Below are 69,961 nucleotides of genomic sequence, written 5' to 3'. Positions count from 1 at the left end.
GGCAGGCGCCTGAAATGCTTTCCCAGCTGGCCCACAACACATCTCAAACGGATCCACAGTGTCCCTGGGAAAGACAGAAGCAGAACCCTTCACTAATGCCCTGGAACGTCCAACAGGAACCAAAGCCATGAACAGCTCTCAGGAACCACTTCTCAGTGGATTTTAACTTCTTGGAAGCCCAAGGAGTCTGAATGTCTTCCTGGTGCCTTGGGCCCTGGGTAAACAGGGCTTATCAGAGATGCTGGCAGGGGACCATCATCCCTCCTCCTCACAGGACACCTCTCTTTGCCCAATTAGCTCTGAGTGACTGCCTGGGGACAAGCCCCTCTTTCTCCATGTCCCTTTGGATGGGCACTTCCTACTCAGGTCCAGCGCTGGCCTGGGCCCAGGGCCAGGGAACTGCAGAGACTCTCTGTGTGGACAAGGGCCTTTGGGGACCTGCAGCAAATTGCATCCAGGCACAGTGCTGGAGTTTGAGCCTTACTGGGGATGGGGTCCCTGGCACCCTGCATGTGGAGCAGCTGTGCAGAGCTGGAGCCAGGTGCTCTGTGTGGGCACGGTGGCTGTGGGTGGGACAGGGGGAGGGTCAGGGCAGGACATTTTCCCCTCTGAACTCTGCTCTGGGGCTGGAGGTGGAACTGTTTTGGGGCCTGTGAGGAAAGGGAATGGAGTGGTCTGGCTGTGGGAAGAAGCACACCTGAGCCATTTCCCAAGCCTCAGCCTTGTCTTGGGGTGATCAACATTGCCCAGTGCTTCCCAGTGTCTCCAGTGACTGCAGATCCCAATCAGCTGCCTACCCTTGACTCAAAGTCCTCCCACATTCCTGTTTTCCCTGATTCCAGGGTCCTGGAAGAGGGGTCAGTGCCCAGCCCTGTTTTCTCAAAGTGCCTGAGTGGGAATAGGGGCAACTGTGCTGGGACCCAAGAGAGTTTGGGATGGGCTCAGCTCTGGGGTGTCCCACAGGGAAAGCTCTGGGAGGGAAGGGGCAGCAGGAGATGGGGGATCTGGCTGTGGGGACTGCTGGAGGATGGATTGTGTGGGAGTGGGGGTTGTCCCCACTGGGGATCCATCTGCTTTCAGGTCTGCCATGCACAGACCACCCTGCATCAGGCAGTCCCAGGAAGCACAAGATGTCTGTCGGGCCCTGGGTAAACAGGGCTTAACAGAGATGCTGGCAGGGGTCCAACATCCCTCCTCCTCACAGGACACCTCTGTTTGCCCAGTTAGCTCCAAGTGGCTACCTGGGGACAAGTCCCACATGCCCATGTTCCTCGGGATGCGCACATCCTGCTCAGGGCCAGCACTGGCCTGGGCCCAGGGCCACGGAATTGACCGAGGTGCTCTGGGAGGGCCCAGTGGCTGCAGGTTGCACAGGATTATGGTCAGGCCAGGGCATATTCCCCTCTGGACACTGCTCTATTGCTGGAAATTGAACCAGTTTGGGATCTGCAGGGAAAGGGATATAGGGTGGTCTGGATGTGGGAATTGTCACACCTGAGCCGTTCCCCAAGGCTCAGCCTTGTCTGCAGCTGATCACCACCCCCCGGTGCTCCCCAGTGTCTCCAGCAACTGGAGATCCCAATCACTCACCTGATCACATGTCCCTTGTTTCTCTTGTTCTCCCACATGTTGGGGCTGGTGCTGGGCTCAGCTCTGGGCTGTCCCACAGGGAAAGCTCTGGGAGGGAAGGGGCAGCAGGAGATGGGGGATCTGGCTGTGGGGGCTGCAGGAGGATGGATTGTGGTGGAGTGGGCGCTGTTCTCACATTGGGATCCCGCTGCCTTTGGCTCCCTGCCCTGCAGGCTGAGAGTTGCCCCTGGCAGCTGGCAGATCCCCTGTCCTGGCAAAGACAGGGATGCAGGACGGCTCTGCAGGACAGCTCTGGGCATGCCTGGCTGCACCTCCACCTTCACACCCTGCAGCCATCCCTGGGAGAGGAGGCATTTGGGCTTTTCACAGGGAGAGGGCTGCATTGGAGGGGATCCTATGGATGTCACCCCAAGACAGGAGACCTCTCAACTCTCCTGACACAACATTTCTGGGTTTCATTTTCTGTCATCCCCTGATCTTATCTCTGCTTCCTGGAGATTTTCCTCCTGGACTTGTTTGCCTGGGCCTGATCTGTCCCTGCCACCACTCACAGACCCCAAATCTCTGTGCACTCTCCTTGACCCTGCAGGAACCTGCCTCATTGCAGGGCACTGGCTGGGGGCAGTTTCTGTTTGTGGGTTGGAAAAACAACAGGCCAAACTAAGACTGATCACTAAAAGTAAGACTTTCAGATGTCTCAGGGACTTGTCAAAATTCATAATACCTTTTATTGATATCCCCTCCCTGCCATTCTCCACTAGTAGGAAACTGAAAACAAAGTCTCAGGAAATGTCCTCATTTTTATCAAAATCCTTGGCTTGGAAATATTCTAGGACAGATCACAAACCCTCAGCATTGTCAGAGCTTCATGAGCATTTCACTCCCCCTGCACTCGAGATGTTCCGAGCTGTACTCACAGAATCTGTAGGCATTGGGATGTTCCAGCTTCAGGAGATCCCTCCAGGAGCTGCAGCTGCCTTGTCCTGCAGCCAGAGGCTTCCTGAGTCAAGAGCTGGCAATGATTCTGCTCCAGCAACTTCTCAGCACCTTTGCAGCCTTGGCTGAGTTTAAGCCCTGTGTGCCTCTGTGCTGTGCCCGGGCTGGCTGCAGGCAGTGGCCCAGCCCTGCTGGGCTGGGCCCAGGAGCTGCTCCTGGCCACAGCTGTCTCTCTGCAGCGCTGCCGCTTGCCAGGAGCCGCCTCTGTGCCAGGAGCCCGGCCCAGCTCAGCAGCACAGCCACAGCACAAGGACTCTGATGACCCTCTTGGGGCTTGGTGCTGAGGCCCTGAACATCAGTCCCTGAGAGGGAGCTGAAGCAATCTCTCAAGAATTCAAAGTCAATATCAATCTCCAGAGTTTCCTGAAGTTTTAATGGGTCCCACTGAGGAACACTGAGGATGAGAAAGTGTCCCCAGGTTCCAGTTAGAGCACACTGGAGGCAGTGATGGCAGGTGGGGACAAGCAAAGGAAAGGTGTCTGTGAGGCTGAGGAAACCTGGATGTGTTCCATGACTCCAAAGGGCCATGGTCTGAGCCCCAGCCCCTGGCAAGGCAGATCCTGTCCCTCCCTCAGTGCGCAGGGCTCTTGCCGGGGCACTGGGATGTGGGGATGTGCAGTGCCAAGGGCAGCACCATGGGGTGGCCCCTGCCAGGCCGCTGAGCAGGGACAAGGAGGCACTGAGGCCCCAGGGCTGCAAGGGTCACTTGTCTCCTGCTGGCCTCAGGGCCAGGGCCAGCAGCCGTGGCCCAAGTGCTGCACAAGTTGGCTCTGTCAGGGCCTTGCAGCTGCTGCCCATCCCTCTGCCCTCTGCAGCCCAGGCTGTCCCACGCTGTCCCTGCCCTGCGCCTCTGTCCCTGCAGGCTGTCCTCTTCCCGCCAGCTGCCCCACCTTGCCGGCCCCTTCCTTTGCTGGCAGCTCTGCGTCCTGCCTGCCTCTGCCTGGGCACACAAAGCCTTGGGCTGCTCCAGACTCCTTCTGGGGGACGTGTTGCAGCACAGCACTTCCCTGGGAGGGAAAGACCTTTCTCCTGGTGTCCAGTCTGGAGCTGCCCAGCTGCCCTTGGTGCCATTATTTCTTTGTCAGGCTGTTTTATACAACGAAGAAAAGCTCCTCCATCTTTGAAACCTCCCTTCAAGCCCTCCCAGGCTACTTCTCTTCTGTCCTCAGTCTCCACAGAACTGAGCCCAGGGCCCTCAGCTTCCACCTGCTGGTTTTGTGTTGAGGCCTCCAAAGCCCATCTTGGGAGATTTTTGGGTTCTCTCTAAGGTCTTTGAAAATGGAAACATAGTGATCGAGGTCCAAGATAAATGGAGTGTTATTTTTTCCCAAACCTTGCAGTGACAGAACAAGGGGCAATAGCTTTAAACTGAATGAGGGGGAATTTAGATTTGATCTAAGGAGGGAATATTTGACAGTGAGAGTGGCACAGAACTGCAGCTGTGCAAGGCAGAGAACGATGCTCCATCCCAAAATTCTTCAAGGTCAGGAGGTTTGTGCCAACCCCTCCACTCCCCAAGGATGGAATTCCTGTTGTGGGGGTTCTCTGATGTGCTGCGTGACCTCACAAAGCTTCTGGCCAGAATGTCTGCTGGGGGCCAGCCAGGCTGCTGCAGTGGCAGTGACCTCACAGCCATCACCATTCCGGCCCTGTCCCCTGGGCGTGGCTCTCCCCTTTCCTCTCTCCTGGTCTTGTCTCTGCAGGGATGAGTGGTTTTGTGATGAACACCTTGTCCCCAAGATATTCCTGAGACCAATCATTTGTCAGTCAGGCCCATGTCACAGCAGTGACCTCATTTTCAACTCGCTCAACTCCTCATCTCTGCTGGAGCCCACATTGAGCAGCCAAAGCCAGCCCCTGCTCTGGCCTTTCCCTCTGCCCTGCCCCAGGGCCTGACAGAGCCAGGCGGCCGCAGGTGACCTTGAGGTTGTGCAGGGCTCAGGCACAGGGGCTGTGCCAGACTCAGTGCTGAGCTCACACTCTGTGGGGTGGAGTAGAGCCCAGCCAGAATCACCCCCTGAAGGAGCAGCTCTGCAGTGGTGGCCACTGGGCCGGCTTGGCCAGGGAGGCTTCTGGCCATGCCCTGCAAGGAGCTGCTGCTGCCAAGGTGCCTTTGGTGTCTCAGGCTCTCCCTGGCACAGCTCCCACTCCGGCACTCTGCACTGAGGCCTTCAATGTCTTGGGCTGGCCTGGGGCTTCTCCTGCAGCAGGGTCTGCCCTGGTCATGGCACAGGAAAGGCAGTTCCTGCTGGAGCAGGAGGCTCTGCCTGGAATGGGCTCAAACAGCTCCAACAAGGCCCTGTTTGCAGAGCCCCCAGTGGGGAATGCAGAAGGGAGGTCCCGCTGCTTTTGGGGTGAAGAATGCAGAACCCAGCCTGACTCCTCCATTTCAAAGTTCAACATCCTCAGAGGGAGCTGCAGCTGTGGCAGAGCTGGTAAAATCCCTGGAGAAAGGGACAACCAACCAAGTGACGCCACTGAGAGCTTCTCCAGAGCTGTGGAGTTGGCACAGCCTGGGCACATCTGACTGACAGGGCAGCACGTCAGACTAGAAAAGCCCCGTCCCAAATTTTAATGGCAACGTCTTCTGACATTTCCCTTCTTGGGGGTGGTGGAGATCCCTCCCTGGAGTGGGGACACTCCTCAAGGTCACTGCTCAAGGCCGAGTCACAGACATTTGCCTACGGTCATTGATCTGGGTGAGTGACATCAATCTCTGCTTAAGGACTGGTTTTGCTTTAATACAAGTGCTTCAAAATTGCGTCCTAGAGCACTAGATTGTAATAGTTGTTACAGCTCCTATACTGTGCAGTAAATAATTCTGATTAAGATCTTTTTCTCTAATCATGAGGGTAATCAATTAGATCTGTATTTATATAAATAGATCTGATTTGCTATTACTCATCCCGTGGGACAATTTACATAAAGCTTCAATTCCACCTGTCTAATCCTTGCCAAAAAAACCATAAACCCTTGCCAAAATCTGGGGCTGGGATTGGATCCGGCCGTTCCCAGGCTCCCCTCACTGAAGGAGTTTAGAAAGCCTGGGGGTCCTGGAGGGATTTGGGGATCTATGGGGAGTGTTTGGGGGGCCCTGCTGCACCTCATAACCCAGTGGCAGCTTCTCTAATAAACTTTGCCTGAAACTCCCACTCTGCCCATGACAGGCACGCTGTGAGTGTCTGTGACATCCCGGCTCTAGGGCAGCCTGGGGACTCCTGGATGTCACCATGGAACCCCTGTGAGTGTCCGTCACCTCACGGTTCTTTAGGAGCACGGGGATTTCACCACTGGACTCCTGTCACTGACTGCGACATCCCGGCTCCTTGTCAGCATACAGACACGTCTGTTGTCACCATGGAGCCCCTGTGAGTATGTGTGAGCTCATGGCCCTTTGGAAGAAGACACCCTTTGCATTTCACATGAAGCCCCTGTGACCGGGTCTTTAGCAGCCCAGAGACCCCTGAGATGTTACTGTGGAGCCCCTGCGCTTGTCTGTGAGCTCTCAGCTTCTGAGCAGGCTGAAGACAACTGTGATGTCACCGTGGAGTCCCTGTGGCTGTGTGTGACTAATGCATCTTTAGGAGCCTAGAGACCCCTGGGATATCACCGTGGAGCCTCTGTCACTGCCAGTGACCTCGTGGCTCTTTAGCAGCCTGGAGACACTTGGAATGTCACCGTGGAGCCCTTGTGAGTACCTGTGACAGATCAATGCCCCAGCAACATGAAGTCCCCTGGGATGTCACCATGCAATGGCTTTGACTGCCTCTGACCCCACGGCTTTTTATCATCCCAGGAAAAGCCTGGGATGTCACCACGGAACCCCTTTGACTGCTTGTGCCGTGGTTTAGGAATGATATTCCCCCATTTCATGCTCCTACTAAAACCGTGGCGCCTCTCACTCCCCTAATGCCTCCCATGGAAAGCACAAAAGACAAAGATCCTGGGCTGGGATAAGAACAATTTACTGGGAACAGCAATGAGATAAGGAACAAACAGGAAGGGCAACAATATTGATAACAGAAGGGATAAGACAAAGAAGTTACTTACAGGGAAAACTGCAACACCACCAACCCTGCCCCTGTGTTCACCCAGGTGCCTGTGGAAAACCAGAAAAAGGAGATCACCATCCAGGTGTCTTCCCAACGTGGATCACCAGGAATGTGGGTCACCAGCTCTCTTTGCAAAGTGGGTCCTCTGATGGAGGATGATGATGGGGCAGCAGACAAAGCTTTTCCTGTGGTTGGGGCGGTCCCAGGGCTTCCCTTACCGGTGGCTCTGCCGGTGATTAGTCAAGTAAGAACTCCGAGTGAAGCTCTTCCCACACTCAGGACACTTGTAGGGCCTCTCCCCAGTGTGGATGCGCTGATGGGGGACGAGGCTAGAGTTGCGGCAGAAGCCCTTCCCACAGTCGGGGCAGCGGAAGGGCCTCTCGTCTGTGTGAATCCGCTGATGCAGGAGGAGTTTGGAGCTGTCCCGACACCTCTTGCCACACTCGGGACACTCGTAGGGCTTCTCCCCGGTGTGGATCCTCTGGTGGTGAATCAGGGCCAAGCTCCTGCTGAACCTCTTCCCACATTCCCCACACTTGTAGGGCCGTTCCCCTGTGTGGGTCATCTGGTGGCGGATCAGGCTGGAGCTGACATTGAAGTCCTTCCCACATTCCAAGCACTTGTAGGGCCGTTCCCCGGTATGGATCCTCTCGTGGCGGATCAGGTGGGACCTCCAGCGGAAGCTCTTCCCACATTCACCACACTCATAGGGCTTCTCCCTGTCGTGAAGCTGCTCATGGACCACTAGGTCTGAGCTCTGGCTGGAGCTGCAGCTGCCATCCCGGCACAGGGTGGGTCTTTCCTCCTTGGAGCACCCTGGCCTGGGTTTGGAGCCCCTCTTTGTATGGCATCTTTGGGGCTTTTCCTTCCCGTTGCATTCTTGTGACATGGAGCCACTCAAAACGACCTCTTCCACAAGACTCTGTCGGGGGAATTTGCCCTTCCTGGTCTCCATCCTCAGCTCATTGTCTGGGGGAGGAAGAACAAAGAGAGGATGGGATTTGCTTCCATGTCAGAGGGAAGGGGAAGGAGATCCCCCAGTTCATCCTTGGCAGGATAGCGTCGGCAGCAGGGTTGTCCTGCAGCCAGGGGTGATGCTGGGCTGAGAGATGGAGCAGAAGAGAGGGGGAAAGGGGCAGTGACTTCTGCCTCACCTGTCTGGCTGTCCTGGGGCATCTTCCTCTTCCTCACAGCTTTCTCCTCCATCCGGCCAAGGTTTGGGAATGGGAACTCCTGCAATGGGGAAAAACAAGGTGTGAGTGCATTGGGTTGGGCGTTCCTCCTGCCCAAGTCCATCTCTAGAAGTCACCGGGCCTCTGGTGTCCATAAAAACCTCCAAAACACCAAGATTCAGTTCAAAAGAAGCCTCCTGCGAGTTCCCCCTCTCTGGTCCCTCTACTTTGAGCTTCTGGGGGCTCCCTCGTGTCCCTGCTGCTGGGGGTCCTGAATGTATTGGGTTTCCCCCACCTGCTTGGTCCCCACCCACCCCAGGCTGCCTGGCGTCCCTGGAATTCCAAGGCTCCCCCCACTTTGGTCTCCAAACTTGGAGATCCTTTGTGTCCCTCTTCTCTGGCATCCCCTCACTTAGGAATGCTGGGGGGCTTTGGGAGTCCTGGGGTCCCTTCTCCCCTTATTCTCGGCTTCAGGGTGCCAGGGCTTCAAGGCATCCCCCCTTTCCCACTTGAGGGTCCTGGCAATCCTTGAGGTCCCCCCTCTCTGAGGTCCCCACTTCAGGGTGCAGGCAATCACAGGGTTCACCCTCTCCACATTCCCTCTCCTCCAGATTGCCGGCGTTCCCCCAGTCCCGATATTGTTCCTCTCTGCTCTCCTCCCTCTGCGGGTCCCAAGGTGCCCCTGCTCTGGCTCTTCTGGGGGGTCCCACAACCCCCTGGCTCTGGGCTGAAAGCAGCAGTGCCTGACCCAGGAAGGCCAACTCTCACTGTGGGGTCGGGACCTGGCATCCCCCCGCTCACCTTGGGGGCTCTGCTGGCAGCAGCTACCAGGACTGCCAGAAAAACCCTTCCTGGGGACACCCCAGCATCCCCCAGAGGATCTTTTTGCCTCAGCTTTGGAGTCCTGCAAGCTCCAAACAGCCCCTCCCAAAAAACACTGTGCTGCTTTTAAGGGAAACTGGCAGGAGAAATGAACCCGCCTCAACCACCTCAAGAGAGAGTTCCGGTCAGGCTCACAATTCATTAAAGAGATTACAATAAACACAGCAATCAAGAGAAAACGGGTTTTAAGCCACAAAGACTGAGTACAACCTGGCACCGTGCTGGTCAGAGTGATGCTGGAGATCCTACCACGTGGTGGTCACAGTCTTGTCAAAAGTGCTGGTCCTGTGGAAGTTCTGCTCCTCCTCTGGATCCCTTGAGCAGCAGTGGTTTCCTAGTTCCCCCAAGCCAGGTTTTATATGCTCAGGTTCAGGTGGAAATGCTCAGTACCTCCCCCAGGTCAGGGAGGTTCACAATGGAATGATGTCACTCTCTGAGTCACAGGATATTTTGGGAGTCCTTGATTGTCTAAGTCCTTGCAGCTGCCCATTCTGCTGGTGGATAATGACCAATTAGCAGAGAAGTCCCCTCAGGCTGGGTGTGACTGCTGGTTGTTGTGGGTTTGTTTTTCTTTTCAGGAATTTTGTCCCATCTGAAAGGAAGAGGCAGTGAGGGCAGGGGGTTGCCCAGGAGACAATTAGGGGCAATTAGGAAGCAAAAGAAATGGCCACGCCTCCTCACATACCATGGTGATGGCTCAGCCAGAGAAACCAGAGTTTGGAAGTGGTGGCTGGGGAGTGAGCTCTCTGGCTGGGGGGTTGGTTCTCAGCAATGGCAGAGATCCCATGAGAGGTTGGGGGCAAATCGAGACTTTGCTGATGTGTGGGGTCTGGGCTCTGCCCCCTTTGCTCGGCAATCGGAGGCACAGCGGTCACCTGTGGTGCTCGCAGTGGGTGCCTGTCCTTACCAAGATGGGGCTGCACTGTGCCTTGCTCTTGGCGTCTGCCCCCTTGTTTTACTGCTTCTCCTGGCTGCCAACACCAACTGCTGCTCAATCAGATCTGCTGCCTTCACCACTTCTGCCAGCTGCCGGTGAGTGACGCTGAGGTCCAGTGCTGCCTGATCGGACCTGCCTGCCTTTGCTGTTTGCTGCCCGCTGCCGGGGTTGGTGCTGAGACACATTGCTGTCCCGTGAGGCTGCAAAAGGAGAGCTGTCCCCTGTGCCCTCTTGCCCCAGCTGCCACTGCCAGCTGGAGAGGCTGCTGCATGGAGTTACCGAGGAAGCTGCCGCTGCTGCATCGCGTGAGCAAGAATGCTGAGAAGCGTGGAAGAAAGCTGATTACACAGGATCTGAAAACAGGAAAGGCGTCCTGTTTGTCAGGCTGCAAGCCTTCAGAAAAGAATGACAAACTGTCAAGACAACAGATTTATTAGGGGACTGTAACTGGTTTTTGAGCGAGCAGCTAAAACAGTTTCTCACACTCAAAAGTATGAACGCTCTCTAACTTTACAATAAACCCGATTCACTTACACCTACCTTGTGTCTCTCGCATCCATACATCACAATACCCAACCCGTCATCCTTCATGCTCAAGTACAAGATGGCATCACAGGTACCTGCAGGTAAGTGCAGCCATTCCTTGAGGGTTGATCAAACTTTTAGGTCAAGGGCCTTGAGGAACCCTGCTTTCAGTTCTGAATGGTCAGCCAGGTAGGTCACTTGAGGGATGGTATATGTTTTTGGGCTATCCATTTTTTGATTCCTAGAGTTTGAAGAGGGACTTTACCAATTCACTGTAACCAGAATGTGAGTTTTGTAGATAGGATGCATTTTGCTACACCAATCCAAGGGTCAATCTGCAGGCCCAGATCTTTTTCAGAGTCACCGGGGCCGGTCGTGTTCAGGACTGTGCCGGTGATGGTCCAAGCAGTGCAGTTGTTGATGCTAGAAGAGTCCTTTGTTTGCTTGATGGAAAAGCCGTGGCACTCTTCCCCTTGTGTTTTGAGACCGGGGAGATTGCAGAAGGTCTCTAATATCTTGATGTTCTGCTTCATGTTTTCCCAGGAATCGCTCAATAAGACCAGATCGTCTGCAAATGCCATCGCTGTGACGCTGTTCATTCCCCAGTGGTACCCTCTGCCCCTCTCTTCCAGCTTGCAAAAGGCAACATTGGGTTGCCCTGTTTGACTCACACCTGGATCTGGATGTGGTCTCTCTGTGTTTTCTTTGTGGTGATATATGTACGGATGTTCTCATACATATTGCTCACCAAGCTGATGACATGAGGCTCCACTTCCCTTTGCTGCAGACCATGTAGGATGTGCTGGTGGCTGATGGTGTCAAAAGCCTTAGTGATGTCCACAAATACAACCCCCAGCGGTTTGTGATATTTTTTGGCAGACCAAATTACTGTTTGCAGGAGTTTCACATTTTCAGAGCATCCTGCCATTCTTATAAAGCCTCTTTGCCTTGGGTTGAGGGAGCATGCTTTAGTCGACCTTGCTGTTAATATTCTGGAGAACAGTCTTAACAGGATGGAGCCAATCATGATGGGTCTCCAGTTATTAATGTCTTGGAAATGTTCTGGTTTGGTTGACTTTGGTGTTAATACAGTCCTGCATCCCCTCACCATGTCCGAGATTTTACCTGATGTTAACCAAAGGTTGAATATCTCCATGGTCTGGGAAAACTCAGGGTCTGTCTTCTTGAGGTCCTTTAGGGTAATCCCGTCTGGACCAGGAGCTCAGCTTTTGCTCATCTCCTGCACACTCTTCTCAGTTTCTTTGGCTGTAATTAAGTCCCTGGAAGCGCTATTGTCAGCTTTCCCATTGAATTTGCAAGTTCCCAAGGCTCTTAAACTTTCCAGGTGTTTCCCATCTGTCTTTAAATGCCACACAAATTTCACTGGGTAGAATTTTGCAGGACAGGCATTCAATGTCATGCAGAGTAATCTTGGCTGATTTCCCCCAATCTAGATGGAATAGGTGCTGGAAGTGCACCTCTCCTGATTGCTCTCTTAGTCAGCCACTTCTGGCAAGGTCTTCAGGAGTTTTCTTCCTGGGTCCCTGCTTTGTTCTTATCTCGGGCTGCTGTTCTTATCTCGGGCTGATGTTCTTATCTGGCTTATCATATTGATGCATCTGAAGCAGCCCTGGGCTGACTCATTGACCAGTGATGTCATCTGCTGGCCATTAAGTACCTGCTTGAATGCCCATGGGAAGGAGTTGAGTTTCCCAGCTGAAAGACTTTGACTGAAAGTTCTCTGATAATGGGCCCGCAGCTGCCCCTCCCTCTGCTGGTTGATGTTCCCAGCTGTTCCTCCTCATTATCTGGCCAATGACTCATCCCAGCTGCTGTTCCCATGCCCACAGCTGGTTCCCTGGGCAGCAATCTCCTCTTATCACTCCTCTGCTTCCCTGTCTTGGACAGAATGTGTTTGGCAATGAGTTTACTGATGGTTTTGTTCCCCCAAAACTGAGCCTTCAACCTTATCAGCAGATGCTCTTCCTCCTTAGACCAACACCTTTTGTGGGCGAAACATGGATTTAAAAGAAACATAAAGAGTTTAGTTATAGGCTAGCTGTGTTGCAATTAGTTAGAAGAGGAAGGAATTTGGGCCCAGCTAGAGTTAATTAAAATGGTTAAGAGAGCTGGGCCTGAAACAGTTTTCAAGATGTTAGGAATTGCTTATGGAATAATTGCTGATCTGTCATTTGTATGTTTGCTTAGCTGTGCTTAGAATGAGGAACAGAAACATTGATAAGTTGGTCTGGGCAACAGGAACAATTACCAATTTCCTCCCTCTGTGGGAACCTATTCAAAAGTCACGCAAGAGGAAACTTAGAGATGTGGGTGGGGATGTTGCTGGCAGGTTGTTCTCCAGCTCAGGAGGCAATGTTTCCAATGTTCCTTCCCTCTCCTTGCTGCTTTTTCCCCCGTTGTTTAGTACAAAAAGTCTCGGGAGACAGCTGTCTTCTTCCACACTTGGTTGAGGTTTAAGATGTTCTTACACCTCCCATAGCCTGGGAAAACCCTCCCAAACCGTAGGAAAACGAACACACTCCTTAGTGTCAAACACACCCGATGTGTAAAACTCCAGTGTCAGCAGTTCAAATGCATTTTCTGCTAAGTTAGGGAGGCCAGATGGTAAATTTAGAGAGCACAGGTAGGCCTTGTTTTTACACAAGGAATCTAGATTAAAAGTTTTAGATGCCAGGTCCACCCAATCAAAATGGGAAGTTTGGGTGCCGGTCAATGCCTGGTACAGGCGTATCGATGGACACATTTTAGGGATCCGGATAGTTAAAGTGTCCAAAATTTTAGGAGAGGAGGAATAAGATCGGCAGTAGACCCCTCAATAAATTACCAAATCTTGCCAGGCACAAATCCATGGGCCAGAATTCGGGTAAAAAGCTGCACGGTCCTTACATAAAATTTGTTTAACAGTTTAGCAGGAGATTGTTGACTGGAGATTCCAATGATACCATGCCGGGGCAGAAGTCGGCTTCATTACACTTCAAAGGGCATACAGTGGTACCATGAGGAGGAGCGACCTTTGCAGCAGTGCCCACTTCGTAACAGGTATCTCCTCAGAAGATGGTAGTTACGCTGGCCGCTTACTCGCGCTTCATTGAATTTCTTCACTTTGACATTCAGAGCACTGGGCAGAAATCACATGGCGTCAACACCCGCCTCGGGCCTTCGCGATGCTTTGTTTTAATTAAACAGTCGGATTCCCCTGGTCCGCACCAGTTCTAAGCTGGCTGCTTGGCGCCGGCCGAGGCGGGGCGCCGGCCTGGAGACCCCATCCGGGGACCCTCTGCTGAGCAATTGGACCAGGTGGTGAAAACCATGTCCTGTCCCCCTCCAGTGGCATGAGGAGATGATGATCATCCCTGGAGGAATCACCTGATCCCCTGTGAGCCCTGGGCCTTTTTCCTCAAATGGCCAATAAACCTCTTCAGCAAATTTACACTCCGTGTCCAGGTCTCTGTGTCCGTGTGTGTTTTCCGAAGGAAATTCCCCCAAATCTCCAAGAAGTTGATCCCCGAGGTGTTGTCCTGGCCCCCTAACCATCTGCACATCCCATCACTGTCTCACTGTCACCTCCACACATCTCTGAGCTTGCTGGCACCTCCCAGGTTTGCTCTGAACTCCTCCCTCCTGCTCCCCACCACCAGGAATGACCATGGGAGCTCAGACCAGGAGCACCCAGGCTAGGGATGGATAAGGGGCACCTGGCAGAGGCGGGAGGAATCCCCCATTTCAGGGAGGTTGTGGGGTGCAAGGGGAGCAGCTGAGTCCCCTCCCAGATCCAGGGCTACAAACTGGGGACAAGATGCCTCAAGTGCCTCAGCTGAATCGTTTCCCTCAGCACTTGGCCCGGCAAGTCTCTGGCTGCAGCACAACCTGTGCAGGAGACTTTCCAATGGGAAGACAAAAGGAAGGAATTGGTCCTTCCCTCTCCCTCAGCCTTCCTCCTTGTGCTGATCTTCTTGTCATCTCTTAGCAAAACCAACCAAAAGTCATCTGCAGTGAGGTGTTTCCGAGGGTCCGTTCCCAAACAGGGCCACAGGAGGATTTTCTGCCAGGGCAGAAGTGAGACCTGTGGGATTTGGTCAGACAGTTTAAAACATGACCATTTCTAAATGCTGGAAATCCAGAGGCTACAAAAAGGAAGTCTGCAGTTGGAATGGGCCATTATTCTCCCTCTTCCCGCTGCTCAGCTGGCCAAGCCCAACTCCAGAGGAGCAGATCATGGAAAGCAGAGCTGCAGGGAGTGTTGGAGACTCATTCCCAGAGAGAGAGGGAGAAAGAGTGAAATAGGGACAAGAATTCCAATTGTTTTCTTGATCACAACCACCACAAACAGCTCTGTACTCAGTGTGCAACATCCCGATGCTGAGGCACACTCCTGGTTTTTCACCACAAATTGCATCATTTTGGAAACTGTCCCTGGATTAGAACAAAACCACAGGCCAAAAATTGACTCCGTTTGCTTCCTACATCAGAAATCATTAAACCTCTACCAAGATGCGTTTCCCTGCAGCAGAAAAGGCCACTTGATTCCTTTTGTGCTGACTTTCTCCTGAGTTCACGACTTCAGATCAACTGAAAGTGTCCCGCTACCACCAAAGGTGGCCGCCAACAACCAGGATCCAACCCCCGAGTCACCATCAAACGCGCTGGAGCCGCGCCTTCCGCAGCCCAGCATCAATTCCTGCTGCTGCCCCCTGCTCTGGGTCAGCCTGACGGGCATGGTTCTGGTGTGTGGGGCCGGCTCCCACAGGACACAGCGCTCAGACCCGCTCTGTGTCCCGCAGCTTGGGCATCTCAGGTGCTGCTCCACAGCTGCGGGGCCATTTCCCACTCTTTTTCCACCAAGGTTCCACCGCTGCTGCACTGAATCACAGAATCCCAGAATTAACCAGCTTGGAAAAGATCTGTGAGATCATCCAACACCACCTTGTCACCAGACCATGGCAGCGAGTGCCACATCCAGTCTTTCCTTAAATACCTCCAGGGACGGCGACTCCACCACCTCCCTGGGCAGCCCATTCCAATGCCCAATCACCCTTGCTGTGAAGAAACTCTTTCTAATCTCCAGCCTAAACCTCCTCTGCTGCAGCTCAAGGCTGTGTCCTCTTGTCCTGTCTCTGGTCCCTGGGAGAAGAGACCGAGCCCCACCTGGCTGCCCCCTCCTGTCAGGGAGTTGTAGAGAGTGAGAAGGTCCCCCCTGAGCCTCCTCTTCTCCAGGATAAACAACCCCAGCTCCCTCAGCTGCTGCTCACGGGACTTGCATTCCACCACTGTTCCACTGTTGCTCCGTGGCTGCTGCTGCTGCTGCTGTTCCAGCGCAGCTGCAAAACCTCCCCTGGTGCTGCTCCCACTCCAGTGCTGCTCGTCTGTGACACTGCGGGGCCTCCTGGAACCGTGGGGACATTGTGACACCGCGGGGACACATGGAAGCAAAGGAACCCTGTGCCACTCCAGGATCTTGTGGAATCCACAGGCCCTGGGGCACTGTGGGGCCTCATGGAACCAAGGATCCATTGTGATCCCTGAGGGCCTCGTGGTTCCCAGGGATCCTTTGTGACACTGTGGGGCCTCATGGAACCAAAGAGACCCTGGGACAATGTGAGACCTGATGGCAGAAAGGGGGGAACCTGTGACAATGTGGGGCCTCATGGAGCCAAGGCGACCCTGACACAATGTGGGACCTCGCAGCAGAAAGGGGACTCTGTAACAATGTGGGGCCTCGTGGAACCAAGGACCATTGTGACCCCACAAGGGCTCATGGCACCAGAGGGATCCTGTGACACCGGGGGACCTCGTGGCCCAAAGGAGAACCTGTGACACTGTGGGGCCTCAGGGAATCAAGGGGTCTCAGAGACACAGTGGGGGCTCCTGGTTCTCAGTCTCTTCTGACACTTGTCTCCATCTACACAGAAGCCAAACAGGGCAGCCTGAGCCTCTGCATCCAGAATATTCCCGTCTCCATGGCAGGATGCTCCTGCTCCCAGTGGTGCTGTGTGTTCCCTCTGCTCCCTGGGGGAATTGCATCCTACAAGAGACACAGCGACCACTCCGGTACCCGACACCACAGGGCAGGGCCTCCTTCTGGGTGGCAGCAGAGACATCTTTCACTCCATCAGAATGCTCAGAGCCCCGTCCAATGTGGTCTGGAATGTTTCCAGGCACGGGGCATCCACCAGCTCGCTGGCAAATCTGTGCCAGTGCTTCACCACTCTCAGCATCAAGAATTTTCCCTTATCTCTGCTCTGAACCCACTCTCTTTCAGTTGAAAACAATCTCCCCTTGTCCCCCTGACAAAGGCCCTCCGGAAACATTTCTCCACATGTTTCCGAGGAGGTGCTTTGAAGTCTGAAAGGTCACACTGGGGTGTCCCCACAGCCTTTTCTGCTCCAGGCTGAACAGGTCCAACTGTCCCAGCCTGTCTCTGTCACAGAGCTGCCCCAGCCCTCCGAGCATCTTGGTGGCCTCCTCTGGAAGTGCTCCACGAGCTCCGAGTCTTTCCTGTGCTGAGGACCCTCTTGTCAATTGTTTTTACAGAAGACGCAGTCGCTAGGAGAGGGGAAACTCATCCTTCCTGAAATGCTGGCACAAGAGCAGGGACAGTTTCTGCAGGGCTGAGACACAGCCCCGAGGGAGGCAGGGACATTCCCATGGCGTCCCTGCAGCTGGGGGCCAATCTGCCGGCACTGGGAGCCTCTGTGTGTGTCCAGCTCATTCTCCCACGGCCGTTGGCACGTGGTCAGCAGCCGTCCAATGCCATCCCCCTGATTGGCACTGATCTCCAAGGCAGCCTGGAGCCCTCCTGGGCCAATGTTCCCTAATTAGGACCCTGTGGACACTTCCTCAATTCTTGTCCAAACCAACTTCAGCACACCAATGACGTCACAGCACTTGTCCATGAGGTCAAGAATCCCCCATGGGGGCACTCTGCTCTCTCCTCCATGGGGCACAAAGCAGCAACACTCCCAAGGAAAATCTTCTCCCAAGGGCCCTGCGGCTCCTTGGGAAGTTCCAGAGCAAAGAGTCAAGGCAGGTGCCTGAAATGCTTTCCCAGCATGCCCACAACACATCTCAAACGGATCCACAGTGTCCCTGGGAAAGAGAGAAGCAGAACCCTTCACTAATGCCAGGACATCCAACAGGAATCACAGCCATGAACAGCTCTCAGAAACCACTTCTCAGTGGACTTTAACAGCTTGGAAGCCCAAGGAGTCTGAATGTCTTCCTGGTGCCTTGGGCCCTGGGCAAACAGGGCTTATCAGAGATGCTGGCAGGGGACCATCATCCCTCCTCCTCCCAGGACACCTCTCTTTGCCCAATTAGCTCCGAGTGGCTGCCTGGGGACAAGCCCCTCTTTTTCCACTTCCCCTTGGATGGGCACATCCGACTCAGGTCCAGCGCTGGCCTGGGCCCAGGGCCAGGGAACTGCAGAGACCCTCTGTGTGGACAAGGGCCTTTGGGGACCTGCAGCAAATTGCATCCAGGCACAGTGCTGGAGTTTGAGCCTTACTGGGGATGGGGTCCCTGGCACCCTGCATGTGGAGCAGCTGTGCAGAGCTGGAGCCAGGTGCTCTGTGTGGGCACGGTGGCTGTGGGTGGGACAGGGGGAGGGTCAGGGCAGGACATTTTCCCCTCTGAACTCTGCTCTGGGGCTGGAGGTGGAACTGTTTTGGGGCCTGTGAGGAAAGGGAATGGAGTGGTCCAGCTGTGGGAAGAAGCACACCTGAGCCATTTCCCAAGCCTCAGCCTTGTCTTGGGGTGATCAACATTGCCCAGTGCTCCCCAGTGTCTCCAGTGACTGCAGATCCCAATCAGCTGCCTACCCTTGACTCAAAGTCCTCCCACATTCCTGTTTTCCCTGATTCCAGGGTCCTGGAAGAGGGGTCAGTGCCCAGCCCTATTTTCTCAAAGTGCCTGAGTGGGAATAGGGGCAACTGTGCTGGGACCCAAGAGAGTTTGGGATGGGCTCAGCTCTGGGCTGTCCCACAGGGAAAGCTCTGGGAGGGAAGGGGCAGCAGGAGATGGGGGATCTGGCTGTGGGGGCTGCAGGAGGATGGATTGTGGTGGAGTGGGCGCTGTTCTCACATTGGGATCCAGCTGCCTTTGGCTCCCTGCCCTGCAGGCTGAGAGTTGCCCCTGGCAGCTGGCAGATCCCCTGTCCTGGCAAAGACAGGGATGCAGGATGGCTCTGCAGGACAGCGCTGGGCACCCCTGGCTGCACCTCCACCTTCACACCCTGCAGCCATCCCTGGGAGAGGAGGCATTTGGGCTTTTCACAGGGAGAGGGCTGCATTGGAGGGGATCCTATGGATGTCACCCCAAGACAGGAGACCTCTCAACTCTCCTGACACAACATTTCTGGGTTTCATTTTCTGTCATTCCCTGATCTTATCTCTGCTTCCTGGAGATTTTCCTCCTGGACTTGTTTGCCTGGGCCTGATCTGTCCCTGCCACCACTCACAGACCCCAAATCTCTGTGCACTCTCCTTGACCCTGCAGGAACCTGCCTCATTGCAGGGCACTGGCTGGGGGCAGTTTCTGTTTGTGGGTTGGAAAAACAACAGGCCAAACTAAGACTGATCACTAAAAGTAAGACTTCAGATGTCTCAGGGACTTGTCAAAATTCATAATACCATTTATATATATATCCCCTCCCTGCCATTCCCCAGTAGAACGAAACTGAAAACAAAGTCTCAGGAAATGTCCTCATTTTTATCAAAATCCTTGGCTTGGAAATACTCTGGGACAGATCACAAACCCTCAGCATTGTCAGAGCTTCATGTCTGACCTCCCCTGCACTCGAGATGTTCTGAGCTGTACTCACAGAATCTGTAGGCATTGGGATGTTCCAGCTTCAGGAGATCCCTCCAGGAGCTGCAGCTGCCTTGTCCTGCAGCCAGAGGCTTCCTGAGTCAAGAGCTGGCAATGATTCTGCTCCAGCAACTTCTCAGCACCTTTGCAGCCTTGGCTGAGTTTAAGCCCTGTGTGCCTCTGTGCTGTGCCCGGGCTGGCTGCAGGCCCAGGAGCTGCTCCTGGCCACAGCTGTCTCTCTGCAGCGCTGCCGCTTGCCAGGAGCCGCCTCTGTGCCAGGAGCCCGGCCCAGCTCAGCAGCACAGCCACAGCACAAGGACTCTGATGACCCTCTTGGGGCTTGGTGCTGAGGCCCTGAACATCAGTCCCTGAGAGGGAGCTGAAGCAATCTCTCAAGAATTCAAAGTCAATATCAATCTCCAGAGTTTCCTGAAGTTTTAATGGGTCCCACTGAGGAACACTGAGGATGAGAAAGTGTCCCCAGGTTCCAGTTAGAGCAGAACACTGGAGGCAGTGGTGGCAGGTGAGGACAAGCAAGGAAAGGTGTCTGTGCGGCTGAGGAAACCTGGATGTGTTCCATGACTCCAAAGGGCCATGGCCTGAGCCCCAGCCCCTGGCAAGGCAGATCCTGTCCCTCCCTCAGTGCGCAGGGCTCTTGCCGGGGCACTGGGATGTGGGGATGTGCAGTGCCAAGGGCAGCACCATGGGGTGGCCCCTGCCAGGCCGCTGAGCAGGGACAAGGAGGCCCTGAGGCCCCAGGGCTGCAAGGGTCACTTGTCTCCTGCTGGCCTCAGGGCCAGGGACAGCAGCCGTGGCCAAAGTGCTGCACAAGTTGGCTCTGTCAGGGCCCTGCAGCTGCTGCCCATCCCTCTGCCCTCTGCAGCCCAGGCTGTCCCACGCTGTCCCTGCCCTGCGCCTCTGTCCCTGCAGGCTGTCCTCTTCCCGCCGGCTGCCCCACCTTGCCGGCCCCTTCCTTTGCTGGCAGCTCTGCGTCCTGCCTGCCTCTGCCTGGGCACACAAAGCCTTGGGCTGCTCCAGACTCCTTCTGGGGGACGTGTTGCAGCACAGCACTTCCCTGGGAGGGAAAGACCTTTCTCCTGGTGTCCAGTCTGGAGCTGCCCAGCTGCCCTTGGTGCCATTATTTCTTTGTCAGGCTGTTTTATACAACGAAGAAAAGCTCCTCCATCTTTGAAACCTCCCTTCAAGCCCTCCCAGGCTACTTCTCTTCTGTCCTCAGTCTCCACAGAACTGAGCCCAGGGCCCTCAGCTTCCACCTGCTGGTTTTGTGATGAGGCCTCCGAAGCCCGTCTTGGGAGATTTTTGGGTTCTCTCTAAGGTCTTTGAAAATGGAAACATAGTGATCGAGGTCCAAGATAAATGGAGTGTTATTTTTTCCCAAACCTTGCAGTGACAGAACAAGGGGCAATAGCTTTAAACTGAATGAGGGGGAATTTAGATTTGATCTAAGGAGGGAATATTTGACAGTGAGAGTGGCACAGAACTGCAGCTGTGCAAGGCAGAGAACGATGCTCCATCCCAAAATTCTTCAAGGTCAGGAGGTTTGTGCCAACCCCTCCACTCCCCAAGGATGGAATTCCTGTTGTGGGGGTTCTCTGATGTGCTGCGTGACCTCACAAAGCTTCTGGCCAGAATGTCTGCTGGGGGCCAGCCAGGCTGCTGCAATGGCAGTGACCTCACAGCCATCACCATTCCAGCCCTGTCCCCTGGGCCTGGCTCTCCCCTTTCCTCTCTCCTGGTCTTGTCTCTGCAGGGATGAGTGGTTTTGTGATGAACACCTTGTCCCCAAGATATTCCTGAGACCAATCATTTGTCAGTCAGGCCCATGTCACAGCAGTGACCTCATTTTCAACTCGCTCAACTCCTCATCTCTGCTGGAGCCCACATTGAGCAGCCAAAGCCAGCCCCTGCTCTGGCCTTTCCCTCTGCCCTGCCCCAGGGCCTGACAGAGCCAGGCGGCCGCAGGTGACCTTGAGGTTGTGCAGGGCTCAGGCACAGGGGCTGTGCCAGACTCAGTGCTGAGCTCACACTCTGTGGGGTGGAGCAGAGCCCAGCCAGAAGTCACCCCCTGAAGCAGCAGCTCTGCCGTGCTGGCCACTGGGCCGGCTTGGCCAGGGAGGCTTCTGGCCATGCCCTGCAAGGAGCTGCTGCTGCCAAGGTGCCTTTGGTGTCTCAGGCTCTCCCTGGCACAGCTCCCACTCCGGCACTCTGCACTGAGGCCTTCAATGTCTTGGGCTGGCCTGGGGCTTCTCCTGCAGCAGGGTCTGCCCTGGTCATGGCACAGGAAAGGCAGTTCCTGCTGGAGCAGGAGGCTCTGCCTGGAATGGGCTCAAACAGCTCCAACAAGGCCCTGTTTGCAGAGCCCCCAGTGGGGAATGCAGAAGGGAGGTCCCGCTGCTTTTGGGGTGAAGAATGCAGAACCCAGCCTGACTCCTCCATTTCAAAGTTCAACATCATGAGAGGGAGCTGCAGCTGTGGCAGAGCTGGTAAAATCCCTGGAGAAAGGAACAACCAACCAAGTGACGCCACTGAGAGCTTCTCCAGAGCTGTGGAGTTGGCACAGCCTGGGCACATCTGACTGACAGGGCAGCACGTCAGACTAGAAAAGCCCCGTCCCAAATTTTAATGGCAATGTCTTCTGACATTTCCCTTCTTGGGGGTGGTGGAGATCCCTCCCTGGAGTGGGGACACTCCTCAAGGTCACTGCTCAAGGCCGAGTCACAGACATTTGCCTACGGTCATTGATCTGGGTGAGTGACATCAATCTCTGCTTAAGGACTGGTTTTGCTTTAATACAAGTGCTTCAAAATTGCGTCCTAGAGCACTAGATTGTAATAGTTGTTACAGCTCCTATACTGTGCAGTAAATAATTCTGATTAAGATCTTTTTCTCTAATCATGAGGGTAATCAATTAGATCTGTATTTATATAAATAGATCTGATTTGCTATTACTCATCCCGTGGGACAATTTACATAAAGCTTCAATTCCACCTGTCTAATCCTTGCCAAAAAAACCATAAACCCTTGCCAAAATCTGGGGCTGGGATTGGATCCGGCCGTTCCCAGGCTCCCCTCACTGAAGGAGTTTAGAAAGCCTGGGGGTCCTGGAGGGATTTGGGGATCTATGGGGAGTGTTTGGGGGTCCCTTCTGCACCTCATGACCCAATGGCAGCTTCTCTAATAAACTTTGCCTGAAACTCCCACTCTGCCCATGACAGGCACGCTGTGAGTGTCTGTGACATCCCGGCTCTAGGGCAGCCTGGGGACTCCTGGATGTCACCATGGAACCCCTGTGAGTGTCCGTCACCTCACGGTTCTTTAGGAGCACGGGGATTTCACCACTGGACTCCTGCCACTGACTGCGACATCCCGGCTCCTTGTCAGCATACAGACACGTCTGTTGTCACCATGGAGCCCCTGTGAGTATGTGTGAGCTCATGGCCCTTTGGAAGAAGACACCCTTTGCATTTCACATGAAGCCCCTGTGACCGGGTCTTTAGCAGCCCAGAGACCCCTGAGATGTTACTGTGGAGCCCCTGCGCTTGTCTGTGAGCTCTCAGCTTCTGAGCAGGCTGAAGACAACTGTGATGTCACCGTGGAGTCCCCGTGGCTGTGTGCGACTAATGCATCTTTAGGAGCCTAGAGACCCCTGGGATATCACCGTGGAGCCTCTGTCACTGCCAGTGACCTCGTGGCTCTTTAGCAGCCTGGAGACACTTGGAATGTCACCGTGGAGCCCTTGTGAGTACCTGTGACAGATCAATGCCCCAGCAACATGAAGTCCCCTGGGATGTCACCATGCAATGGCTTTGACTGCCTCTGACCCCACGGCTTTTTATCATCCCAGGAAAAGCCTGGGATGTCACCACGGAACCCCTTTGACTGCTTGTGCCGTGGTTTAGGAATGATATTCCCCCATTTCATGCTCCTACTAAAACCGTGGCGCCTCTCACTCCCCTACTGCCTCCCATGGAAAGCACAAAAGACAAAGATCCTGGGCTGGGATAAGAACAATTTACTGGGAACAGCAATGAGATAAGGAACAAACAGGAAGGGCAACAATATTGATAACAGAAGGGATAAGATAAAGAAGTTACTTACAGGGAAAACTGCAACACCACCAACCCTGCCGCTGTGTTCACCCAGGTGCCTGTGGAAAACCAGAATAAGGAGATCACCATCCAGGTGTCTTCCCAACGTGGATCACCAGGAATGTGGGTCACCAGCTCTCTTTGCAAAGTGGGTCCTCTGATGGAGGATGATGATGGGGCAGCAGACAAAGCTTTTCCTGCAGTTGGGGCGGTCCCAGGGCTTCCCTTACCGGTGGCTCTGCCGGTGATTAGTCAAGTAAGAACTCCGAGTGAAGCTCTTCCCACACTCAGGACACTTGTAGGGCCTCTCCCCAGTGTGGATGCGCTGATGGGGGACGAGGCTAGAGTTGCGGCAGAAGCCCTTCCCACAGTCGGGGCAGCGGAAGGGCCTCTCGTCTGTGTGAACCCGCTGATGCAGGAGGAGTTTGGAGCTGTCCCGACACCTCTTGCCACACTCGGGACACTCGTAGGGCTTCTCCCCGGTGTGGATCCTCTGGTGGTGAATCAGGGCCAAGCTCCTGCTGAACCTCTTCCCACATTCCCCACACTTGTAGGGCCGTTCCCCTGTGTGGGTCATCTGGTGGCGGATCAGGCTGGAGCTGACATTGAAGTCCTTCCCACATTCCAAGCACTTGTAGGGCCGTTCCCCGGTATGGATCCTCTCGTGGCGGATCAGGTGGGACCTCCAGCGGAAGCTCTTCCCACATTCACCACACTCATAGGGCTTCTCCGTATCATGAAGCTGCTCATGGACCACTAGGTCCGAGCTCTGGCTGGAGCTCCAGCTGCCATCCCGGCACAGGGTGGGTCTTTCCTCCTTGGAGCACCCTGGCCTGGGTTTGGAGCCCCTCTTTGTATGGCATCTTTGGGGCTTTTCCTTCCCGTTGCATTCTTGTGACGTGGAGCCACTCAAAACGACCTCTTCCACAAGACTCTGTCGGGGGAATTTGCCCTTCCTGGTCTCCATCCTCAGCTCATTGTCTGGGGGAGGAAGAACAAAGAGAGGATGGGATTTGCTTCCATGTCAGAGGGAAGGGGAAGGAGATCCCCTAGTTCATCCTTGGCAGGATGGCGTCGGCAGCAGGGTTGTCCTGCAGCCAGGGGTGATGCTGGGCTGAGAGATGGAGCAGAAGAGAGGGGGAAAGGGGCAGTGACTTCTGCCTCACCTGTCTGGCTGTCCTGGGGCATCTTCCTCTTCCTCACAGCTTTCTCCTCCATCCGGCCAAGGTTTGGGAATGGGAACTCCTGCAATGGGGAAAAACAAGGTGTGAGCGCATTGGGTTGGGCATTCCTCCTGCCCAAGTCCATCTCTAGAAGTCACCGGGCCTCTGGTGTCCATAAAAACCTCCAAAACACCAAGATTCAGTTCAAAAGAAGCCTCCTGCGAGTTCCCCCTCTCTGGTCCCTCTACTTTGAGCTTCTGGGGGCTCCCTCGTGTCCCTGCTGCTGGGGGTCCTGAATGTATTGGGTTTCCCCCATCTGCTTGGTCCCCACCCACCCCAGGCTGCCTGGCGTCCCTGGAATTCCAAGGCTCCCCCCACTTTGGTCTCCAAACTTGGAGATCCTTTGTGTCCCTCTTCTCTGGCATCCCCTCACTTAGGAATGCTGGGGGGCTTTGGGAGTCCTGGGGTCCCTTCTCCCCTTATTCTCGGCTTCAGGGTGCCAGAGCTTCAAGGCATCCCCCCTTTCCCACTTCAGGGTCCTGGCAATCCTTGAGGTCCCCCCTCTCTGAGGTCCCCGCTTCAGGGTGCAGGCAATCACAGGGTTCACCCTCTCCACATTCCCTCTCCTCCAGATTGCCGGCGTTCCCCCAGTCCCGATATTGTTCCTCTCTGCTCTCCTCCCTCTGCAGGTCCCAAGGTGCCCCTGCTCTGGCTCTTCTGGGGGGTCCCACAACCCCCTGGCTCTGGGCTGAAAGCAGCAGTGCCTGACCCAGGAAGGCCAACTCTCACTGTGGGGTCGGGACCTGGCATCCCCCCGCTCACCTTGGGGGCTCTGCTGGCAGCAGCTACCAGGACTGCCAGAAAAACCCTTCCTGGGGACACCCCAGCATCCCCCAGAGGATCTTTTTGCCTCAGCTTTGGAGTCCTGCAAGCTCCAAACAGCCCCTCCCAAAAAACACTGTGCTGCTTTTAAGGGAAACTGGCAGGAGAAATGAACCCGCCTCAACCACCTCAAGAGAGATTTCCGGTCGGGCTCACAATTCATTAAAGAGATTACAATAAACACAGCAATCAAGAGAAAACGGGTTTTAAGCCACAAAGACTGAGTACAACCTGGCACCGTGCTGGTCAGAGTGATGGTGGAGATCCTACCACGTGGTGGTCACAGTCTTGTCAAAAGTGCTGGTCCTGTGGAAGTTCTGCTCCTCCTCTGGATCCCTTGAGCAGCAGTGGTTTCCTAGTTCCCCCAAGCCAGGTTTTATATGCTCAGGTTCAGGTGGAAATGCTCAGTACCTCCCCCAGGTCAGGGAGGTTCACAATGGAATGATGTCACTCTCTGAGTCACAGGATATTTTGGGAGTCCTTGATTGTCTAAGTCCTTGCAGCTGCCCATTCTGCTGGTGGATAATGACCAATTAGCAGAGAAGTCCCCTCAGGCTGGATGTGACTGCTGGTTGTTGTGGGTTTGTTTTTCTTTTCAGGAATTTTGTCCCATCTGAAAGGAAGAGGCAGTGAAGGCAGGGGGTTGCCCAGGAGACAATTAGGGGCAATTAGGAAACAAAAGAAATGGCCACGCCTCCTCACATACCATGGTGATGGCTCAGCCAGAGAAACCAGAGTTTGGAAGTGGTGGCTGGGGAGTGAGCTCTCTGGCTGGGGGGTTGGTTCTCAGCAATGGCAGAGATCCCATGAGAGGTTGGGGGCAAACCGAGACTTTGCTGATGTGTGGGGTCTGGGCTCTGCCCCCTTTGCTCGGCAATCGGAGGCACAGCGGTCACCTGTGGTGCTCGCAGTGGGTGCCTGTCCTTACCAAGATGGGGCTGCACTGTGGCTTGCTCTTGGCGTCTGCCCCCTTGTTTTACTGCTTCTCCTGGCTGCCAACACCAACTGCTGCTCAATCAGATCTGCTGCCTTCACCACTTCTGCCAGCTGCCGGTGAGTGACGCTGAGGTCCAGTGCTGCCTGATCGGACCTGCCTGCCTTTGCTGTTTGCTGCCCGCTGCCGGGGTTGGTGCTGAGACACATTGCTGTCCCGTGAGGCTGCAAAAGGAGAGCTGTCCCCTGTGCCCTCTTGCCCCAGCTGCCACTGCCAGCTGGAGAGGCTGCTGCGTGGAGTTACCGAGGAAGCTGCCGCTGCTGCATCGCGTGAGCAAGAATGCTGAGAAGCGTGGAAGAAAGCTGATTACACAGGATCTGAAAACAGGAAAGGCGTCCTGTTTGTCAGGCTGCAAGCCTTCAGAAAAGAATGACAAACTGTCAAGACAACAGATTTATTAGGGGACTGTAACTGGTTTTTGAGCGAGCAGCTAAAACAGTTTCTCACACTCAAAAGTATGAACGCTCTCTAACTTTACAATAAACCCGATTCACTTACACCTACCTTGTGTCTCTTGCATCCATACATCACAATACCCAACCCGTCATCCTTCATGCTCAAGTACAAGATGGCATCACAGGTACCTGCAGGTAAGTGCAGCCATTCCTTGAGGGTTGATCAAACTTTTAGGTCAAGGGCCTCGAGGAACCCTGCTTTCAGTTCTGAATGGTCAGCCAGGTAGGTCACTTGAGGGATGGTATATGTTTTTGGGCTATCCATTTTTTGATTCCTAGAGTTTGAAGAGGGACTTTACCAATTCACTGTAACCAGAATGTGAGTTTTGTAGATAGGATGCATTTTGCTACACCAATCCAAGGGTCAATCTGCAGGCCCAGATCTTTTTCAGAGTCACCGGGGCCAGTCATGTTCAGGACTGTGCCGGTGATGGTCCAAGCAGTGCAGTTGTTGATGCTAGAAGAGTCCTTTGTTTGCTTGATGGAAAAGCCGTGGCACTCTTCCCCTTGTGTTTTGAGACCGGGGAGATTGCAGAAGGTCTCTAATATCTTGATGTTCTGCTTCATGTTTTCCCAGGAATCGCTCAATAAGACCAGATCGTCTGCAAATGCCATCGCTGTGACGCTGTTCATTCCCCAGTGGTACCCTCTGCCACTCTCTTCCAGCTTGCAAAAGGCAACATTGGGTTGCCCTGTTTGACTCACACCTGGATCTGGATGTGGTCTCTCTGTGTTTTCTTTGTGGTGATGTATGTACGGATGTTCTCATACATATTGCTCACCAAGCTGATGACATGAGGCTCCACTTCCCTTTGCTGCAGACCATGTAGGATGTGCTGGTGGCTGATGGTGTCAAAAGCCTTAGTGATGTCCACAAATACAACCCCCAGCGGTTTGTGATATTTTTTGGCAGACCGAATTACTGTTTGCAGGAGTTTCACATTTTCAGAGCATCCTGCCATTCTTATAAAGCCTCTTTGCCTTGGGTTGAGGGAGCATGCTTTAGTCGACCTTGCTGTTAATATTCTGGAGAACAGTCTTAACAGGATGGAGCCAATCATGATGGGTCTCCAGTTATTAATGTCTTGGAAATGTTCTGGTTTGGTTGACTTTGGTGTTAATACAGTCCTGCATCCCCTCACCATGTCCGAGATTTTACCTGATGTTAACCAAAGGTTGAATATCTCCATGGTCTGGGAAAACTCAGGGTCTGTCTTCTTGAGGTCCTTTAGGGTAATCCCGTCTGGACCAGGAGCTCAGCTTTTGCTCATCTCCTGCACGTTCTTCTCATTTTCTTTGGCTGTAATTAAGTCCCTGGAAGCGCTATTGTCAGCTTTCCCATTGAATTTGCAAGTTCCCAAGGCTCTTAAACTTTCCAGGTGTTTCCCATCTGTCTTTAAATGCCACACAAATTTCACTGGGTAGAATTTTGCAGGACAGGCATTCAATGTCATGCAGAGTAATCTTGGCTGATTTCCCCCAATCTAGATGGAATAGGTGCTGGAAGTGCACCTCTCCTGATTGCTCTCTTAGTCAGCCACTTCTGGCAAGGTCTTCAGGAGTTTTCTTCCTGGGTCCCTGCTTTGTTCTTATCTCGGGCTGCTGTTCTTATCTCGGGCTGATGTTCTTATCTGGCTTATCATATTGATGCATCTGAAGCAGCCCTGGGCTGACTCATTGACCAGTGATGTCATCTGCTGGCCATTAAGTACCTGCTTGAATGCCCATGGGAAGGAGTTGAGTTTCCCAGCTGAAGGACTTTGACTGAAAGTTCTCTGATAATGGGCCCGCAGCTGCCCTTCCCTCTGCTGGTTGATGTTCTCAGCTGTTCCTCCTCATTATCTGGCCAATGACTCATCCCAGCTGCTGTTCCCATGCCCACAGCTGGTTCCCTGGGCAGCAATCTCCTCTTATCACTCCTCTGCTTCCCTGTCTTGGACAGAATGTGTTTGGCAATGAGTTTACTGATGGTTTTGTTTCCCCAAAACTGAGCCTTCAACCTTATCAGCAGATGCTCTTCCTCCTTAGACCAACACCTTTTGTGGGCGAAACATGGATTTAAAAGAAACATAAAGAGTTTAGTTATAGGCTAGCTGTGTTGCAATTAGTTAGAAGAGGAAGGAATTTGGGCCCAGCTAGAGTTAATTAAAATGGTTAAGAGAGCTGGACCTGAAACAGTTTTCAAGATGTTAGGAATTGCTTATGGAATAATTGCTGATCTGTCATTTGTATGTTTGCTTAGCTGTGCTTAGAATGAGGAACAGAAACATTGATAAGTTGGTCTGGGGAACAAGGGCAATTACCAGTTTCCTCCCTCTGTGGGAACCTATTCAAAAGTCACGCAAGAGGAAACTTAGAGATGTGGGTGGGGATGTTGCTGGCAGGTTGTGCTCCAGCTCAGGAGGCAATGTTTCCAATGTTCCTTCCCTCTCCTTGCTGCTTTTTCCCCCGTTGTTTAGTACAAAAAGTCTCGGGAGACAGCTGTCTTCTCCCACACTTGGTTGAGTTTTAAGATGTTCTTACACCTCCCATAGCCTGGGAAAACCCTCCCAAACCGTGGAAAAACAAACACACTCCTTAGTGTCAAACACACCCGATGTGTAAAACTCCAGTGTCAGCAGTTCAAATGCATTTTCTGCTAAGTTAGGGAGGCCAGATGGTAAATTTAGAGAGCACAGGTAGGCCCTGTTTTTACACAAGGAATCTAGATTAAAAGTTTTAGATGCCAGGTCCACCCAATCAAAATGGGAAGTTTGGGTGCCGGTCAATGCCTGGTACAGGCGTATCGATGGACACATTTTAGAGATCCGGATAGTTAAAGTGTCCAAAATTTTAGGAGAGGAGGAATAAGATCGGCAGTAGACCTCTCAATAAATTACCGGATCTTGCCAGGCACCAATCCCTGGGCCGGAATTCGGGTAAAAAGCTGCACGGTCCTTACATAAAATTTGTTCAACTGTTTAGCAGGAGATTGTTGACTGGAGATTCCAATGATACCATGCCGGGGCAGAAGTCGGCTTCATTACACTTCAAAGGGCATACAGTGGTACCATGAGGAGGAGAGACCTTTGCAGCAGTGCCCACTTCGTAACAGGTATCTCCTCAGAAGATGGTAGTTACGCTGGCCGCTTACTCGCGCTTCATTGAATTTCTTCACTTTGACATTCAGAGCACTGGGCAGAAATCACATGGTGTCAACACCCGCCTCGGGCCTTCGCGATGCTTTGTTTTAATTAAACAGTCGGATTCCCCTGGTCCACACCAGTTCTAAGCTGGCTGCTTTCTGATGTAGGAAGCAAATAGAGTCAATTTTTGGCCTGTGGTTTTGTTGTAATCCAGGGACAGTTTCCAAAATGATGCAATTTGTGGTGAAAAACCAGGAACGTGCCTCAGCATCGGGATGTTACACACTGAGTACAGAGCTGTTTGTGGTGGTTGTGATCAAGAAAACAATTGGAATTCTTGTCCCTACTTCACTCTTTCTCCCTCTCTCTCTGGGAATGAGTCTCCAACACTCCCTGCAGCTCTGCTTTCCATGATCTGCTCCTCTGGAGTTGGGCTTGGCCAGCTGAGCAGCGGGAAGCAGGAGGATAATGGACCATTCCAACTGCAGACTTCCTTTTTGTAGCCTCTGGATTTCCAGCATTTAGAAATGGTCATGTTTTAAACATTCTGACCAAATCCCACAGGTCTCACTTCTGCCCTGGCAGAAAATCCTCCTGTGGCCCTGTTTGGGAACGGACCCTCGGAAACACCTCACTGCAGATGACTTTTGGTTGGTTTTGCTAAGAGATGACAAGAAGATCAGCACAAGGAGGAAGGCTGAGGGAGAGGGAAGGACCAATTCCTTCCTTTTGTCTTCCCATTGGAAAGTCTCCTACAGAGGTTGTGCTGCAGCCAGAGACTTGCCGGGCCAAGGGCTGAGGGAAACGATTCAGCTGAGGCATTTGAGGCATCTTGTCCCCAGTTTGTAGCCCTGGATCTGGGAGGGGACTCAGCTGCCCCCCCTGCACCCCACAACCCCCCTGAAATGGGGGATTCCTCCCGCCTCTGCCAGGTGCCCCTTATCCATCCCTAGCCTGGGTGCTCCTGGTCTGAGCTCCCATGGTCATTCCTGGTGGTGGGGAGCAGGAGGGAGGAGTTCAGAGCAAACCTGGGAGGTGCCAGCAGGCTCAGAGATGTGTGGAGGTGACAGTGAGACAGTGACGGGATGTGCAGATGGTCACGGGGACAGGACAACACCTCGGGGATCAACTTCTTGGAGATTTGGGGGAATTTCCTTTGGAAAACACGCCCGGACACAGACACACGGACACAGAGCGTAGCTTTGCCAAAAGGGTGTATTGATTAGTCAGGGGCAAATGGCCCTGGGCCCAAAGGGTTCAGGGGATTCCTCCAGGGATGATCATCTCCTCATTCCACTAGTAGGGAAAAGGACACGGTTGTCCCCACAACTTGCAATCCTGAAAGACATTCGCAGAAGGTGACCTCTGGTGCCCACTGGGACATGAGAGGGGCCTTGGCCCCAGCCGTCTCCCTGCAGGCACTGCTCACCTAGGCATCCAGAGAGGCAGCCAGGCGCTTCACCCGCAGAAGAGCCTCCAGCTTTTTACGCAGAGCAGGCTGGGGACAAAGGCAGCGTTAGAGACACACTGGGGGCATTGGGCTGCACTGGGAGGAAAAGGGAAAGCAAAGGGGTCCTTGGGGAAGGGGCCTGCGGGCAGCAATGGGGTGCAGGAGCTGCTGTGCTCCTGCCCAGAGGCAGTGGGGTCCTGGCCAAGAGGCACAGCTGGGGCAGGGGCTGTGCCCTGGGCCTTGCAGAGGGTGCTGGGGGGCCTGGGATGGGAATGCAACAGGGGCCCTGGGCAAGGGGTTCCCTGGGAAGGATCCGTGGGGCAGGGGAGGTGTCTGGGGTGTCAGCAGGGCTGCACTGGGCTGTGCTGGGGCAGCATGGGATGGCCTGGGGTGTGGTGGCCGTGCGAGGGGAGGGTCTGACACCGGCAGAACTCCTGGTACCCACCTGAGGTGTCTTCAGGATGTCGACATTGACTACATCCACCTGCAGAGAGACCAGGAGATCTCGCTGGTCACTGGGATGTCCCCAGTGCCAGCAAGGGATGGGAGGAACCAAAGTGCCCCCCAATTACCAGAGGGGATGCCCTCCAGTCCCAGCCCCCCACTCACCTCCTGGAGATCATCTTGGGTTCCTTCCAGGAGTGCCTGGGAAAGGACAACAAAGGCTTGGTCTGGATTGGACCTTGTGGGGCTGAGGGGGGAACACGGGTGCAGGGAGCAGGGCGGAGGCAAAGGGATGGGAATTCAGGGCCTCCAAGGAGATCTGTTTGGAGCTGGGGGAGACCCAAAGACACTGACCTGGGGTAAATTGAGGAGCCAAGGGACGTGGCTGGGGCCGTGGAAGGGGCACGGTGTAAGGTACAGGGCAGGAGAAAGGAATTATGGTGTAGGGACATGGGAGTGCAAGGGAGGGGCTTGGTGGGGAAAGAAGAACGGGGATGGGCAAGGACAAAAGCGACAGGACTGAGAGAGGGTTTGGGAGCTGGGGGTGAGTCCAGGAATGGTATCAGGAGACAGCGCTGCAGTGGCCAGGAAGAAAGGCAAAGGACTGGGGGGGGCATGGAAGGAAAGGGCTTGGGAATGGTCAGTGGGAGGGCATTTGGGGAGGCTGGCTAGGACATAGAGGAGAGAGCCGGGAGGAAATTCCTGAAGGGACACCAAAAGGGTGGGATGAGAGGCCAGAAAGGGCAGGGTGTGGGGACCTGTTTGGCTGGTGCCTCACCTTGGCCTGTGCCGGGAGGCACAGCAGGATGGAGAAGAGCAGGGTCACGCTGAGCACAGCCACCTTCATCTTCCTCTCGCACTGGGCAGCGCTGGCTGAGGCTGCGCCGGGCCAGGAGCACCTTTATCCCTGCCGGGACTCCTCGCTGCACCCTCCCCGACAGCCCCCAGGCCAAAGCCCGGCTTGGCACAGCCCCCAGCCCTGGCCACAAGCCCGGCCCTGGCACAGAGTCCATCCCACCTGCGGCACGCATCCAGCCCTCTTGCCTGGCATCCCTCCAGCTTCCTGCACGGGGCAGCTGCCCCTGGAATGGCCCAGGCACCTGCGGGGGCCAAGGCCCTGGGGGGGGTAGGGAGCCAAAGGCAGCTGGGGACCCTGTGGGGACAACCCCCACTCCACCACAATCCATCCTCCTGCAGCCCCCACAGCCAGATCCCCCATCTCCCGCTGCCCCTTCCCTCCCAGAGCTTTCCCTGTGGGACACCCCAGAGCTGAGCCCAGTCCCAGACCCAATATGTGGGAGAAGAACAGTGTCATGGGCAATGTGATCAACCCCATAACTGGGATCTCCAGTCACTAGAGACACTGGGGAGCACTGGGGAGCACTGGGGGTGGTGATCAGCTGCATACAATGCTGAGGCTTGGGGAATTACTCAGGTGTGGCACTTCCTAAATTCACACCACCTCGTTTTCTTGCATTGCAGGCCTCAAACCAGTCCCATCTCCAGCCCCAGAGCAGAGTCCAGAGGGGAAGATGCCCTACCCAGACCCTCACACTGTCACACCTGGGCACACCAGAGCACCTGGGGCCCGCTCTGCACAGCTGCCCCACACATGTGTGCTTCCAGGACCCCATCTGTGGGATATGCCCAGCTGTACTACCCATCCCCAACAAGGCTCAGACGCCAGCACTGTCCCTGCCTGGGACATGCCCACAGCTCCCCAAGTCCCTTGTCCCCACAGAGGGTCTCTGCAATGTCCTGGCCCTGGGCCCAGGCCAGCGCTGGACCTGAGCAGGAAGTGCCCATCCAAGGGGAAGTGGAGAAAGAGGAGCTTGTCCCCAGGCAGCCACTTGGAGCTAATTGGGCAAAGAGAGGTGTCCTGGGAGGAGGAGGGATGGTGGTCCCCTGCCAGCATCTCTGATAAGCCCTGTTTGCCCAGGGCCCAAGGCACCATGAAGACATTCAGACATCTTGGCCTTCCTAGGCATGTGCAGCTCCTTGGGCAAGTTCCAGAGCAAAGAGTCAAGGCAGGCGCCTGAAATGCTTTCCCAGCTGGCCCACAACACATCTCAGATGGACCCACAGTGTCCCTGGGAAAGAGAGAAGCAGAACCCTTCACTAATGCCCTGGAATGTCAAACAGGAATCACAGCCAGGGACAGCTCTTGGGAATCACTTCCCTGTGGGTTTTTCCTTCTTGGTGATGCCATGATGATTTTTTGCCTTTTTTATCTATACCTTTTACATACCCTTTTATATAGCTTTTATGTGTCCTCAGTGCTTTTAGCATGCATACTTGTAGTTCCTTAAGCCTGATAATTTAGCATAGTCCTAATATTCCGTTAAGCCAGGAGAACAAACATCTTGGAAGCCTCACACTTAGGGCCAGAAAGTCCTATGCTATCCTGAGAAACCAAGGTCCTCCCTAGAACATATTCTGCAAACTAAGATAGGGCCATCCAGGGCGGAATTCCTCAGGATGGGGGGATATCACACTATTAATTTAAGCTTCTCATTGGGGAATCTTTGATAGATATGCTAATTTGCAAGGTCTATAAATTGTACACACGATCCATCGTGTGTGGGCATTTTGGGTGCATTTCCATGTGCATTTTGGTGCATTCCACCTGGACGAAGTCATGCACCTTAAGATCCTTAAATAAATACCAAGGTAAAAAGCCTTTTTCCCTTAAACCGTGTTTGGTTCTTAATTTTAAGACCAGGGAAAGGCAACATTGGAAGCTGGGACAGGCATCTGGATCCACCTGAGAACAAAGCAAGAGACACTGGGAATCTTTGAGCCTCAGGCAAGGCTCCCATGGGCTTCAGAACCCAAAGCAGATTTTTACCCACAGCCTTTGATTTGCAGCTTGGGTGTCCTCAAAAGATTTCTCCTCACACCTTTCTAGGCAGATCACTAAACCAGAGCAGGATTTTCCTGTCCCAGGGGCTGCTCGATGGTTTTGGAAGTGGATGGGTCTGGGAAGCACAGCTGGAAGGAATGTGGCACATCTCAGACAGAGGAGGAGTTTGCAGAGGAACCGTGGGAGCCTGTTGGAAGCTCGGGGGCTCATTGGGAGAGACCAGATCCCTCTCAAGAAACGGGACACCCGTGTTCCGGCCAGCCTGGGAAGGAGGACTTGAAACTGGCAACGACAGGGGAAGGGCAGAGTTCCAGAGAGCACCCAGACAGCAAGACAAGGATCCCATGGGGATAATTCAGGAAAGGAAGGCAGCCCAGGAAATGGCCACAAGACAGGTCAAGGGGGTGTCCTCTTGCATCCCTCCTGGGATACAGACACTCTCCAATGCCTCGCTGAAGGGCCTGGATCCCAAATCATGAGGGATGGGAAGAAAACCCAGAGACTGAGAGATGTGCGGTTGTGAGACTTGGATGTCTCCAAGAGATGGAGGGATGGCTCCATGGTTGCAGTGCTCTTGGGAATGGCTCCAGGGGTTTCAGAAAAGCAGGACAGGAAGGGGAGTGGTGGAGTTGCCATTTTTGAAGGGTAAGTTCAGCCCTCAGGAATCTCTGACCCAGGAGAGCAGGGAGAAGGAATGGTGAAACAAAGACATTCCCATGGCTCTGCCTTCCTGTGTCCCCAGCTCTGCCCCCCTCTACAGGCTCTCCCTGCTGCCAGGCCTGCAGGGAGCCCAGGCTTCCAGGCTGCCTTCAGCTCCTCTATGCACAGACTTCCCCTCAACCCAAAATGTCTGAATGTCTTCCTGGTGCCTCGGGCCCTGGGCAAACAGGGCTTATCAGAGATGCTGGCAGGGGACCATCATCCCTCCTCCTCCCAGGACACCTCTCTTTGCCCAATTAGCTCCAAGTGGCTGCCTGGGGACAAGCTCCTCTTTCTCCACTTCCCTTTGGATGGGCACTTCCTGCTCAGGTCCAGCGCTGGCCTGGGCCCAGGGCCAGGGAACTGCAGAGACCCTCTGTGGGGACAAGGGACTTGGGGAGCTGTGGGCATGTCCCAGGCAGGGACAGTGCTGGCGTCTGAGCCTTGTTGGGGATGGGTATTACAGGTGGGCATATCCCACAGATGGGGTCCTGGAAGCACACATGTGTGGGGCAGCTGTGCAGAGCGGGCCCCAGGTGCTCTGGTGTGCCCAGGTGTGACAGTGTGAGGGTCTGGGTAGGGCATCTTCCCCTCTGGACTCTGCTCTGGGGCTGGAGATGGGACTGGTTTGAGGCCTGCAATGCAAGAAAACGAGGTGGTGTGAATTTAGGAAGTGCCACACCTGAGTAATTCCCCAAGCCTCAGCATTGTATGCAGCTGATCACCACCCCCAGTGCTCCCTAGTGCTCCCCAGTGCTCCCCAGTGTCTCCAGTGACTGGAGATCCCAGTTATGGGGTTGATCACATTGCCCATGACACTGTTCTTCTCCCACATATTGGGTCTGGGACTGGGCTCAGCTCTGGGGTGTCCCACAGGGAAAGCTCTGGGAGGGAAGGGGCAGCGGGAGATGGGGGATCTGGCTGTGGGGGCTGCAGGAGGATGGATTGTGGTGGAGTGGGGGTTGTCCCCACAGGGTCCCCAGCTGCCTTTGGCTCCCTACCCCCCCCAGGGCCTTGGCCCCCGCAGGTGCCTGGGCCATTCCAGGGGCAGCTGCCCCGTGCAGGAAGCTGGAGGGATGCCAGGCAAGGGGGCTGGATGCGTGCCGCAGGTGGGATGGACTCTGTGCCAGGGCCGGGCTTGTGGCCAGGGCTGGGGGCTGTGCCAAGCCGGGCTTTGGCCTGGGGGCTGTCGGGGAGGGTGCAGCGAGGAGTCCCGGCAGGGATAAAGGTGCTCCTGGCCCGGTGCAGCCTCAGCCAGCGCTGCCCAGTGCGAGAGGAAGATGAAGGTGGCTGTGCTCAGCGTGGCCCTGCTCTTCTCCATCCTGCTGTGCCTCCCGGCACAGGCCAAGGTGAGGCACCAGCCAAACAGGTCCCCACACCCTGCCTTTTCTGGCCTCTCATCCCACCCTTTTGGTGTCCCTTCAGGAATTTCCTCCCGGCTCTCTCCTCTATGTCCTAGCCAGCCTCCCCAAACGCCCTCCCACTGACCATTCCCAAGCCCTTTCCTTCCATGCCCCCCCCAGTCCTTTGCCTTTCTTCCTGGCCACTGCAGCGCTGTCTCCTGATACCATTCCTGGACTCACCCCCAGCTCCCAAACCCTCTCTCAGTCCTGTCGCTTTTGTCCTTGCCCATCCCCGTTCTTCTTTCCCCACCAAGCCCCTCCCTTGCACTCCCATGTCCCTACACCACAATTCCTTTCTCCTGCCCTGTACCTTACACCGTGCCCCTTCCACGGCCCCAGCCACGTCCCTTGGCTCCTCAATTTACCCCAGGTCAGTGTCTTTGGGTCTCCCCCAGCTCCAAACAGATCTCCTTGGAGGCCCTGAATTCCCATCCCTTTGCCTCCGCCCTGCTCCCTGCACCCGTGTTCCCCCCTCAGCCCCACAAGGTCCAATCCAGACCAAGCCTTTGTTGTCCTTTCCCAGGCACTCCTGGAAGGAACCCAAGATGATCTCCAGGAGGTGAGTGGGGGGCTGGGACTGGAGGGCATCCCCTCTGGTAATTGGGGGGCACTTTGGTTCCTCCCATCCCTTGCTGGCACTGGGGACATCCCAGTGACCAGCGAGATCTCCTGGTCTCTCTGCAGGTGGATGTAGACAATGTCGACATCCTGAAGACACCTTAAGTGGGTACCAGGAGTTCTGCCGGTGTCAGACCCTCCCCTCGCACGGCCACCACACCCCAGGCCATCCCATGCTGCCCCAGCACAGCCCAGTGCAGCCCTGCTGACACCCCAGACACCTCCCCTGCCCCACGGATCCTTCCCAGGGAACCCCTTGCCCAGGGCCCCTGTTGCATTCCCATCCCAGGCCCCCCAGCACCCTCTGCAAGGCCCAGGGCACAGCCCCTGCCCCAGCTGTGCCTCTTGGCCAGGACCCCACTGCCTCTGGGCAGGAGCACAGCAGCTCCTGCACCCCATTGCTGCCCGCAGGCCCCTTCCCCAAGGACTGCTTTGCTTTCCCTTTTCCTCCCAGTGCAGCCCAATGCCCCCAGTGTGTCTCTAACGCTGCCTTTGTCCCCAGCCTGCTCTGGATGAAAAGCTGGAGGCTCTTCTGCAGCAGAAGCGCCTGGCTGCTGCTCTACATGGATAGGTGAGCAACACTCGGGGGTCTCGTGGCCCCAGAGGGTCCTGGGGGTTTCTGGAGGGATCCCAGAACCTGCTGGGTGTTGCCAGAACTTGGGGACGGCAAAGGGACATGGTGGGGGGTTGTCCCAGATCCGTGTCCCAAGTGTGCTGGACAGAGCGGCCCCTAAGTCTTTCCTTGTCACTGGGGAGCTGTTGGGAACCCGACAGTCCCCATGTGGGCAGCAGGATTACCTGGAGATTTTGGGGCATCCTGGGGCTTGGGGGGGTCTTGGGGTTCTGTGGATCTGAGGAGCAAAATCCTGTCCTGGGTCTATCCAGGGCTCCAATTCCCTTCTCCTTCATGACAGGCATGGGGACGAGGACCCTCTCCCATCCCATTGGACACAGGGGGATCACATTTTGATGTCTGTGTTTTTAGATTGAACCAGGTGGGGAAAACCATGTCCTGTCCCCCTCCCGTGGAATGAGGAGATGATGATCATCCCTGGAGGAATCGCCTGATCCCCTGTGAGCCCTGGGCCTTTTTCCTCAAATGGCCAATAAACCCCTTCAGCAAATTTACACTCCGTGTCCATGTGTCTGTGTCCGGGCGTGTTTTCCAAAGGAAATTCCCCCAAATCTCCAAGAAGTTGATCCCCGAGGTGTTGTCCTGGCCCCGTGACCATCTGCACATCCCATCACTGTCTCACTGTCACCTCCACACATCTCTGAGCCTGCTGGCACCTCCCAGGTTTGCTCTGAACTCCTCCCTCCTGCTCCCCACCACCAGGAATGACCATGGGAGCTCAGACTAGGAGCACCCAGGCTAGGGATGGATAAGGGGCACCTGGCAGAGGCAGGAGGAATCCCCCATTTCAGGGGGATTGTGGGGTGCAGGGGGAGCAGCTGAGTCCCCTCCCAGATCCAGGGCTACAAACTGGGGACAAGATGCCTCAAGTGCCTCAGCTGAATCGTTTCCCTCAGCACTTGGCCCGGCAAGTCTCTGGCTGCAGCACAACCTCTGCAGGAGACTTTCCAATGGGAAGACAAAAGGAAGGAATTGGTCCTTCCCTCTCCCTCAGCCTTCCTCCTTGTGCTGATCTTCTTGTCATCTCTTAGCAAAACCAACCAAAAGTCATCTGCAGTGAGGTGTTTCCGAGGGTCCGTTCCCAAACAGGGCCACAGGAGGGTTTTCTGCCAGGGCAGAAGTCAGACCTGTGGGATTTGGTCAGACAGTTTAAAACATGACCATTTCTAAACGCTGGAAATCCAGAGGCTACAAAAAGAAAGTCTGCAGTTGGAATGGTCCATTATCCACCCTCTTCCCGCTGCTCAGCTGGCCAAGCCCAACTCCAGAGGAGCAGATCATGGAAAGCAGAGCTGCAGGGAGTGTTGGAGACTCATTCCCAGAGAGAGAGGGAGAAAGAGTGAAATAGGGACAAGAATTCCAATTGTTTTCTTGATCACAACCACCACAAACAGCTCTGTACTCAGTGTGCAACATCCCGATGCTGAGGCACGTTCCTGGTTTTTCACCACAAATTGCATCATTTTGGAAACTGTCCCTGGATTACAACAAAACCACAGGCCAAAAATTGACTCCGTTTGCTTCCTACATCAGAAATCATTAAACCTCTACCAAGATGTGTTTCCCTGCAGCAGAAAAGGCCACTTGATTCCTTTTGTGCTGACTTTCTCCTGAGTTCATGACTTCAGATCAACTGAAAGTGTCCCGCTACCACCAAAGGTGGCCGCCAACAGCCAGGATCCAACCCCCGAGTCACCATCAAACGCGCTGGATCTGCGCCTTCCGCAGCCCAGCAGCAATTCCTGCCGCTGCCCCCTGCTCTGGGTCAGACCAACGGGCATGGTTCTGGTGTGTGGGGCCAGCTCCCACAGGACACAGCGCTCAGACCCGCTCTGTGTCCCGCAGCTTGGGCATCTCAGGTGCTGCTCCACAGCTGCGGGGCCTTTCCCACTCTTTTTCCACCAAGGTTCCACCACTGCTGCACTGAATCACAGAATCCCAGAATTAACCAGCTTGGAAAAGACCTGTGATATCATCCAGTCCAACCTATGACCCAACACCACCTTGTCACCAGACCATGGCAGCAAGTGCCACATCCAGTCTTTCCTTAAATACCTCCAGGGACGGCAACTCCACCACCTCCCTGGGCAGCCCATTCCAATGCCCAATCACCCTTGCTGTGAAGAAACTCTTTCTAATCTCCAGCCTAAACCTCCTCTGCTGCAGCTCAAGGCTGTGTCCTCTTGTCCTGTCTCTGGTCCCTGGGAGAAGAGACCGAGCCCCACCTGGCTGCCCCCTCCTGTCAGGGAGTTGTAGAGAGTGAGAAGGTCCCCCCTGAGCCTCCTCTTCTCCAGGATAAACAACCCCAGCTCCCTCAGCCGCTCCTCACGGGACTTGCATTCCACCGCTGTTCCACTGTTGCTCTGTGGCTGCTGCTGCTGCTGCTGTTCCAGTGCAGCTGCAAAACCTCCCCTGGTGCTGCTCCCACTCCAGTGCTGCTCGTCTGTGACACTGCGGGGCCTCCTGGAACCGTGGGGACATTGTGACACCGCGGGGACACATGGAAGCAAAGGAACCCTGTGCCACTCCAGGATCTTGTGGAATCCACAGGCCCTGGGGCACTGTGGGGCCTCATGGAACCAAGGATCCATTGTGATCCCTGAGGGCCTCGTGGTTCCCAGGGATCCTTGTGACACTGCAGGGCCTCATGGAACCAAAGAGACTCTGGGACAATGTGAGACCTGATGGCAGAAAGGGGGGAACCTGTGACAATGTGGGGCCTCATGGAGCCAAGGCGACCCTGACATAATGTGGGACCTCGCAGCAGAAAGGGGACTCTGTAACAATGTGGGGCCTCGTGGAACCAAGGACCATTGTGACACCACAAGGGCTCATGGCACCAGAGGGATCCTGTGACACCGTGCGACCTCGTGGCCCAAAGGAGAAAGCTGTGACACTGTGGGGCCTCAGGGAATCAAGGGGTCTCTGAGACACGGTGGGGGCTCCTGGTTCTCAGTCTCTTCTGACACTTGTCTCCATCTACACAGAAGCCAAACAGGGCAGCCTGAGCCTCTGCATCCAGAATATTCCCGTCTCCATGGCAGGATGCTCCTGCTCACAGTGGTGCTGTGTGTTCCCTCTGCTCCCTGGGGGAATTGCATCCTACAAGACACAGCGACCACTCCGGTAGCCGACACCACAGGGCAGGGCCTCCTTCTGGGTGGCAGCAGAGACATCTTTCACTCCATCAGAATGCTCAGAGCCCCGTCCAATGTGGTCTGGAATGTTTCCAGGGACGGGGCATCCACCAGCTCGCTGGCAAATCTGTGCCAGTGTTTCACCACTCTCAGCATTAGAATTTTCCCTTTTCTCTGCTCTGAACCCACTCTCTTTCAGTTGAAAACAATCTCCCCTTGTCCCCTTGGCACAGGCCCTCCGGAAACATTTCTCCACATGTTTCCGAGGAGGTGCTTTGAAGTCTGAAAGGTCACACTGGGGTGTCCCCACGGCCTTTTCTGCTCCAGACTGAACAGGTCCAACTGTCCCAGCCTGTCTCTGTCACAGAGCTGCTCCAGTCCCCCGAGCATCTTGGTGGCCTCCTCTGGAAGTGTTCCACGACCTCCGAGTCTTTCCTGTGCTGAGGACCCTCTTGTCAATTGTTTTTACAGAAGACGCAGCATGGGGTGGCCCCTGCCAGGCCACTGAGCAGGGACAAGGAGGCACTGAGGCCCCAGGGCTGCAAGGGTCACTTGTCTCCTGCTGGCCTCAGGGCCAGGGCCAGCAGCCGTGGCCCAAGTGCTGCACAAGTTGGCTCTGTCAGGGCCTTGCAGCTGCTGCCCATCCCTCTGCCCTCTGCAGCCCAGGCTGTCCCACGCTGTCCCTGCCCTGCGCCTCTGTCCCTGCAGGCTGTCCTCATCCCCCCGGCTGCTCCAACTTGCCGGCCCCTTCCTTTGCTGGCAGCTCTGCGTCCTGCCTGCCTCTGCCTGGGCACACAAAGCCTTGGGCTGCTCCAGACTCCTTCTGGGGGACGTGTTGCAGCACAGCACTTCCCTGGGAGGGAAAGACCTTTCTCCTGGTGTCCAGTCTGGAGCTGCCCAGCTGCCCTTGGTGCCATTATTTCTTTGTCAGGCTGTTTTATACAATGAAGAAAAGCTCCTCCATCTTTGAAACCTCCCTCCAAGCCCTCCCAGGCTACTTCTCTTCTGTCCTCAGTCTCCACAGAACTGAGCCCAGGGCCCTCAGCTTCCACCTGCTGGTTTTGTGATGAGGCCTCCAAAGCCCATCTTGGGAGATTTTTGGGTTCTCTCTAAGGTCTTTGAAAATGGAAACATAGTGATTGAGGTCCAAGATAAATGGAGTGTTATTTTTTCCCAAACCTTGCAGTGACAGAACAAGGGGCAATAGCTTTAAACTGAATGAGGGGGAATTTAGATTTGATCTAAGGAGGAAATATTTGACAGTGAGAGTGGCACAGAACTGCAACCATGCAAGCCAGAGAGCGATGCTCCATCCCAAAATTCTTCAAGGTCAGGAGGTTTGTGCCAACCCCTCCACTCCCCAAGGATGGAATTCCTGTTGTGGGGGTTCTCTGATGTGCTGCGTGACCTCACAAAGCTTCTGGCCAGAATGTCTGCTGGGGGCCAGCCAGGCTGCTGCAGTGGCAGTGACCTCACAGCCATCACCATTCCAGCCCTGTCCCCTGGGCCTGGCTCTCCCCTTTCCTCTCTCCTGGTCTTGTCTCTGCAGGGATGAGTGGTTTTGTGATGAACACCTTGTCCCCAAGATATTCCTGAGACCAATCATTTGTCAGTCAGGCCCATGTCACAGCAGTGACCTCATTTTCAACTCGCTCAACTCCTCATCTCTGCTGGAGCCCACATTGAGCAGCCAAAGCCAGCCCCTGCTCTGGCCTTTCCCTCTGCCCTGCCCCAGGGCCTGACAGAGCCAGGCTGCCGCAGGTGACCTTGAGGTTGTGCAGGGCTCAGGCACAGGGGCTGTGCCAGACTCAGTGCTGAGCTCACACTCTGTGGGGTGGAGCAGAGCCCAGCCAGAATCATCCCCTGAAGGAGCAGCTCTGCCATGGTGGCCACTGGGCCGGCTTGGCCAGGGAGGCTTCTGGCCATGCCCTGCAAGGAGCTGCTGCTGCCAAGGTGCCTTTGGTGTCTCAGGCTCTCCCTGGCACAGCTCCCACTCCGGCACTCTGCACTGAGGCCTTCAATGTCTTGGGCTGGCCTGGGGCTCCTCCTGCAGCAGGGTCTGCCCTGGTCATGGCACAGGAAAGGCAGTTCCTGCTGGAGCAGGAGGCTCTGCCTGGAATGGGCTCAAACAGCTCCAACAAGGCCCTGTTTGCAGAGCCCCCAGTGGGGAATGCAGAAGGGAGGTCCCGCTGCTTTTGGGGTGAAGAATGCAGAACCCAGCCTGACTCCTCCATTTCAAAGTTCAACATCCTCAGAGGGAGCTGCAGCTGTGGCAGAGCTGGTAAAATCCCTGGAGAAAGGAACAACCAACCAAGTGACGCCACTGAGAGCTTCTCCAGAGCTGTGGAGTTGGCACAGCCTGGGCACATCTGACTGACAGGGCAGCACGTCAGACTAGAAAAGCCCCGTCCCAAATTTTAATGGCAATGTCTTCTGACATTTCCCTTCTTGGGGGTGGTGGAGATCCCTCCCTGGAGTGGGGACACTCCTCAAGGTCACTGCTCAAGGCCGAGTCACAGACATTTGCCTACGGTCATTGATCTGGGTGAGTGACATCAATCTCTGCTTAAGGACTGGTTTTGCTTTAATACAAGTGCTTCAAAATTGCGTCCTAGAGCACTAGATTGTAATAGTTGTTACAGCTCCTATACTGTGCAGTAAATAATTCTGATTAAGATCTTTTTCTCTAATCATGAGGGTAATCAATTAGATCTGTATTTATATAAATAGATCTGGTTTGCTATTACTCATCCCGTGGGACAATTTACATAAAGCTTCAATTCCACCTGTCCAATCCTTGCCAAAAAACAATAAACCCTTGCCAAAATCTGGGGCTGGGATTGGATCCGGCCGTTCCCAGGCTCCCCTCACTGAAGGAGTTTAGAAAGCCTGGGGGTCCTGGAGGGATTTGGGGATCTATGGGGAGTGTTTGGGGGTCCCTTCTGCACCTCATAACCCAGTGGCAGCTTCTCTAATAAACATCGCCTGAAGCTCCCACTCTGCCCATGACAGGCACGCTGTGAGTGTCTGTGACATCCCGGCTCTAGGGCAGCCTGGGGACTCCTGGATGTCACCATGGAACCCCTGTGAGTGTCCGTCACCTCACGGTTCTTTAGGAGCACGGGGATTTCACCACTGGACTCCTGTCACTGACTGTGACATCCCGGCTCCTTGTCAGCATACAGACACGTCTGTTGTCACCATGGAGCCCCTGTGAGTATGTGTGAGCTCATGGCCCTTTGGAAGAAGACACCCTTTGCATTTCACATGAAACCCCTGTGACCGGGTCTTTAGCAGCCCAGAGACCCCTGAGATGTCACCGTGGAGTCTCTGTGGCTGTGTGTGACTAATGCATCTTTAGGAGCCTAGAGACCCCTGGGATATCACCGTGGAGCCTCTGTCACTGCCAGTGACCTCGTGGCTCTTTAGCAGCCTGGAGACACTTGGAATGTCACCGTGGAGCCCTTGTGAGTACCTGTGACAGATCAATGCCCCAGCAACATGAAGTCCCCTGGGATGTCACCATGCAATGGCTTTGACTGCCTCTGAGCCCACGGCTTTTTATCATCCCAGGAAAAGCCTGGGATGTCACCACGGAACCCCTTTGACTGCTTGTGCCGTGGTTTAGGAATGATATTCCCCCATTTCATGCTCCTACTAAAACCGTGGCGCCTCTCACTCCCCTACTGCCTCCCATGGAAAGCACAAAAGACAAAGATCCTGGGCTGGGATAAGAACAATTTACTGGGAACAGCAATGAGATAAGGAACAAACAGGAAGGGCAACAATATTGATAACAGAAGGGATAAGACAAAGAAGTTACTTACAGGGAAAACTGCAACACCACCAACCCTGCCCCTGTGTTCACCCAGGTGCCTGTGGAAAACCAGAATAAGGAGATCACCATCCAGGTGTCTTCCCAACGTGGATCACCAGGAATGTGGGTCACCAGGTCTCTTTGCAAAGTGGGTCCTCTGATGGAGGATGATGATGGGGCAGCAGACAAAGCTTTTCCTGCAGTTGGGGCGGTCCCAGGGCTTCCCTTACCGGTGGCTCTGCCGGTGATTAGTCAAGTAAGAACTCCGAGTGAAGCTCTTCCCACACTCAGGACACTTGTAGGGCCTCTCCCCAGTGTGGATGCGCTGATGGGGGACGAGGCTAGAGTTGCGGCAGAAGCCCTTCCCACAGTCGGGGCAGCGGAAGGGCCTCTCGTCTGTGTGAATCCGCTGATGCAGGAGGAGTTTGGAGCTGTCCCGACACCTCTTGCCACACTCGGGACACTCGTAGGGCTTCTCCCCGGTGTGGATCCTCTGGTGGTGAATCAGGGCCAAGCTCCTGCTGAACCTCTTCCCACATTCCCCACACTTGTAGGGCCGCTCCCCTGTGTGGGTCATCTGGTGGCGGATCAGGCTGGAGCTGACATTGAAGTCCTTCCCACATTCCAAGCACTTGTAGGGCCGTTCCCCGGTATGGATCCTCTCGTGGCGGATCAGGTGGGACCTCCAGCGGAAGCTCTTCCCACATTCACCACACTCATAGGGCTTCTCCCTGTCGTGAAGCTGCTCATGGACCACTAGGTCTGAGCTCTGGCTGGAGCTCCAGCTGCCATCCCGGCACAGGGTGGGTCTTTCCTCCTTGGAGCACCCTGGCCTGGGTTTGGAGCCCCTCTTTGTGTGGGATCTTTGGGGCTTCACCTTCCCGTTGGATTCCTGTGACGTGGAGCCACTCAAAACGACCTCTTCCACAAGACTCTGTCGGGGGAATTTGCCCTTCCTGGTCTCCATCCTCAGCTCATTGTCTGGGGGAGGAAGAACAAAGAGAGGATGGGATTTGCTTCCATGTCAGAGGGAAGGGGAAGGAGATCCCCCAGTTCATCTTTGGCAGGATAGCGTCGGCAGCAGGGTTGTCCTGCAGCCAGGGGTGATGCTGGGCTGAGAGATGGAGCAGAAGAGAGGGGGAAAGGGGCAGTGACTTCCGCCTCACCTGTCTGGCTGTCCTGGGGCATCTTCCTCTTCCTCACAGCTTTCTCCTCCATCCGGCCAAGGTTTGGGAATGGGAACTCCTGCAATGGGGAAAAACAAGGTGTGAGCGCATTGGGTTGGGCGTTCCTCCTGCCCAAGTCCATCTCTAGAAGTCACCGGGCCTCTGGTGTCCATAAAAACCTCCAAAACACCAAGATTCAGTTCAAAAGAAGCCTCCTGCGAGTTCCCCCTCTCTGGTCCCTCTACTTTGAGCTTCTGGGGGCTCCCTCGTGTCCCAGCTGCTGGGGGTCCTGAATGTATTGGGTTTCCCCCATCTGCTTGGTCCCCACCCACCCCAGGCTGCCTGGCGTCCCTGGAATTCCAAGGCTCCCTCCACTTTGGTCTCCAAACTTGGAGATCCTTTGTGTCCCTCTTCTCTGGCATCCCCTCACTTAGGAATGCTGGGGGGCTTTGGGAGTCCTGGGGTCCCTTCTCCCCTTATTCTCTGCTTCAGGGTGCCAGGGCTTCAAGGCATCCCCCCTTTCCCACTTGAGGGTCCTGGCAATCCTTGAGGTCCCCCCTCTCTGAGGTCCCCACTTCAGGGTGCAGGCAATCACAGGGTTCACCCTCTCCACATTCCCTCTCCTCCAGATTGCCGGCGTTCCCCCAGTCCCGATATTGTTCCTCTCTGCTCTCCTCCCTCTGCAGGTCCCAAGGTGCCCCTGCTCTGGCTCTTCTGGGGGGTCCCACAACCCCCTGGCTCTGGGCTGAAAGCAGCAGTGCCTGACCCAGGAAGGCCAACTCTCACTGGGGGGTCGGGACCTGGCATCCCCCCGCCCACCTTGGGGGCTCTGCTGGCAGCAGCTACCAGGACTGCCAGAAAAACCCTTCCTGGGGACACCCCAGCATCCCCCAGAGGATCTTTTTGCCTCAGCTTTGGAATCCTGCAAGCTCCAAACAGCCCCTCCCAAAAAACACTGTGCTGCTTTTAAGGGAAACTGGCAGGAGAAATGAACCTGGCTCAACCACCTCAAGAGAGAGTTCCGGTCAGGCTCACAATTCATTAAAGAGATTACAATAAACACAGCAATCAAGAGAAAACTGGTTTAAGCCACAAAGACTGAGTACAACCTGGCACCGTGCTGGTCAGAGTGATGGTGGAGATCCTACCACGTGGTGGTCACAGTCTTGTCAAAAGTGCTGGTCCTGTGGAAGTTCTGCTCCTCCTCTGGATCCCTTGAGCAGCAGTGGTTTCCTAGTTCCCCCAAGCCAGGTTTTATATGCTCAGGTTCAGGTGGAAATGCTCAGTACCTCCCCCAGGTCAGGGAGGTTCACAATGGAATGATGTCACTCTCTGAGTCACAGGATATTTTGGGAGTCCTTGATTGTCTAAGTCCTTGCAGCTGCCCATTCTGCTGGTGGATAATGACCAATTAGCAGAGAAGTCCCCTCAGGCTGGGTGTGACTGCTGGTTGTTGTGGGTTTGTTTTTCTTTTCAGGAATTTTGTCCCATCTGAAAGGAAGAGGCAGTGAGGGCAGGGGGTTGCCCAGGAGACAATTAGGGGCAATTAGGAAACAAAAGAAATGGCCACGCCTCCTCACATACCATGGTGATGGCTCAGCCAGAGAAACCAGAGTTTGGAAGTGGTGGCTGGGGAGTGAGCTCTCTGGCTGGGGGGTTGGTTCTCAGCAATGGCAGAGATCCCATGAGAGGTTGGGGGCAAACCGAGACTTTGCTGATGTGTGGGGTCTGGGCTCTGCCCCCTTTGCTCGGCAATCGGAGGCACAGCGGTCACCTGTGGTGCTCGCAGTGGGTGCCTGTCCTTACCAAGATGGGGCTGCACTGTGGCTTGCTCTTGGCATCTGCCCCCTTGTTTTACTGCTTCTCCTGGCTGCCAACACCAACTGCTGCTCAATCAGATCTGCTGCCTTCACCACTTCTGCCAGCTGCCGGTGAGTGACGCTGAGGTCCAGTGCTGCCTGATCGGACCTGCCTGCCTTTGCTGTTTGCTGCCCGCTGCCGGGGTTGGTGCTGAGACACATTGCTGTCCCGTGAGGCTGCAAAAGGAGAGCTGTCCCCTGTGCCCTCTTGCCCCAGCTGCCACTGCCAGCTGGAGAGGCTGCTGCGTGGAGTTACCGAGGAAGCTGCCGCTGCTGCATCGCGTGAGCAAGAATGCTGAGAAGCGTGGAAGAAAGCTGATTACACAGGATCTGAAAACAGGAAAGGCGTCCTGTTTGTCAGGCTGCAAGCCTTCAGAAAAGAATGACAAACTGTCAAGACAACAGATTTATTAGGGGACTGTGACTGGTTTTTGAGCGAGCAGCTAAAACAGTTTCTCACACTCAAAAGTATGAATGCTCTCTAACTTTACAATAAACCTGATTCACTTACACCTACCTTGTGTCTCTCGCATCCTTACATCACAATACCCAACCCGTCATCCTTCATGCTCAAGTACAAGATGGCATCACAGGTACCTGCAGGTAAGTGCAGCCATTCCTTGAGGGTTGATCAAACTTTTAGGTCAAGGGCCTCGAGGAACCCTGCTTTCAGCTCTGAATGGTCAGCCAGGTAGGTCACTTGAGGGATGGTATATGTTTTTGGGCTATCCATTTTTTGATTCCTAGAGTTTGAAGAGGGACTTTACCAATTCACTGTAACCAGAATGTGAGTTTTGTAGATAGGATGCATTTTGCTACACCAATCCAAGGGTCAATCTGCAGGCCCAGATCTTTTTCAGAGTCACCGGGGCCAGTCATGTTCAGGACTGTGCCGGTGATGGTCCAAGCAGTGCAGTTGTTGATGCTAGAAGAGTCCTTTGTTTGCTTGATGGAAAAGCCGTGGCACTCTTCCCCTTGTGTTTTGAGACCGGGGAGATTGCAGAAGGTCTCTAATATCTTGATGTTCTGCTTCATGTTTTCCCAGGAATCGCTCAATAAGACCAGATCGTCTGCAAATGCCATCGCTGTGACGCTGTTCATTCCCCAGTGGTACCCTCTGCCACTCTCTTCCAGCTTGCAAAAGGCAACATTGGGTTGCCCTGTTTGACTCACACCTGGATCTGGATGTGGTCTCTCTGTGTTTTCTTTGTGGTGATGTATGTACGGATGTTCTCATACATATTGCTCACCAAGCTGATGACATGAGGCTCCACTTCCCTTTGCTGCAGACCATGTAGGATGTGCTGGTGGCTGATGGTGTCAAAAGCCTTAGTGATGTCCACAAATACAACCCCCAGCGGTTTGTGATATTTTTTGGCAGACCGAATTACTGTTTGCAGGAGTTTCACATTTTCAGAGCATCCTGCCATTCTTATAAAGCCTCTTTGCCTTGGGTTGAGGGAGCATGCTTTAGTCGACCTTGCTGTTAATATTCTGGAGAACAGTCTTAACAGGATGGAGCCAATCATGATGGGTCTCCAGTTATTAATGTCTTGGAAATGTTCTGGTTTGGTTGACTTTGGTGTTAATACAGTCCTGCATCCCCTCATCATGTCCGAGATTTTACCTGATGTTAACCAAAGGTTGAATATCTCCATGGTCTGGGAAAACTCAGGGTCTGTCTTCTTGAGGTCCTTTAGGGTAATCCCGTCTGGACCAGGAGCTCAGCTTTTGCTCATCTCCTGCACACTCTTCTCAGTTTCTTTGGCTGTAATTAAGTCCCTGGAAGCGCTATTGTCAGCTTTCCCATTGAATTTGCAAGTTCCCAAGGCTCTTAAACTTTCCAGGTGTTTCCCATCTGTCTTTAAATGCCACACAAATTTCACTGGGTAGAATTTTGCAGGACAGGCATTCAATGTCATGCAGAGTAATCTTGGCTGATTTCCCCCAATCTAGATGGAATAGGTGCTGGAAGTGCACCTCTCCTGATTGCTCTCTTAGTCAGCCACTTCTGGCAAGGTCTTCAGGAGTTTTCTTCCTGGGTCCCTGCTTTGTTCTTATCTCGGGCTGCTGTTCTTATCTCGGGCTGATGTTCTTATCTGGCTTATCATATTGAGGCATCTGAAGCAGCCCTGGGCTGACTCATTGACCAGTGATGTCATCTGCTGGCCATTAAGTACCTGCTTGAATGCCCATGGGAAGGAGTTGAGTTTCCCAGCTGAAAGACTTTGACTGAAAGTTCTCTGATAATGGGCCTGCAGCTGCCCTTCCCTCTGCTGGTTGATGTTCCCAGCTGTTCCTCCTCATTATCTGGCCAATGACTCATCCCAGCTGCTGTTCCCATGCCCACAGCTGGTTCCCTGGGCAGCAATCTCCTCTTATCACTCATCTGCTTCCCTGTCTTGGACAGAATGTGTTTGGCAATGAGTTTACTGATGGTTTTGTTTCCCCAAAACTGAGCCTTCAACCTTATCAGCAGATGCTCTTCCTCCTTAGACCAACACCTTTTGTGGGCGAAACATAGATTTAAAAGAAACATAAAGAGTTTAGTTATAGGCTAGCTGTGTTGCAGTTAGTTAGAAGAGGAAGGAATTTGGGCCCAGCTAGAGTTAATTAAAATGGTTAAGAGAGCTGGACCTGAAACAGTTTTCAAGATGTTAGGAATTGCTTATGGAATAATTGCTGATCTGTCATTTGTATGTTTGCTTAGCTGTGCTTAGAATGAGGAACAGAAACATTGATAAGTTGGTCTGGGGAACAAGGGCAATTACCAGTTTCCTCCCTCTGTGGGAACCTATTCAAAAGTCACGCAAGAGGAAACTTAGAGATGTGGGTGGGGATGTTGCTGGCAGGTTGTGCTCCAGCTCAGGAGGCAATGTTTCCAATGTTCCTTCCCTCTCCTTGCTGCTTTTTCCCCCGTTGTTTAGTACAAAAAGTCTCGGGAGACAGCTGTCTTCTCCCACACTTGGTTGAGTTTTAAGATGTTCTTACACCTCCCATAGCCTGGGAAAACCCTCCCAAACCGTAGGAAAACGAACACACTCCTTAGTGTCAAACACACCCGATGTGTAAAACTCCAGTGTCAGCAGTTCAAATGCATTTTCTGCTAAGTTAGGGAGGCCAGATGGTAAATTTAGAGAGCACAGGTAGGCCCTGTTTTTACACAAGGAATCTAGATTAAAAGTTTTAGATGCCAGGTCCACCCAATCAAAATGGGAAGTTTGGGTGCCGGTCAATGCCTGGTACAGGCGTATCGATGGACACATTTTAGAGATCCGGATAGTTAAAGTGTCCAAAATTTTAGGAGAGGAGGAATAAGATCGGCAGTAGACCTCTCAATAAATTACCGGATCTTGCCAGGCACAAATCCCTGGGCCGGAATTCGGGTAAAAAGCTGCACGGTCCTTACATAAAATTTGTTCAACTGTTTAGCAGGAGATTGTTGACTGGAGATTCCAATGATACCATGCCGGGGCAGAAGTCGGCTTCATTACACTTCAAAGGGCATACAGTGGTACCATGAGGAGGAGCGACCTTTGCAGCAGTGCCCACTTCGTAACAGGTATCTCCTCAGAAGATGGTAGTTACGCTGGCCGCTTACTCGCGCTTCATTGAATTTCTTCACTTTGACATTCAGAGCACTGGGCAGAAATCACATGGCGTCAACACCCGCCTCGGGCCTTCGCGATGCTTTGTTTTAATTAAACAGTCGGATTCCCCTGGTCCGCACCAGTTCTAAGCTGGCTGCTTGGCGCCGGCCGAGGCAGGGCGCCGGCCTGGGGACCCCATCCGGGGACCCTCTGCTGAGCAATTGGACCAGGTGGTGAAAACCATGTCCTGTCCCCCTCCAGTGGCATGAGGAGATGATGATCATCCCTGGAGGAATCGCCTGATCCCCTGTGAGCCCTGGGCCTTTTTCCTCAAATGCTCAATAAACCTCTGCAGCAAATTTACACTCCGTGTCCATGTGACTGCATCCGTGTGTGCTTTCCTAAGGAAATTCCCCCAAATCTCCAAGAAGTTGATCCCCGAGGTGTTGTCCTGTCCCCATGACCATCTGCACATCCCGTCACTGTCTCACTGTCACCTCCACACATCTCTGAGCCTGCTGGCACCTCCCAGGTTTGCCCTGAACTCCTCCCTCCTGCTCCCCACCACCAGGAATGACCATGGGAGCTCAGACCAGGAGCACCCAGGCTAGGGATGGATAAGGGGCACCTGGCAGAGGCGGGAGGAATCCCCCATTTCAGGGGGGTTGTGGGGTGCAGGGGGAGCAGCTGAGTCCCCTCTCAGATCCAGGGCTACAAACTGGGGACAAGATGCCTCAAGTGCCTCAGCTGAATCGTTTCCCTCAGCACTTGGCCCGGCAAGTCTCTGGCTGCAGCACAACCTCTGCAGGAGATTTTCCAATGGGAAGACAAAAGGAAGGAATTGGTCCTTCCCTCTCCCTCAGCCTTCCTCCTTGTGCTGATCTTCTTGTCATCCCTTAGCAAAACCAACCAAAAGTCATCTGCAGTGAGGTGTTTCCGAGGGTCCGTTCCCAAACAGGGCCACAGGAGGGTTTTCTGCCAGGGCAGAAGTGAGACCTGTGGGATTTGGTCAGACAGTTTAAAACATGACCATTTCTAAATGCTGGAAATCCAGAGGCTACAAAAAGGAAGTCTGCAGTTGGAATGGTCCATTATCCTCCTGCTTCCCGCTGCTCAGCTGGCCAAGCCCAACTCCAGAGGAGCAGATCATGGAAAGCAGAGCTGCAGGGAGTGTTGGAGACTCATTCCCAGAGAGAGAGGGAGAAAGAGTGAAATAGGGACAAGAATTCCAATTGTTTTCTTGATCACAACCACCACAAACAGCTCTGTACTCAGTGTGCAACATCCCGATGCTGAGGCACACTCCTGGTTTTTCACCACAAATTGCATCATTTTGGAAACTGTCCCTGGATTACAACAAAACCACAGGCCAAAAATTGACTCCGTTTGCTTCCTACATCAGAAATCATTAAACCTCTACCAAGATGCGTTTCCCTGCAGCAGAAAAGGCCACTTGATTCCTTTTGTGCTGACTTTCTCCTGAGTTCACGACTTCAGATCAACTGAAAGTGTCCCGCTACCACCAAAGGTGGCCGCCAACAACCAGGATCCAACCCCCGAGTCACCATCAAACGCGCTGGATCTGCGCCTTCCGCAGCCCAGCAGCAATTCCTGCCGCTGCCCCCTGCTCTGGGTCAGACCGACGGGCATGGTTCTGGTGTGTGGGGCCGGCTCCCACAGGACACAGCGCTCAGACCCGCTCTGTGTCCCGCAGCTTGGGCATCTCAGGTGCTGCTCCACAGCTGCAGGGCCATTTCCCACTCTTTTTCCACCAAGGTTCCACCGCTGCTGCACTGAATCACAGAATCCCAGAATTAACCAGCTTGGAAAAGACCTGTGAGATCATCCAGTCCAACCTATGACCCAACACCACCTTGTCACCAGACCATGGCAGCGAGTGCCACATCCAGTCTTTCCTTAAATACCTCCAGGGACGGCGACTCCACCACCTCCCTGGGAAGCCCATTGCAATGCCCAATCATCCTTGCTGTGAAGAAACTCTTTCTAATCTCCAGCCTAAACCTCCTCTGCTGCAGCTCAAGGCTGTGTCCTCTTGTCCTGTCTCTGGTCCCTGGGAGAAGAGACTGAGCCCCACCTGGCTGCCCCCTCCTGTCAGGGAGTTGTAGAGAGTGAGAAGGTCCCCCCTGAGCCTCCTCTTCTCCAGGATAAACAACCCCAGCTCCCTCAGCTGCTGCTCACGGGACTTGCATTCCACCACTGTTCCACTGTTGCTCTGTGGCTGCTGCTGCTGCTGCTGTTCCAGTGCAGCTGCAAAACCTCCCCTGGTGCTGCTCCCACTCCAGTGCTGCTCGTCTGTGACACTGCGGGGCCTCCTGGAACCGTGGGGACATTGTGACACCGCGGGGACACGTGGAAGCAAAGGAACCCTGTGCCACTCCAGGATCTTGTGGAATCCACAGGCCCTGGGGAGCTGTGGGGCCTCATGGAACCAAGGATCCATTGTGATCCCTGAGGGCCTCGTGGTTCCCAGGGATCCTTTGTGACACTGCGGGGCCTCATGGAACCAAAGAGACCCTGGGACAATGTGAGACCTGATGGCAGAAAGGGAGGAGCCTGTGACAATGTGGGGCCTCATGGAGCCAAGGCAACCCTGACACAATGTGGGACCTCACAGCAGAAAGGGCACTCTGTAACAATGTGGGGCCTCGTGGAACCAAGGACCATTGTGACACCACAAGGGCTCATGGCACCAGAGGGATCCTGTGACACCGTGCGACCTCGTGGCCCAAAGGAGAAACCTGTGACACTGTGGGGCCTCAGGGAATCAAGGGGACTCAGAGACACGGTGGGGGCTCCTGGTTCTCAGTCTCTTCTGACACTTGTCTCCATCTACACAGAAGCCAAACAGGGCAGCCTGAGCCTCTGCATCCAGAATATTCCCGTCTCCATGGCAGGATGCTCCTGCTCCCAGTGGTGCTGTGTGTTCCCTCTGCTCCCTGGGGGAATTGCATCCTACAAGAGACACAGCGACCACTCCGGTACCCGACACCACAGGGCAGGGCCTCCTTCTGGGTGGCAGCAGAGACATCTTTCACTCCATCAGAATGCTCAGAGCCCCGTCCAATGTGGTCTGGAATGTTTCCAGGCACGGGGCATCCACCAGCTCGCTGGCAAATCTGTGCCAGTGCTTCACCACTCTCAGCATCAAGAATTTTCCCTTATCTCTGCTCTGAACCCACTCTCTTTCAGTTGAAAACAATATCCCCTTGTCCCCTTGGCACAGGCCCTATGGAAACATTTCTCCACATGTTTCCGAGGAGGTGCTTTGAAGTCTGAAAGGTCACACTGGGGTGTCCCCACAGCCTTTTCTGCTCCAGGCTGAACAGGTCCAACTGTCCCAGCCTGTCTCTGTCACAGAGCTGCTCCAGTCCCCCGAGCATCTTGGTGGCCTCCTCTGGAAGTGCTCCACGAGCTCCGAGTCTTTCCTGTGCTGAGGACCCTCTTGTCAATTGTTTTTACAGAAGACGCAGTCGCTAGGAGAGGGGAAACTCATCCTTCCTGAAATGCTGGCACAAGAGCAGGGACAGTTTCTGCAGGGCTGAGACACAGCCCCGAGGGAGGCAGGGACATTCCCATGGCGTCCCTGCAGCTGGGGGCCAATCTGCCGGCACTGGGAGCCTCTGTGTGTGTCCAGCTCATTCTCCCACGGCCGTTGGCACGTGGTCAGCAGCCGTCCAATGCCATCCCCCTGATTGGCACTGATCTCCAAGGCAGTCTGGAGCTCTCCTGGGCCAATGTTCCCTAATTAGGACCCTGTGGACACTTCCTCAATTCTTGTCCAAACCAATGTCAGCACACCAATGACGTCACAGCACTTGTCCATGAGGTCAAGAATCCCCCATGGGGACACTCTGCTCTCTCCTCCATGGGGCACAAAGCAGCAACACTCCCAAGGAAAATCTTCCCCCGTGGGCCCTGCGGCTCCTTGGGAAGTTCCAGAGCAAAGAGTCAAGGCAGGCGCCTGAAATGCTTTCCCAGCTGGCCCACAACACATCTCAAACAGATCCACAGTGTCCCTGGGAAAGACAGAAGCAGAACCCTTCACTAATGCCCTGGAACGTCCAACAGGAATCACAGCCCTGAACAGCTCTCAGGAACCACTTCTCAGTGGATTTTAACAGCTTGGAAGCCCAAGGAGTCTGAATGTCTTCCTGGTGCCTTGGGCCCTGGGCAAACAGGGCTTATCAGAGATGCTGGCAGGGGACCATCATCCCTCCTCCTCACAGGACACCTCTCTTTGCCCAATTAGCTCCGAGTGACTGCCTGGGGACAAGCCCCTCTTTCTCCATGTCCCTTTGGATGGGCACATCCGACTCAGGTCCAGCGCTGGCCTGGGCCCAGGGCCAGGGAACTGCAGAGACTCTCTGTGTGGACAAGGGCCTTTGGGGACCTGCAGCAAATGGCATCCAGGCACAGTGCTGGAGTTTGAGCCTTACTGGGGATGGGGTCCCTGGCACCCTGCATGTGGAGCAGCTGTGCAGAGCTGGAGCCAGGTGCTCTGTGTGGGCACGGTGGCTGTAGGTGGGACAGGGGGAGGGTCAGGGCAGGACATTTTCCCCTCTGAACTCTGCTCTGGGGCTGGAGGTGGAACTGTTTTGGGGCCTGTGAGGAAAGGGAATGGAGTGGTCCAGCTGTGGGAAGAAGCACACCTGAGCCATTTCCCAAGCCTCAGCCTTGTCTTGGGGTGATCAACATTGCCCAGTGCTTCCCAGTGTCTCCAGTGACTGCAGATCCCAATCAGCTGCCTACCCTTGACTCAAAGTCCTCCCACATTCCTGTTTTCCCTGATTCCAGGGTCCTGGAAGAGGGGTCAGTGCCCAGCCCTGTTTTCTCAAAGTGCCTGAGTGGGAATAGGGGCAACTGTGCTGGGACCCAAGAGAGTTTGGGATGGGCTCAGCTCTGGGCTGTCCCACAGGGAAAGCTCTGGGAGGGAAGGGGCAGCAGGAGATGGGGGATCTGGCTGTGGGGACTGCTGGAGGATGGATTGTGTGGGAGTGGGGGTTGTCCCCACTGGGGATCCATCTGCTTTCAGGTCTGCCATGCACAGACCACCCTGCATCAGGCAGTCCCAGGAAGCACAAGATGTCTGTCGGGCCCTGGGTAAACAGGGCTTAACAGAGATGCTGGCAGGGGTCCAACATCCCTCCTCCTCACAGGATACCTCTGTTTGCCCAGTTAGCTCCAAGTGGCTACCTGGGGACAAGTCCCACATGCCCATGTTCCTCGGGATGCGCACATCCTGCTCAGGGCCAGCACTGGCCTGGGCCCAGGGCCACGGAATTGACCGAGGTGCTCTGGGAGGGCCCAGTGGCTGCAGGTTGCACAGGATTATGGTCAGGCCAGGGCATATTCCCCTCTGGACACTGCTCTATTGCTGGAAATTGAACCAGTTTGGGATCTGCAGGGAAAGGGATATAGGGTGGTCTGGATGTGGGAATTGTCACACCTGAGCCGTTCCCCAAGGCTCAGCCTTGTCTGCAGCTGATCACCACCCCCCGGTGCTCCCCAGTGTCTCCAGCAACTGGAGATCCCAATCACTCACCTGATCACATGTCCCTTGTTTCTCTTGTTCTCCCACATGTTGGGGCTGGTGCTGGGCTCAGCTCTGGGCTGTCCCACAGGGAAAGCTCTGGGAGGGAAGGGGCAGCGGGAGATGGGGGATCTGGCTGTGGGGACTGCTGGAGGAGGGATTGTGGTGGAGTGGGCACTGTTCTCACATTGGGATCCAGCTGCCTTTGGCTCCCTGCCCTGCAGGCTGAGAGTTGCCCCTGGCAGCTGGCAGATCCCCTGTCCTGGCAAAGACAGGGATGCAGGACGGCTCTGCAGGACAGCGCTGGGCACCCCTGGCTGCACCTCCACCTTCACACCCTGCAGCCATCCCTGGGAGAGGAGGCATTTGGGCTTTTCACAGGGAGAGGGCTGCATTGGAGGGGATCCTATGGATGTCACCCCAAGACAGGAGACCTCTCAACTCTCCTGACACAACATTTCTGGGTTTCATTTTCTGTCATCCCCTGATCTTATCTCTGCTTCCTGGAGATTTTCCTCCTGGACTTGTTTGCCTGGGCCTGATCTGTCCCTGCCACCACTCACAGACCCCAAATCTCTGTGCACTCTCCTTGACCCTGCAGGAACCTGCCTCTTTGCAGGGCACTGGCTGAGGGCAGTTTCTGTTTGTGGGTTGGAAAAACAACAGGCCAAACTAAGACTGATCACTAAAAGTAAGACTTCAGATGTCTCAGGGACTTGTCAAAATTCATAATACCATTTATATATATATCCCCTCCCTGCCATTCCCCAGTAGAACGAAACTGAAAACAAAGTCTCAGGAAATGTCCTCATTTTTATCAAAATCCTTGGCTTGGAAATACTCTGGGACAGATCACAAACCCTCAGCATTGTCAGAGCTTCATGTCTGACCTCCCCTGCACTCGAGATGTTCTGAGCTGTACTCACAGAATCTGTAGGCATTGGGATGTTCCAGCTTCAGGAGATCCCTCCAGGAGCTGCAGCTGCCTTGTCCTGCAGCCAGAGGCTTCCTGAGTCAAGAGCTGGCAATGATTCTGCTCCAGCAACTTCTCAGCACCTTTGCAGCCTTGGCTGAGTTTAAGCCCTGTGTGCCTCTGTGCTGTGCCCGGGCTGGCTGCAGGCAGTGGCCCAGCCCTGCTGGGCTGGGCCCAGGAGCTGCTCCTGGCCACAGCTGTCTCTCTGCAGCGCTGCCGCTTGCCAGGAGCCGCCTCTGTGCCAGGAGCCCGGCCCAGCTCAGCAGCACAGCCACAGCACAAGGACTCTGATGACCCTCTTGGGGCTTGGTGCTGAGGCCCTGAACATCAGTCCCTGAGAGGGAGCTGAAGCAATCTCTCAAGAATTCAAAGTCAATATCAATCTCCAGAGTTTCCTGAAGTTTTAATGGGTCCCACTGAGGAACACTGAGGATGAGAAAGTGTCCCCAGGTTCCAGTTAGAGCAGAACACTGGAGGCAGTGATGGCAGGTGGGGACAAGCAAAGGAAAGGTGTCTGTGAGGCTGAGGAAACCTGGATGTGTTCCATGACTCCAAAGGGCCATGGCCTGAGCCCCAGCCCCTGGCAAGGCAGATCCTGTCCCTCCCTCAGTGCGCAGGGCTCTTGCCGGGGCACTGGGATGTGGGGATGTGCAGTGCCAAGGGCAGCACCATGGGGCGGCCCCTGCCAGGCCGCTGAGCAGGGACAAGGAGGCCCTGAGGCCCCAGGGCTGCAAGGGTCACTTGTCTCCTGCTGGCCTCAGGGCCAGGGACAGCAGCCGTGGCCAAAGTGCTGCACAAGTTGGCTCTGTCAGGGCCTTGCAGCTGCTGCCCATCCCTCTGCCCTCTGCAGCCCAGGCTGTCCCACGCTGTCCCTGCCCTGCGCCTCTGTCCCTGCAGGCTGTCCTCTTCCCGCCGGCTGCCCCACCTTGCCGGCCCCTTCCTTTGCTGGCAGCTCTGCGTCCTGCCTGCCTCTGCCTGGGCACACAAAGCCTTGGGCTGCTCCAGACTCCTTCTGGGGGACGTGTTGCAGCACAGCACTTCCCTGGGAGGGAAAGACCTTTCTCCTGGTGTCCAGTCTGGAGCTGCCCAGCTGCCCTTGGTGCCATTATTTCTTTGTCAGGCTGTTTTATACAATGAAGAAAAGCTCCTCCATCTTTGAAACCTCCCTTCAAGCCCTCCCAGGCTACTTCTCTTCTGTCCTCAGTCTCCACAGAACTGAGCCCAGGGCCCTCAGCTTCCACCTGCTGGTTTTGTGTTGAGGCCTCCAAAGCCCATCTTGGGAGATTTTTGGGTTCTCTCTAAGGTCTTTGAAAATGGAAACATAGTGATCGAGGTCCAAGAAAAATGGAGTGTTATTTTTTCCCAAACCTTGCAGTGACAGAACAAGGGGCAATAGCTTTAAACTGAATGAGGGGGAATTTAGATTTGATCTAAGGAGGGAATATTTGACAGTGAGAGTGGCACAGAACTGCAGCTGTGCAAGGCAGAGAGCGATGCTCCATCCCAAAATTCTTCAAGGTCAGGAGGTTTGTGCCAACCCCTCCACTCCCCAAGGATGGAATTCCTGTTGTGGGGGTTCTCTGATGTGCTGCGTGACCTCACAAAGCTTCTGGCCAGAATGTCTGCTGGGGGCCAGCCAGGCTGCTGCAGTGGCAGTGACCTCACAGCCATCACCATTCCGGCCCTGTCCCCTGGGCGTGGCTCTCCCCTTTCCTCTCTCCTGGTCTTGTCTCTGCAGGGATGAGTGGTTTTGTGATGAACACCTTGTCCCCAAGATATTCCTGAGACCAATCATTTGTCAGTCAGGCCCATGTCACAGCAGTGACCTCATATTCAACTCGCTCAACTCCTCATCTCTGCTGGAGCCCACATTGAGCAGCCAAAGCCAGCCCCTGCTCTGGCCTTTCCCTCTGCCCTGCCCCAGGGCCTGACAGAGCCAGGCGGCCGCAGGTGACCTTGAGGTTGTGCAGGGCTCAGGCACAAGGGCTGTGCCAGACTCAGTGCTGAGCTCACACTCTGTGGGGTGGAGCAGAGCCCAGCCAGAATCACCCCCTGAAGCAGCAGCTCTGCCGTGCTGGCCACTGGGCCGGCTTGGCCAGGGAGGCTTCTGGCCATGCCCTGCAAGGAGCTGCTGCTGCCAAGGTGCCTTTGGTGTCTCAGGCTCTCCCTGGCACAGCTCCCACTCCGGCACTCTGCACTGAGGCCTTCAATGTCTTGGGCTGGCCTGGGGCTCCTCCTGCAGCAGGGTCTGCCCTGGTCATGGCACAGGAAAGGCAGTTCCTGCTGGAGCAGGAGGCTCTGCCTGGAATGGGCTCAAACAGCTCCAACAAGGCCCTGTTTGCAGAGCCCCCAGTGGGGAATGCAGAAGGGAGGTCCCGCTGCTTTTGGGGTGAAGAATGCAGAACCCAGCCTGACTCCTCCATTTCAAAGTTCAACATCATGAGAGGGAGCTGCAGCTGTGGCAGAGCTGGTAAAATCCCTGGAGAAAGGAACAACCAACCGAGTGACGCCACTGAGAGCTTCTCCAGAGCTGTGGAGTTGGCACAGCCTGGGCACATCTGACTGACAGGGCAGCACGTCAGACTAGAAAAGCCCCGTCCCAAATTTTAATGGCAATGTCTTCTGACATTTCCCTTCTTGGGGGTGGTGGAGATCCCTCCCTGGAGTGGGGACACTCCTCAAGGTCACTGCTCAAGGCCGAGTCACAGACATTTGCCTACGGTCATTGATCTGGGTGAGTGACATCAATCTCTGCTTAAGGACTGGTTTTGCTTTAATACAAGTGCTTCAAAATTGCGTCCTAGAGCACTAGATTGTAATAGTTGTTACAGCTCCTATACTGTGCAGTAAATAATTCTGATTAAGATCTTTTTCTCTAATCATGAGGGTAATCAATTAGATCTGTATTTATATAAATAGATCTGATTTGCTATTACTCATCCCGTGGGACAATTTACATAAAGCTTCAATTCCACCTGTCTAATCCTTGCCAAAAAAACCATAAACCCTTGCCAAAATCTGGGGCTGGGATTGGATCCGGCCGTTCCCAGGCTCCCCTCACTGAAGGAGTTTAGAAAGCCTGGGGGTCCTGGAGGGATTTGGGGATCTATGGGGAGTGTTTGGGGGTCCCTTCTGCACCTCATAACCCAATGGCAGCTTCTCTAATAAACATCGCCTGAAGCTCCCACTCTGCCCATGACAGGCACGCTGTGAGTGTCTGTGACATCCCGGCTCTAGGGCAGCCTGGGGACTCCTGGATGTCACCATGGAACCCCTGTGAGTGTCCGTCACCTCACGGTTCTTTAGGAGCACGGGGATTTCACCACTGGACTCCTGTCACTGACTGCGACATCCCGGCTCCTTGTCAGCATACAGACACGTCTGTTGTCACCATGGAGCCCCTGTGAGTATGTGTGAGCTCATGGCCCTTTGGAAGAAGACACCCTTTGCATTTCACATGAAGCCCCTGTGACCGGGTCTTTAGCAGCCCAGAGACCCCTGAGATGTTACTGTGGAGCCCTTGCGCTTGTCTGTGAGCTCTCAGCTTCTGAGCAGGCTGAAGACAACTGTGATGTCACCGTGGAGTCCCCGTGGCTGTGTGCGACTAATGCATCTTTAGGAGCCTAGAGACCCCTGGGATATCACCGTGGAGCCTCTGTCACTGCCAGTGACCTCGTGGCTCTTTAGCAGCCTGGAGACACTTGGAATGTCACCGTGGAGCCCTTGTGAGTACCTGTGACAGATCAATGCCCCAGCAACATGAAGTCCCCTGGGATGTCACCATGCAATGGCTTTGACTGCCTCTGAGCCCACGGCTTTTTATCATCCCAGGAAAAGCCTGGGATGTCACCACGGAACCCCTTTGACTGCTTGTGCCGTGGTTTAGGAATGATATTCCCCCATTTCATGCTCCTACTAAAACCGTGGCGCCTCTCACTCCCCTAATGCCTCCCATGGAAAGCACAAAAGACAAAGATCCTGGGCTGGGATAAGAACAATTTACTGGGAACAGCAATGAGATAAGGAACAAACAGGAAGGGCAACAATATTGATAACAGAAGGGATAAGATAAAGAAGTTACTTACAGGGAAAACTGCAACACCACCAACCCTGCCGCTGTGTTCACCCAGGTGCCTGTGGAAAACCAGAATAAGGAGATCACCATCCAGGTGTCTTCCCAACGTGGATCACCAGGAATGTGGGTCACCAGGTCTCTTTGCAAAGTGGGTCCTCTGATGGAGGATGATGATGGGGCAGCAGACAAAGCTTTTCCTGCAGTTGGGGCGGTCCCAGGGCTTCCCTTACCGGTGGCTCTGCCGGTGATTAGTCAAGTAAGAACTCCGAGTGAAGCTCTTCCCACACTCAGGACACTTGTAGGGCCTCTCCCCAGTGTGGATGCGCTGATGGGGGACGAGGCTAGAGTTGCGGCAGAAGCCCTTCCCACAGTCGGGGCAGCGGAAGGGCCTCTCGTCTGTGTGAACCCGCTGATGCAGGAGGAGTTTGGAGCTGTCCCGACACCTCTTGCCACACTCGGGACACTCGTAGGGCTTCTCCCCGGTGTGGATCCTCTGGTGGTGAATCAGGGCCAAGCTCCTGCTGAACCTCTTCCCACATTCCCCACACTTGTAGGGCCGTTCCCCTGTGTGGGTCAGCTGGTGGCGGATCAGGCTGGAGCTGACATTGAAGTCCTTCCCACATTCCAAGCACTTGTAGGGCCGTTCCCCGGTATGGATCCTCTCGTGGCGGATCAGGTGGGACCTCCAGCGGAAGCTCTTCCCACATTCACCACACTCATAGGGCTTCTCCGTATCATGAAGCTGCTCATGGACCACCAGGTCCGAGCTCTGGCTGGAGCTCCAGCTGCCATCCCGGCACAGGGTGGGTCTTTCCTCCTTGGAGCACCCTGGGCTGGGTTTGGAGCCCCTCTTTGTATGGCATCTTTGGGGCTTTTCCTTCCCGTTGCGTTCTTGTGACGTGGAGCCACTCAAAACGACCTCTTCCACAAGACTCTGTCGGGGGAATTTGCCCTTCCTGGTCTCCATCCTCAGCTCATTGTCTGGGGGAGGAAGAACAAAGAGAGGATGAGATTTGCTTCCATGTCAGAGGGAAGGGGAAGGAGATCCCCCAGTTCATCCTTGGCAGGATGGCGTTGGCAGCAGGGTTGTCCTGCAGCCAGGGGTGATGCTGGGCTGAGAGATGGAGCAGAAGAGAGGGGGAAAGGGGCACTGATTTCTGCCTCACCTGTCTGGCTGTCCTGGGGCATCTTCCTCTTCCTCACAGCTTTCTCCTCCATCCGGCCAAGGTTTGGGAATGGGAACTCCTGCAATGGGGAAAAACAAGGTGTGAGCGCATTGGGTTGGGCGTTCCTCCTGCCCAAGTCCATCTCTAGAAGTCACCGGGCCTCTGGTGTCCATAAAAACCTCCAAAACACCAAGATTCAGTTCAAAAGAAGCCTCCTGCGAGTTCCCCCTCTCTGGTCTCTCTACTTTGAGCTTCTGGGGGCTCCCTCGTGTCCCTGCTGCTGGGGGTCCTGAATGTATTGGGTTTCCCCCATCTGCTTGGTCCCCACCCACCCCAGGCTGCCTGGCGTCCCTGGAATTCCAAGGCTCCCTCCACTTTGGTCTCCAAACTTGGAGATCCTTTGTGTCCCTCTTCTCTGGCATCCCCTCACTTAGGAATGCTGGGGGGCTTTGGGAGTCCTGGGGTCCCTTCTCCCCTTATTCTCTGCTTCAGGGTGCCAGGGCTTCAAGGCATCCCCCCTTTCCCACTTCAGGGTCCTGGCAATCCTTGAGGTCCCCCCTCTCTGAGGTCCCCACTTCAGGGTGCAGGCAATCACAGGGTTCACCCTCTCCACATTCCCTCTCCTCCAGATTGCTGGGGTTCCCCCAGTCCCGATATTGTTCCTCTCTGCTCTCCTCCCTCTGCGGGTCCCAAGGTGCCCCTGCTCTGGCTCTTCTGGGGGGTCCCACAACCCCCTGGCTCTGGGCTGAAAGCAGCAGTGCCTGACCCAGGAAGGCCAACTCTCACTGTGGGGTCGGGACCTGGCATCCCCCCGCCCACCTTGGGGGCTCTGCTGGCAGCAGCTACCAGGACTGCCAGAAAAACCCTTCCTGGGGACACCCCAGCATCCCCCAGAGGATCTTTTTGCCTCAGCTTTGGAGTCCTGCAAGCTCCAAACAGCCCCTCCCAAAAAACACTGTGCTGCTTTTAAGGGAAACTGGCAGGAGAAATGAACCTGGCTCAACCACCTCAAGAGAGAGTTCCGGTCAGGCTCACAATTCATTAAAGAGATTACAATAAACACAGCAATCAAGAGAAAACTGGTTTAAGCCACAAAGACTGAGTACAACCTGGCACCGTGCTGGTCAGAGTGGTGCTGGAGATCCTACCACGTGGTGGTCACAGTCTTGTCAAAAGTGCTGGTCCTGTGGAAGTTCTGCTCCTCCTCTGGATCCCTTGAGCAGCAGTGGTTTCCTAGTTCCCCCAAGCCAGGTTTTATATGCTCAGGTTCAGGTGGAAATGCTCAGTACCTCCCCCAGGTCAGGGAGGTTCACAATGGAATGATGTCATTCTCTGAGTCACAGGATATTTTGGGAGTCCTTGATTGTCTAAGTCCTTGCAGCTGCCCATTCTGCTGGTGGATAATGACCAATTAGCAGAGAAGTCCCCTCAGGCTGGGTGTGACTGCTGGTTGTTGTGGGTTTGTTTTTCTTTTCAGGAATTTTGTCCCATCTGAAAGGAAGAGGCAGTGAGGGCAGGGGGTTGCCCAGGAGACAATTAGGGGCAATTAGGAAACAAAAGAAATGGCCACGCCTCCTCACATACCATGGTGATGGCTCAGCCAGAGAAACCAGAGTTTGGAAGTGGTGGCTGGGGAGTGAGCTCTCTGGCTGGGGGGTTGGTTCTCAGCAATGGCAGAGATCCCATGAGAGGTTGGGGGCAAACCGAGACTTTGCTGATGTGTGGGGTCTGGGCTCTGCCCCCTTTGCTCGGCAATCGGAGGCACAGCGGTCACCTGTGGTGCTCGCAGTGGGTGCCTGTCCTTACCAAGATGGGGCTGCACTGTGCCTTGCTCTTGGCGTCTGCCCCCTTGTTTTACTGCTTCTCCTGGCTGCCAACACCAACTGCTGCTCAATCAGATCTGCTGCCTTCACCACTTCTGCCAGCTGCCGGTGAGTGACGCTGAGGTCCAGTGCTGCCTGATCGGACCTGCCTGCCTTTGCTGTTTGCTGCCCGCTGCCGGGGTTGGTGCTGAGACACATTGCTGTCCCGTGAGGCTGCAAAAGGAGAGCTGTCCCCTGTGCCCTCTTGCCCCAGCTGCCACTGCCAGCTGGAGAGGCTGCTGCATGGAGTTACCGAGGAAGCTGCCGCTGCTGCATCGCGTGAGCAAGAATGCTGAGAAGCGTGGAAGAAAGCTGATTACACAGGATCTGAAAACAGGAAAGGCGTCCTGTTTGTCAGGCTGCAAGCCTTGAGAAAAGAATGACAAACTGTCAAGACAACAGATTTATTAGGGGACTGTAACTGGTTTTTGAGCGAGCAGCTAAAACAGTTTCTCACACTCAAAAGTATGAACGCTCTCTAACTTTACAATAAACCCGATTCACTTACACCTACCTTGTGTCTCTCGCATCCATACATCACAATACCCAACCCGTCATCCTTCATGCTCAAGTACAAGATGGCATCACAGGTACCTGCAGGTAAGTGCAGCCATTCCGTGAGGGTTGATCAAACTTTTAGGTCAAGGGCCTTGAGGAACCCTGCTTTCAGTTCTGAATGGTCAGCCAGGTAGGTCACTTGAGGGATGGTATATGTTTTTGGGCTATCCATTGTTTGATTCCTAGAGTTTGAAGAGGGACTTTACCAATTCACTGTAACCAGAATGTGAGTTTTGTAGATAGGATGCATTTTGCTACACCAATCCAAGGGTCAATCTGCAGGCCCAGATCTTTTTCAGAGTCACCGGGGCCGGTCGTGTTCAGGACTGTGCCGGTGATGGTCCAAGCAGTGCAGTTGTTGATGCTAGAAGAGTCCTTTGTTTGCTTGATGGAAAAGCCGTGGCACTCTTCCCCTTGTGTTTTGAGACCGGGGAGATTGCAGAAGGTCTCTAATATCTTGATGTTCTGCTTCATGTTTTCCCAGGAATCGCTCAATAAGACCAGATCGTCTGCAAATGCCATCGCTGTGACGCTGTTCATTCCCCAGTGGTACCCTCTGCCACTCTCTTCCAGCTTGCAAAAGGCAACATTGGGTTGCCCTGTTTGACTCACACCTGGATCTGGATGTGGTCTCTCTGTGTTTTCTTTGTGGTGATATATGTACGGATGTTCTCATACATATTGCTCACCAAGCTGATGACATGAGGCTCCACTTCCCTTTGCTGCAGACCATGTAGGATGTGCTGGTGGCTGATGGTGTCAAAAGCCTTAGTGATGTCCACAAATACAACCCCCAGCGGTTTGTGATATTTTTTGGCAGACCGAATTACTGTTTGCAGGAGTTTCACATTTTCAGAGCATCCTGCCATTCTTATAAAGCCTCTTTGCCTTGGGTTGAGGGAGCATGCTTTAGTCGACCTTGCTGTTAATATTCTGGAGAACAGTCTTAACAGGATGGAGCCAATCATGATGGGTCTCCAGTTATTAATGTCTTGGAAATGTTCTGGTTTGGTTGACTTTGGTGTTAATACAGTCCTGCATCCCCTCACCATGTCCGAGATTTTACCTGATGTTAACCAAAGGTTGAATATCTCCATGGTCTGGGAAAACTCAGGGTCTGTCTTCTTGAGGTCCTTTAGGGTAATCCCGTCTGGACCAGGAGCTCAGCTTTTGCTCATCTCCTGCACAGTCTTCTCAGTTTCTTTGGCTGTAATTAAGTCCCTGGAAGCGCTATTGTCAGCTTTCCCATTGAATTTGCAAGTTCCCAAGGCTCTTAAACTTTCCAGGTGTTTCCCATCTGTCTTTAAATGCCACACAAATTTCACTGGGTAGAATTTTGCAGGACAGGCATTCAATGTCATGCAGAGTAATCTTGGCTGATTTCCCCCAATCTAGATGGAATAGGTGCTGGAAGTGCACCTCTCCTGATTGCTCTCTTAGTCAGCCACTTCTGGCAAGGTCTTCAGGAGTTTTCTTCCTGGGTCCCTGCTTTGTTCTTATCTCGGGCTGCTGTTCTTATCTCGGGCTGATGTTCTTATCTGGCTTATCATATTGATGCATCTGAAGCAGCCCTGGGCTGACTCATTGACCAGTGATGTCATCTGCTGGCCATTAAGTACCTGCTTGAATGCCCATGGGAAGGAGTTGAGTTTCCCAGCTGAAAGACTTTGACTGAAAGTTCTCTGATAATGGGCCCGCAGCTGCCCCTCCCTCTGCTGGTTGATGTTCCCAGCTGTTCCTCCTCATTATCTGGCCAATGACTCATCCCAGCTGCTGTTCCCATGCCCACAGCTGGTTCCCTGGGCAGCAATCTCCTCTTATCACTCCTCTGCTTCCCTATCTTGGACAGAATGTGTTTGGCAATGAGTTTACTGATGGTTTTTTTCCCCCAAAACTGAGCCTTCAACCTTATCAGCAGATGCTCTTCCTCCTTAGACCAACACCTTTTGTGGGCGAAACATGGATTTAAAAGAAACATAAAGAGTTTAGTTATAGGCTAGCTGTGTTGCAATTAGTTAGAAGAGGAAGGAATTTGGGCCCAGCTAGAGTTAATTAAAATGGTTAAGAGAGCTGGGCCTGAAACAGTTTTCAAGATGTTAGGAATTGCTTATGGAATAATTGCTGATCTGTCATTTGTATGTTTGCTTAGCTGTGCTTAGAATGAGGAACAGAAACATTGATAAGTTGGTCTGGGCAACAGGAACAATTACCAATTTCCTCCCTCTGTGGGAACCTATTCAAAAGTCACGCAAGAGGAAACTTAGAGATGTGGGTGGGGATGTTGCTGGCAGGTTGTGCTCCAGCTCAGGAGGCAATGTTTCCAATGTTCCTTCCCTCTCCTTGCTGCTTTTTCCCCCGTTGTTTAGTACAAAAAGTCTCGGGAGACAGCTGTCTTCTCCCACACTTGGTTGAGGTTTAAGATGTTCTTACACCTCCCATAGCCTGGGAAAACCCTCCCAAACCGTAGGAAAACGAACACACTCCTTAGTGTCAAACACACCCGATGTGTAAAACTCCAGTGTCAGCAGTTCAAATGCATTTTCTGCTAAGTTAGGGAGGCCAGATGGTAAATTTAGAGAGCACAGGTAGGCCTTGTTTTTACACAAGGAATCTAGATTAAAAGTTTTAGATGCCAGGTCCACCCAATCAAAATGGGAAGTTTGGGTGCCGGTCAATGCCTGGTACAGGCGTATCGATGGACACATTTTAGGGATCCGGATAGTTAAAGTGTCCAAAATTTTAGGAGAGGAGGAATAAGATCGGCAGTAGACCCCTCAATAAATTACCAAATCTTGCCAGGCACAAATCCATGGGCCAGAATTCGGGTAAAAAGCTGCACGGTCCTTACATAAAATTTGTTTAACAGTTTAGCAGGAGATTGTTGACTGGAGATTCCAACGATACCATGCCGGGGCAGAAGTCGGCTTCGTTACACTTCAAAGGGCATACAGTGGTACCATGAGGAGGAGCGACCTTTGCAGCAGTGCCCACTTCGTAACAGGTATCTCCTCAGAAGATGGTAGTTACGCTGGCCGCTTACTCGCGCTTCATTGAATTTCTTCACTTTGACATTCAGAGCACTGGGCAGAAATCACATGGCGTCAACACCCGCCTCGGGCCTTCGCGATGCTTTGTTTTAATTAAACAGTCGGATTCCCCTGGTCCACACCAGTTCTAAGCTGGCTGCTTGGCGCCGGCCGAGGCAGGGCGCCGGCCTGGAGACCCCATCCGGGGACCCTCTGCTGAGCAATTGGACCAGGTGGTGAAAACCATGTCCTGTCCCCCTCCAGTGGCATGAGGAGATGATGATCATCCCTGGAGGAATCACCTGATCCCCTGTGAGCCCTGGGCCTTTTTCCTCAAATGGCCAATAAACCTCTTCAGCAAATTTACACTCCGTGTCCAGGTCTCTGTGTCCGTGTGTGTTTTCCGAAGGAAATTCCCCCAAATCTCCAAGAAGTTGATCCCCGAGGTGTTGTCCTGGCCCCCTAACCATCTGCACATCCCATCACTGTCTCACTGTCACCTCCACACATCTCTGAGCTTGCTGGCACCTCCCAGGTTTGCTCTGAACTCCTCCCTCCTGCTCCCCACCACCAGGAATGACCATGGGAGCTCAGACCAGGAGCACCCAGGCTAGGGATGGATAAGGGGCACCTGGCAGAGGCGGGAGGAATCCCCCATTTCAGGGGGGTTGTGGGGTGCAAGGGGAGCAGCTGAGTCCTCTCCCAGATCCAGGGCTACAAACTGGGGACAAGATGCCTCAAGTGCCTCAGCTGAATCGTTTCCCTCAGCCCTTGGCCCGGCAAGTCTCTGGCTGCAGCACAACCTGTGCAGGAGACTTTCCAATGGGAAGACAAAAGGAAGGAATTGGTCCTTCCCTCTCCCTCAGCCTTCCTCCTTGTGCTGATCTTCTTGTCATCTCTTAGCAAAACCAACCAAAAGTCATCTGCAGTGAGGTGTTTCCGAGGGTCCGTTCCCAAACAGGGCCACAGGAGGGTTTTCTGCCAGGGCAGAAGTCAGACCTGTGGGATTTGGTCAGACAGTTTAAAACATGACCATTTCTAAATGCTGGAAACCCAGAGGCTACAAAAAGGAAGTCTGCAGTTGGAATGGTCCATTATTCTCCCTCTTCCCGCTGCTCAGCTGGCCAAGCCCAACTCCAGAGGAGCAGATCATGGAAAGCAGAGCTGCAGGGAGTGTTGGAGACTCATTCCCAGAGAGAGAGGGAGAAAGAGTGAAATAGGGACAAGAATTCCAATTGTTTTCTTGATCACAACCACCACAAACAGCTCTGTACTCAGTGTGCAACGTGCCAGTGCTGAGGCACGTTCCTGGTTTTTCACCACAAATTGCATCATTTTGGAAACTGTCCCTGGATTACAACA

General features: G+C 54.2%; 3 long non-coding RNA genes and 1 pseudogene across 3 annotated transcripts; 1 reads left to right on the top strand and 3 right to left on the bottom strand.

Annotated features, from left to right (window-relative positions):
• Positions 1-27,198, bottom strand: part of LOC125320968 — a 37,667-nt pseudogene extending 10,469 nt beyond the window's left edge.
• Positions 27,199-29,713: 2,515 nt separating this feature from the next.
• On the bottom strand, positions 29,714-44,150 carry LOC125321026. The gene is made up of 3 exons (XR_007201403.1): positions 44,140-44,150; positions 34,336-34,343; positions 29,714-29,855 (listed from the first exon to the last, which is right to left on the bottom strand). It is a non-coding gene; the product is annotated as an uncharacterized LOC125321026 (long non-coding RNA).
• Positions 30,906-32,429, bottom strand: LOC125321015. Its single transcript, XR_007201391.1, has 5 exons — positions 32,381-32,429; positions 31,768-31,803; positions 31,604-31,642; positions 31,138-31,206; positions 30,906-31,046 (listed from the first exon to the last, which is right to left on the bottom strand). It is a non-coding gene; the product is annotated as an uncharacterized LOC125321015 (long non-coding RNA).
• LOC125321025 lies at positions 37,719-38,310 on the top strand. Its single transcript, XR_007201402.1, has 2 exons — positions 37,719-37,756; positions 38,171-38,310. It is a non-coding gene; the product is annotated as an uncharacterized LOC125321025 (long non-coding RNA).
• Positions 44,151-69,961: the final 25,811 nt, after the last annotated feature.

The sequence above is a fragment of the Corvus hawaiiensis genome, unplaced genomic scaffold, assembly GCF_020740725.1.
Source record: "Corvus hawaiiensis isolate bCorHaw1 unplaced genomic scaffold, bCorHaw1.pri.cur scaffold_32_ctg1, whole genome shotgun sequence".
In the NCBI taxonomy this organism is placed as follows: Eukaryota; Metazoa; Chordata; class Aves; order Passeriformes; family Corvidae; genus Corvus; species Corvus hawaiiensis.
Note: the sequence above shows the minus strand (reverse complement) of the source record. Positions and strands in the feature narration are given on the sequence as shown.